General features: G+C 45.2%; 1 protein-coding gene and 1 non-coding gene across 2 annotated transcripts; both read right to left on the minus strand.

The window, feature by feature from the left end:
• Nucleotides 1-2367: 2367 nt before the first annotated feature.
• On the minus strand, nucleotides 2368-34999 carry LEMD1 (LEM domain containing 1). The gene is made up of 10 exons (XM_075264182.1): nucleotides 34771-34999; nucleotides 18068-18188; nucleotides 17246-17356; nucleotides 16039-16124; nucleotides 11921-12007; nucleotides 11227-11319; nucleotides 9155-9235; nucleotides 5340-5432; nucleotides 4852-4913; nucleotides 2368-3520 (listed from the first exon to the last, which is right to left on the minus strand). Exons 1-10 carry the CDS (start codon nucleotides 34969-34971, stop codon nucleotides 3253-3255), a joined length of 1203 nt encoding a protein of 400 aa, XP_075120283.1. The 5' UTR covers nucleotides 34972-34999; the 3' UTR covers nucleotides 2368-3252.
• A 36002-nt stretch (nucleotides 35000-71001) lies between these two features.
• TRNAW-CCA (transfer RNA tryptophan (anticodon CCA)) lies at nucleotides 71002-71073 on the minus strand. Its single transcript has one exon. It is a non-coding gene; the product is annotated as a tRNA-Trp (tRNA).
• Between the last annotated feature and the right edge of the window lie 1016 nt (nucleotides 71074-72089).

The following is a 72089-nucleotide window of genomic DNA, read 5'->3' on the forward strand; positions in this document are numbered from 1 at the left end:
AACCGATCAAGATAACAGACTATCACCCCTAAGAAAGTTAGAGAAAATCTTTAAAACTGCAGAATTTTTAACTACTTATATTTGCAAAAATGTTTAACTTTTAATTATCTACAAATATAGACATGATTATGTACATGGGAATACCCCTTTAAGGCCGGGGGCCCATGTGGCGTAAACGCTGCAGGAAAAAAATGCAACATTTTACAGTCACAGCAAAGTGGATGGGATTCTAGCGAATCCCACCTTCACTTTGCAGTAAAATATGTACAAAATCCATTGCAGTTTTGGAAATCGCAGCAGGTCAATTTAACTACGGAAACACCAGCAGTTTCCCTATAGGTATAATTGAAGCAGAAAGTCCGCAGGGGAAATCTACTATGCAGGCTACTAGCATTTTCCAGTACCCGGAGATCCTGGGGATAAATCATCAGTATGAAAAAACGATTTTGGGCCCAGGAAACCTCTAATGTTAGAGCACTTATAAAAAAAAAAAAAAAAAAAAAAAAAAAAAATATGCAGTCTCTTCATGCGGTTCCTCAGAGGGGCTGCTATTGATGATCTGTCCTAAAGATAGGTCATCAAAACCTTAGGCTACATTCACACATCCATTTTTCATAGCTATCTTACACCTGAGGGGAATCAGTTTTCATGAATCCCATACATTTCTGTATGTGGATGGGACTGAAAATAGCCAAAAATAGGACATGACCTACATTTTGACAGTCCGTGACAACAGTCATCTGTGTGGCCCCCATTCACACACACACTGAAATTAATGCTGCCATGTGACGGCCTTAAAAAGGGAACGTCATACAGCCAGAATTCACGGTCGAATGACTCTACCCTTACTTTCAAAAAAAACCTTTAAAATGTATCATACTCTCTATGTCTTCAAACCTTTGTGCCTGCTCTTCAGACTGAATTTGTATGTAACTGAATAGAATCAGTCCTTCCTGAATCAGCACTTATATAATGGGACTTGTTCCCTGTAGGACGTGTCTTGCTGTTCTGAACTATATTAGTTTGTACTTTATAGAAACACATTTCATCTACATATAACGCAAATATTAAAGCCTTATTAATAAGGCTTTAATATTTGCATTAACTGCACTTTTTCCAAATCTATAAATGGAAGAGAATCTAAGCAGTAAACTTTCAGTACTCTCTAAGAGTGAGGACAAATGCGACAGATGAGACACGACGACACTTATTTACTGTGTGTCTGGTGTACCACGCATATCCACAAAAATACATTAGCATTAAAAAGTAACAATTTATAGCTTACAGTGGGGAATGGCCATCTTTTCAATCATTCTTCATTTTCACTCGTCTTTCCTGGTTCCGACATCGGGAGCAGGGTTTTCTCAAATCTTCCTCATCAAATCTGCAAGACAATTACCACCTACATTTTCAACCCACAAGAGTTTGGACTTGAAATGTCTAAAGGTTCAGTCTTCTGCACACGCGTTCTGACATCACTCTGGCAACAATCTGCTTGCATTAGTCCCACTGCTGGGACCACCATCACTTGTTATTCCGAGTGGAACAAGCTAAATGTGAAATTTTGCCTCTAGTGACAACTCAGGCAGATATGATAAAAACACACAGCTTTCATAGACTAGAGATGGCAACTGACGCCAGCTAACCTCCAAGAGAGTTCTTTGCCCTCTTCTAACACTTCAGCTTCAGTTCCATTAAACTCCGACGCCATTCTCATACACATTTGTACAGAACAGCGGATCTCACTTAAAACATTACTTTAGTAAACAATTGGCAGGAATCATATAGTATATCCTTCCAAATATGATAAGTGTTATTCATTTTTACTGGATATTTCTGGTAAAGAAAGAACAAATATTTTATGAAACTAGTAGAAATAAACCATGAGGAATGTTACCAGACTGCACTGAGCTCTCATACACTGTCAGATCTAATATTATGTGCAACCATTTTCTTCATCCTCCACTGTAACATATCTGAGAAACACAGCACATCAATAAGAGTGCCTGTAGATGTAGAAATTGAGTGTTGTGTGTCCATCAGCATACGGTCTTTCACTATTTGTAGTGGTAAAGCATGCAATATTTAATGAGAAGTTGTGCCATGCAGTTCTTTGGGTATCTCGGATCAGAACCTGAGGCGGAGACCACCTCAGGTTATGATCCAAAAGACTGGCAGCCGCAACTGAAAGCTGGTGCACTGCACCGGCATCCAGTCGCGCGCTCCGGATTAGGCCTAGTGCAGAAGAGGGAGTGTCGTCAAGATGAATCGCGGGGCGAAACGGCTTGAAGAATAAGCACCTCGCTTCTTTTTCCGAGAGCCTGTCCGTGAATAAAAACAAAGGAGGCAAAATAAACATCGACTTTATTTAAACATGACATATAACATGGATAAGACAAGCCAAAACTGCTAGGGAGGAATTGCACAAACCCAATGGCTTAAAAATAGTGAACAATCTAAATTAGCAGCCAAAAAAACTCATCCCCAAAAAGAACTTGCTGAAAACACAATATGTACCAGTTTTACCTCTGTACGGAGTATTTTATTACATTATACCACCATGCAGAAACAGAAACTCTGAATGTGAAATCAGTCAAGGATCCTAGCAATGTTAGCTTTTCATTGAAACTCAATCTTGTTGACTCCTGCTATGATTTCTCACAAATGTCTTGCTTTTGAAGTGAAGAAAACATGAAGGACAGTATTCAACTAGCGGCTACAGATCTTATCCCTTTATAAAACACAGGAACTGAAAAAACTTGAGTTTTTTCATTTTAATCCAGTAACATTTATCATATGGGAGTTTTCTTTATTAGCAGTAGATAATTTTCATATTCTTGAGAACTATATTGATTTTATGAGAAACCCTTATACAGTAGAAAAGCTAAAAGAAACACTTAACACTATTTATATTTTGGAAGTCAAAAACATTGTCTAGATTGTATTAAGAATTCACAGGCTCTAAACAACCCCTGAACTGTCTTAAGGCGTTTTGGGACAAACCATTTAACATAGCAGCGTCTCTGAAACATCTGAAGTGCCCAACACTAAAATAATCCTATTCAGTGATCTGCGTATGAGAACATTCTCCATGAAGAGGTTTAGTACTGAGCAGATGATTCAACCACTGCTAAAAAAGGCACCAAATTTACATGAAAACATTATTGAACAAAACAAGTCTTGCACATTTGGGTACAGCTCCCTCTTCCTATTGGAAGAACACAAGTTAACCTATTACATCAACATTTTAAACTAGGGTTGTAGCACTTCAGACATGTCTTCTGTGACATGGTTGAAAGGGTTTTCTGGGCTGCTCTCCATTGTGATATACACAAGAGCAACAAAAGCTACTATGATAAAGATAGCAATCTGAAGACGCACAGATACCAGTCGTTGTGGTTTTCCCTTAGTTACTGTTTCTTTAGCCTGCTCCTGCATCCTGGCTCTAGTTACAATATCATCATATCGAAATTGAATAGGACGACCAGCAGCCCCCTTTATAGGCTTTCTTCGTGTAGCACTGTAGAGAGATTGAATGGTAGGAAAATATTAATCACAAACTCGCAAAAAAAACATTTACAAAATAAATGTCAGAAAAATATGAATTTTCAATACGGTTTCTAGCAAAAAAGTACACATATGAAAGAAAAGTACCAATCACTATGTAAATGTACAGATCATAAGAATATGACTTCCTCAATATAATGCCACCTCCATTACTGAGATATTGATCTATTTCAGAACATGCAAATGTATTGTCTGGAGCACTGAGGGCTGCTCTGTGATTCCAGACTGCTACACCCTACACTGCTCTAATACGCCCTTATTCTCCCCTCCCTTCTTTGAGTGTCAGGGCCAGGTGAGATTCCAGCTTAGTTGCATCGCCCCACCATTCATAGAAAGGCGGGACGGCATATCAGATGAATGCAGAGCATAGCAGTTTGGAGCACTCAGTGCTCCAGATTATACAGTTGCATGGTCCGAAATATATGTAATATATATCTTAAATATATCTTAAACTACTCATGGTTCTGCCTGCAGTAACCATTTGCCAACAAGGTTCATTATATAGGTACTATTCAAGTTGGTTCATATTTTGGGTCATGGACTCAAGCCTCACGCATATGGATTACAAGCTGTATTTGAACTCATCTTGGTGGCCTCTTTCTTGTACACCTACCATAGGTCTTCCTGTTTATTGTGTGTAGTTTCTATCCAAATATAGACAACATTTTGCCCTCCCCGCCATATTTGCATGTCTACTTAGTATGTATATGTTGGGGTCCCATGGTTTTAATTAGGATATACATTATAGAACTTTTAGCCAAAATCAGAATGTGGAGTGCAACAGAGGCTTAAGTGCATGAAAATGCACAGAAATATATGCATATATACAGTATAAAAGCTAAGCACTCAACAATACAAGGCAGACAAGATTGTGTGTGTGCCAGGCAAGCAAGACTAGACAAAAAGCTATGGACAGGTTAAATGCCCAAGGCAAACAAGGATACCAGTAAAATGTATCCTATTGGGTAATATGTAATAGCTGGGCTAAATCTATCCCACTTAAGAGACAAAACTGTCTTGAAAATCTCAGAAGCCAATTCATCTTGGCTGAGCAACATGGAGTAGAGAAAAAAAAAATCAATATAGAAGACAAAGCAAAGTACACAAACAACATTGTTTTATAGGATTATGGTTTTTAGCCCAGTGTTCTTTTTCTGTCCTCCATTACCCATTTGTGCAATGAGTATTTGTTAAGAGACAACCTGTCATTGCCTTCATTATACACTAGCTATTCGTCTCTATTAGGCAAAGAGCTGTAAAATGCCAAACTGTCTTGTGAATTACCTCATGCCTAGCGTGGACGGGGACAGTAGATCAGAAAAGTCATCAGCAGCGGTGTCATCCGGCTGTTAATACAGAAAGCATGAAATGATTAATGGCTGAATAGTATCATCCAATGTTAGATACCTACCACAAAGACAAGGCAGACAATATCAACACGCCAAGATTATGGTCAGAAAATAGGTTTGAAAATGGTAAATCTATATACATAATGTTTCAGATATTGAAACCTGCGCATTAACCAGCACAAATCACCCATGTGACAAGTCATAGTCACTGAGAATGAACAACCGATCTGAAATTGGATTGTATTTGTTGCACACATGCTGCAATAACGGCAATACATCAGAATACTAACCGTGAGAAGAAAAAAAAAACTGATAAAGAGATGAAATTTGTTCTCTTTTGAACAGACAAATACATTTTGCAATATATTCATTCTCAGTGAATAGCGCAGTGCCCACAGCCATTGCAATAAGGGAGATAGTTGCCTGGAATCTGCTCTGCTTCGTAAACACACAGGCCTTGGGCGTGTTAGCTGGAGATCTGTAGGTCATTGTGTTCTTGTCTGCAGTAACTTTTTCCTGACAAATACAAATCTCATTAGTAATTTTGCTTCCCCCCCCCCCCCTCTAGCATGCTAGAAGTGCCTCTGAATCTGTGAAGCCTTTGGTTATAGAGTTCTGACTTTGAAATAAGACAGAAATACTTTGCAATGTTGGAGGATTTAGGACACACAAGAAGTTGAAAAAACAAATGCAACACCAAGAAAAGTTTTAGAATTATTGAAATCACAGGATGGATAGGAATGTAAATTATATGAAAATTAAAAACCAAAAATTAAACAAAAATATTCAAAACATCTCTGTTTATTCGCTATCAAGGTTCAGAATTACACGCTCTTTGGCATGCCACCAATGAAATAGTTAATGGTTGTTTGAGGAATGTTATGCCACGCTGAATGCACTTAGGCATGCAAATCCTTAAGATCCCTTTGTAATCGCCAGCTCCCTGTGCAATTTCCGACCAAACACATCCCAGATGTACTCGATAGGAGACAAGTCTGTAAATGGCTTGTTACATTAGCACGAGCAACATGAAGCTTGGCAGAGTCCTGTCGAAAAACAGCTCTTGGCACATTTTGGAGAAATGTCTGTACCACTGGTTCTACACCCAAATAAATGAAACACAGTTGTTCATGTATGTGAAATAAAGACTTTAAAAGGAGTCCGCACACACCAGTGTGATGCTTCATTGTGAAGGACTCTTTAAGGCACTGCCCACGATGTCTCCAAACCAACTTCCAATTATCACTGCGTTCAAGACTCATCACTGAAGATTACAGACCTGAATATCACTCTCCACTGCCATCTTGCTAAGCACCACGATAGCATTTGAGACTACTGGCATGGTCCAACTCTAGCAGGACATCTGGCTTGTATCGCAATGTCCCTTTTGATAGTTTGTGTCAACACTGTTTGCCGACGTAGCTTAGGGACGTCAGATCCAATTTCATTTGCAATACAGAATGGAATCGCTATGAGCCATTCATCTAATCAGACACCTCATGCTGCGATTCCAGTTTGTTGCGGTTCTTCCAAATCAGTTGGACCAGTAACGCTGAATAGCGCCGAATATTTGGCCTAGGAGTGTAGTCATCTGTCGAAGTGATAAACCAATTAAAGGATTATGTCCCTCTAAGTTTGCAACATAAGGTGTTGTGGCATGTCGATGAACAGGATTTGATCTGATTTTTGAGACTTTTGTCTGGCTAATAGAGATGAGCGAGTGGTATTTGATTGAATACTACGGTATTCCAAATACTCATACTCGGTTGAATACCACGTGGTAAACACAGTAAAAATTTGATTCCCCTCCCATCTACCCTGGCACTTTTTATACACCAATAACTATGAATGGGAGGTGGGACAGGAAGAAGGACAACGTAGGCATTGGAAAACACCGTATACAGTCATTGGATAATATTGATACCGTATATACTCGAGTATAAGCCGACCTGAATATAAGCCGACCCCCTTAATTTTAGCACAAAAAACTGGGAAAACTTATTGACTTGAGTATAAGCCTAGGGGGGAAATGCAGCAGTTACTGGAAAATTTCAAAAATTAAAATGGTCGGAGTTTTTGGGTGCAGTAGTTGCTGGGTGCTGGGAAAGGGTGTTTTGGTTTGTCTGTCTGCCCCTTCCCTGAGCTTGAGGACTGGGGTTTTTCTCCCCCCACTTGGAATTCAGTCTGGCTGAATATAGGGTATCTGCAGTGCTTCTATTAACCCCTTCCCGATGGAACAGGAGCACTGCAGATCCTATATTCAGTAGACTGGGCACTTTCAGACACAGGGATACCTAATGTGTTTGTGTTTCATAGTAATTTTCTACTTTAGTGTCTATTCTAGGGAAAGGAGGGATTTAGAACTTTAAGCTTTTTTTTTTTTAAAGCTTTTTTTTTTTTTTTTTCTCCGCTATTTTATGTGAGGTTCTATACATTGATATTGCTGATGGTCATAGACCTCCCCCACTAAAAAAAAAAGAAAAAAAAAAGTTTTTTTTCTTTTGCTGACTCGAGTATAAGCCGAGGGGGGCTTTTTCAGCACAATAACTGTGCTGAAAAATTCGGCTTATACTCGAGTATATACGGTAATAATAATAGGACTTGGGCATGATAGATGCCCCCAGACATGCTTCCCCTGCCGTCCCAGTTACACTTCCCCTGCTGTCCCAGTTGCATTCCAGAGGTGTTTGCATAATTTCCTGGGGTGTCATAGTGGACTTGGGGACTACAATTCGTCGAGTTTTAGTTTCCCTGAAACGAGCATGTTTTTCCCATAGACTATAATAGGATTCCATATTCAAACGCACAGTCGAATATTAATCGAATTTTAGAATATTTCACTACTCGCTCATCTCTACTGGCTAAAACTTTGCTTTCAATATGGTTTTTATGCTACAGATTGGCGTTAGCTGCTTGAAAATTTGATCAATTACAGATCTGATACTTCCTAATTTTGCATAACCATTCAGCTTATCCTTATTGGTGTTGCAAATGTAATGTAGAAAAGTATGTAATACAAGCAAAGTTATTGCATAGATTGCAGGAAATGAAAAGCACTTTAAAGCTGATAGGTCATTAATATTAAATATCAAAAAAATCCATTTTTGGACTAAAATGGGAAATACCGTATATACTCGAGTATAAGCCAACTCGAATATAAGCCAAGACCCCTAATTTTACCACAAAAAAACTGGGAAAAATTATTGACTCGAGATTAAGCCTGGGGGTGGGGGAGGGGAATCCACCATTGCAGATAAAAAGTCAGGTCATGTGCATTGTAGCTTAGTAACTCCATGTGCCTCATAGTAATAGCAGTTAACCCCATCATGTCCCTCACATTAACCCCCTGTGTGCCTCACATACGAGTTACTGATATGTAGGACATATGGAGGTAATAATTAGGTATCTTCATAATTAAGGTCCTTCATTAGTGCCCTCATGCGTCTCACATATTAGTAACCCTTATATGGGGCACACAGGGGTTAATATAAGGGACATGATGGGGTTAACTGTTATTAATGTGAGGCACATGAAGTTACTGAAACTAAATTAATAACCCCAAATGCCTGACATTAATAGGCAGAGTAACTAAAGGCAGGTCCCTGTGTGTGTCACATTACTGTAGCTTCCTCTCCTCCATACAACAGACATCTTCTATAAGACACAATGAATCGTGGCCACTCATCTGCAGGGTAAATGCTAAATCCTAGTGTGCTAAAGGACCTCTGATGACGTCATGACCATGTGATCGGACTCTGGTGTGGGCGGAGCTACTAGGATTTAGACTCAACCTTATCTGCAGATGTTACATACCAGTGGCTACAGGACCTTTGATGACATCAGTCACGTGCTCATGACACCTCATGACAAACCAATCACAGAGCAGTAGCACTCATGGACCTCCCCCTTCCAGTTTTCTGTGCTCTGTGGATCCTGACTCGAGTATAAGCTTTTTCAGCATGAAAAATGTGCTGAAAAAGTCGGCTTATACTTGAGTATATACGGTAATTCACAGAAGGTGATGACCATTCAAAAGTTCAAGACTATCTCCCAGAAGGGAATGATCAAAGTAAAAAAAAAATATAAAATTATTTCCTTATGTGAAATAAAATGGAAAATAAAATTTTGATAAAATCCAAGTTAAAATCCACTCTCCCTCACATACAGGCAGACACTGTAGATAGATAAGATACAGCAGATACATAACCTGTCTGGCTGTACTGTAGACACATTTGTACCTGGCTTTTGGGTGTCAAATTCTTGCTTTCCTGTCCATTTCTGTGACCTGCTGTGTAGCTCAAACATGACCTCCTCTCCATCTGCTTAGATACAGATTTACATCTATCACTTGGTCGTACAGTTATAACATACTTATTAGTTGTCTACACATTGTACAACTCAGCTTCACTGTATAGTACGATATATTCACAACATTATACACCGATGTGTCAGCTGCCTCTGTATTGGCTTTACAGTTTTCAGAGATGACCTCTGCTGCAGGACATCATGGAACCTTTACTTGGGTACTATGCTTAATGGGATTCCCTATGACTTCATTAGGTTGGACGATAAATATGGATCAAAGTAGACCCAGAACCTTTAAATAAGTAAATATGTGTGGTTATTGTGCACAAAGTACAAGTATGTGTAGGGTTATTGTGTGCACACAGTACATGTATGTGTAGGGTTATTGTGTGCACACAGTACGCGTGTGTGCATGTGCGCGCACACACATTACAAGTGTGTGACAATCATCTTTCAGATTTGTTATGTGCACTGGAGTCCGAGATATCACTGCCAAAACTAAAGTCATTGCTGGGCTGTGAGGAACAGTGGGGCACATACCAGAAAAACTGGCATGGTTCTAGAAATGTTCTTACACACTGGACCAACTGTATACCATACAAGTATGTCAAAACTGACATAAATGCACCACTTTGTCCATTTTCTGACTACCACAACACTATTGAGAAAAGTGGGCAGAGAGGGGAAGGGATAAAGGCAGCTAGTGTTGTGATGCCACAGTCCATTATACTTACTAGAACTATTACAATTTTAAGTCTGGCACGTTGACCTCTCAAGATGTGCTAGAATTATGAATTAGCCGAATCCACTTAATTCTGGCGTATCTCATGCCAATAGAAGAAAGCCTTTAGAAATGACCCCCAACGAGCAGTGAATTGGTCATGGCAGAACCACTATGCTTTTTATGTCCCAGGGCCCCCTTGCCATTTTATTTCGGAAACATAAAATCCTAGCCAAATCTAATATTACTACATTATAAATTACTTGTGATATAAAGTTCAGTTCAGAGCACCAGCTCATAGAGTTGGAAAAGGTTCAACGTAGTGCTACAAAATTGATAACTTCGGCCCCTCCGTGCTCCTTAGGAGATATTACAGGAGTCAAATTTGTTTGGTCATAAGAACAGATGTTTAAGGGGAGATACGTAAAGTGCTGTGGAATATGATGGCGACAAGTTAGCAAAATAAAAAATATGATAAATCTGTATAAATCTGTGGAATAGCCCACTCCAGGAGCTCATCGTAGCAGCAACAGCTGAAGAAATGGATGCTTATGGAATAAAGAGAATTCTTATTTTCTTCAGTCCTGCCCTCAAGGAGATTTATGCTATATTTAATAATCCCTACAGTCTATTGTCAATAATATCAATATAACCAACAAAGTGATAAAATTCCTCTAGTTCATGTTTAGCTCCATAACATGATTTACTGCAGCCTCATCTTGCGTTAGTTTCACACTACCTTTCGTCAATCCGTCATTTGGGTCTGCATTTGGACCCGAAAGATGGAGAGCTTGTCTGCTAAAAAAGAGGTTACCCACAGATCATAATGGGGTCCGTCAGGTTTCTGGCCATTTATACTGATACCAGCCGAGAGAAAAGTCCTACGTGCAGGACTTTACTCTCTGACGATTTTAGGTGGAATCTGTGGCGGAGTTTCCTATGGAGACTCCAAGGCAGGTGTGAACCAAGCCCTACTGTTGTCTGGATTGACAACAATCACAAGAAAGTGTTACCTAATAAAGTGATCTTCTAAATGCAGTATATATAATGTCTGGCTAAATACTAACAAATATCCCATGGAAAAAACCACAGATTTAATGTGATCTCCCTGCAGACAGATTGGATATATCCGGGCAATTCTTTATCTGGACATCAATGAACATTATTTAAGTAAAGCATTGTGAGGCAGAGAAAGCTTTCAGAGAAGATACTGCTTCAGTATCTATTGTGTTACGGCAAACTAAAACCTATGAAAAGAAGTTCTGTCATCCACTTCTAAAGAACTATACTTTCCTGCTTTAACATTTTTGTAACGCTGAAATCATCTCCTAGCGTTGCAAGGTTCTGATTAAATTCAGCTGCCAGACATGCGGGGATCTGAAAGAGCAAAAGACAAAAGTTTTCATTCTATCTAATCACTGGAATAAAAGGGTATCCAGCAGCCATACCAGTCCAGACAACACCTTGCAAAAAAGAAAAATCTAAAGAAATTGAAACATTGGGGAAGAGATCTCAGAATGGGAAGTGCTGCCCACAGCAACCAATCAGAATCCAGTTCCCATTCATCCAAAGTGCTTTTGAAAACGGAAGAAGCTCATAGAGGTACTTATGTCACTGAAAAGATGCAGCAGTGTATTGAAACTTATTACTCAAGCAATGCTCCATGGGAAAAAATATGCAAATTGGCTCTCAGCAGCTGAACCAGAGATGACCATCTGTAGGCAGTTTTGGGGGCTATTTAACCCTGCTCTATACTGCTAAGGAGCAGACACTGCAAAACGGTGCTGTTCTTGAGTCTCCAATTTGGCTGCTATGACCTAATAGGAAAATGAAAAAGCAATCCTCATCAGCTGCTATGGGCAACTACTCCACTTGTCCATTGCACTAGATTTCACACCTGAGCCATTTGTTCCCAAGCCAGTACACAAGAAAACCATCACCCAGTGTCATGATGTGCTCATTGAGGGATTGAAATTACATGTGTATATGGGCCTGCAGGGAGACGTGTCGCAGGGCGGCTCGGTAAAGAAGATCGCTGAGGTGCTGGAACATTGTCTGTTACAACCTAAAAGGGGGTTTATACAAAGGATTGCCAGTTACCATACGTAAGCCATGACATTTTTCAGAATGAAAGCTCAATGATTTTATACATATAGGACACCAATACTGTTAAGAAGGGTTCTTTTTTTGCCCCTACAAGTCTACATATTTGGATAAAGCATTTTAGAATGTAAAATTTCGAGCAGAACGTAACAGAATAAAAGACATCATGACCGCAAATTGTACAGTTTATTTGCATTTATGATAAAGAGCCTTTGCTAAAAGTACAGTTTTTCTTGAGTGTACAACTGCCATCCTATAAGTTTAAGAGGACTTCTCTCCATAACGTATATATAAATGCTCTTGACACCACTCTCAGATCTGACAGTTTATGTCCCCAGTAGAAGTGGGGCCACCATTCAGAGCATCAGAGCCAAATAGATAGGTCCTCTTTAAAACTCACCATACCTTTCAGTCCAAAGCTATCCCAACCTCTCTTGACTCAGAGTGTGTAAGAGCTCCAAATGAGGAGAAGCAATTAAGACCTTATTCATTGTGGCAGCTAGTTTTTTTTTTTTTTTTTATAAAGACCATCACACGGACATTTTAAAACTAAGTGAATGAATATATTCATATGTCCATTTTTTTTTATTTTTTTTTTTTTTACAGACACAAAAAACCCCGTATGTTCTACATACTTGCCAGTTTTGACAAACACATGGACTGTACAGAAATCAATGGGTCCCTTTTTGAAGAAGACTTTTCACATCTTCTGGCCCCCGCGGTATTATATACTGCTAGAAAGCGGACAGTGAACTGAATTCAGCGCACTATCTGCATTCCAGATGTGCTCCCGGTATTATGGGGGTCATTCATTTCTGCACCAATAACTCTGCACTGTCAGAAGGGCAGGCTTTACTGCCTAGTGTCATCACTGGGCAGTAAGAAACTCTGACACGCCGCTTTCAAAAACAGACAGGTGCAAAACAGTTAGATTTGTCCATTTTCCACAGACAAAGAAATGGACAGTCGTGTGAATACAGGCTAAGCTTTTTCCAGACAACTTATCTCTCTCAAGAAACGAAAATTGGCCGATCATTTTTACCTTTCCGATATCAAACAAGTTAGTTGGTCAGCTGATCTTGCCGACATTCTAATTTGCACAGTCGGCCTTAGTTCATATACACATTTCAGATCAAGCTGATAAGCATAATCATGTATGGGGCTGCCAACAAGCATTTCAATGGATATTTTTTTTAAATAATTTCTGTAATATATAATATCCTCAAGCCGCTGGCCTCTCCAGGGTTAACTCAGCTATTCTTCCATCCATATATGCAATGCCAATAGAATTCCAAGAACAGAATCTTGCATTGAGTAAAGCATCTCGCCAAGTATGGCCAACTTGAGAAGGAATGCATCACCATTATTAAAACCAGGTAGTGAATATGGCTTTTGCAATCTGTTTTTATTTTCTGATTATAGACTTTTTTATTATCTTTTATCTATGTGATTAAGGTGGCTGCCATTTTGCCTGAGCTTTCTCCCCTGCTGTTAACAGCATTTTGATGTGCTTTACAGCATAGTCATGGCCATAGACTGAAAATACAGCAATAGACTGGAACTGACTCACAAGGTCTATGGGAGAGTTCATTAGGCATGATCTGAGCAGTGAAAGCTGTGACTATTGTCAGGAGTGGATGCAATGTTGGGTGTTACGTTGTACTCTAGTTATCTGGCATAAAAAAATGTTGCTTTTTTTGTTGCTCATATTGTAGTTTGACTAAAAATTTGTAATTTATACCTGTTCTTGCGGCAACTACACTACTTTCATGGATGGGGCAAGGCCTGGGCTGTGCACTACATTTATTATCATTTACGCCCCAGTTTACTACAGAATTGCCAAGTGTCAGTCTATTACTAGGCTTAGTGATCAGACTAAACTTACAGGATATAGTACTTTTTCCTTTTAGATACACTAGTTATATAGAAATATTAAAATAAATAAATAAATAAAAATCTTAAAAATATGTTTAACATAAAAACGTGGTTACAAAAATAGATCATTTTCTGGTGAAACTTACCCTTTAAAAGCAAGTACTTGTGAGTAACAATGGTATATTTTGTCAGCATCATTTAAATTTTAAATATGTAATATCTGGTCACTGAAGATGGCTATCGCAATGCCTAGGCAGTGTCCTACTATAATTGTTAGTGCAAGCTCCTCTAGGTCAGTACATCTAAATTCTTTCAATTTACAGAGAAAAAAAAAAGTTTGGCCACACTTTCTCATTCAAAGAGCCTTCTGTATTTTCATGATTATGAACATTGTAGATTCACACTGAAGGCATCAAAACTGTGAATTGACACATGTGGAATTATATACTTCACAAAAAAGTGTGAAACAACTGAAAATCTGTCTTATATTCTAGGTTCTTCAAAGTAGCCACCTTTTGCTTTGATTACTGCTTTGCACACTCTTGGCATTCTCTTGATGAGCTTCATGAGGTAGTCACCTGAAATGGTCTTCCAACAGTCTTGAAGGAGTTCCCAGAGATGCTTAGTATCTGTTGGCACTTTTGCCTTCACTCTGCGGTCCAGCTCATCCCAAACCATCTCGATTGGGTTCATGGCTGGTGCTTGTGGAGGCCAGGTCATCTGGCGTAGCACCCCATCACTCTCCTTCTTGGTCAAATAGCCCTTACACAGCCTGGAGGTGTGAGGTGGGTCATTGTCCTGTTGAAAATAAATGATGGTCCAACTAAACGCAAACCGGATGGAATAGCATGCCGCTGCAAGATGCTGTGGTAGCCATGCTGAATCAGTATGCCTTCAATTTTGAGTAAATTCCCAACAGTGTCACCAGCAAAGCACCCCCACACCATCACACCTCCTCCTCCATGCTTTATGGTGGGAACCAGGCATGGAGAGTCCATCTGTTCACCTTTTCTGCGTTGCACATAGACATGGTGGTTGGAACCAAAGATCTCAAATTTGGACTCATCAGACCAAAGCACAGATTTCCACTGGTCTAATGTCCATTCCTTGTGTTCTTCAGCCCAAACAAGTCTCTTCTGCTTGTTGTCTGTCCTTAGCAGTGGTTTTCTAGCAGCTATTTTACCATGAAGGCCTGCTGCAAAAAGTCTCCTCTTAACAGTTGTTGTAGAGATGTGTCTGCTGCTAGAATTCTGTGTGGCATTGACCTGGTCTCTAATCTGAGCTGCTGTTAACCTGCGATTTCTGAGGCTGGTGACTCAGATGAACTTATCCTCCTCAGCAGATGTGACTCTTGGTCTTCCTTTCCTGGGGCGGTCCTCATGTGAGCCAGTTTCTTTGCAGCGCTGGATGGTTGTTGCAACTGCACTTGGGGATACTTTCAAAGTTTTCCGAATTTTTCGGACTGACCTTCATTTCTTAAAGTAACGATGGCCACTCGTTTTTCTTTACTTAGCTGCTTTTTTCTTGTCATAATACAAATTCTAACAGTCTATTCAGTAGGACTATCAGCTGTGTATCCACCTGACTTCTGCACAACACAACTGATGGTCCCAACCCCATTTATAAGGCAAGAAATCCCACTTATTAAACCTGACAGGGCACACCTGTGAAGTGAAAACCATTTCCGGTGACTACTAGAGATGAGCGAACACTGTTCGGATCAGCCGATCCGAACAGCACGCTCCCATAGAAATGAATGGAAGCACCTGTGACGCTGACTTTGCCGTCAGCCGGCCGCATCACAGGTGCTTCCATTCATTTCTATGGGAGCGTGCTGTTCGGATCGGCTGATCCGAACAGTGTTCGCTCATCTCTAGTGACTACCTCTTGAAGCTCCACATGTGTTAATTCATAGTTTTGATGCCTTCAGTGTGAATCTACAATTTTCATAGTCATGAAAATACAAAAAAAACTCTGAATGAGAAGGTGTGTCCAAACTTTTGGTCTGTATTCTATCTATCTATATCTGTAAAAGGTAAAAAGCCTAAAGCAAAATTTGTTGTTTTTACTTCTTTTCAGCAAATCAGACAGAAGGGTTAATCTATACAGTTAACTTACATTTTTTTGGCTATAGCTGTCAAAACCGGCTGTTCTATCTCCGTTCAGCTCACATCTCAGGTCCAGAAGATTCTTCACCTGAACACCTTCAAAGAGAATAAGATCATATATATCCTTTAAAAATGTTTTCCCCCCTAAAAAAAAAAAAAAAATATCAATCCATCCTTCAGTTGTTCTCTTCTGTAAGGCTGTGCCAACCAATACAGTTACTCGATCACACATAACTCAGCTTTCTAAGAGGCCTGAATGATGAATGAGTGCAGTAAGTGATACAATATCACTACATAACTAGGCTGAAGGACAACCATGTAGAAGTTGTAACAGGAGGTCAGATTAGTTTTCACCCAGTTTAGAAGCTGATACAACTCATGAACAGCTGAATAAGATTTTAAAACCCTGACACTAGAAAAGTCAATGACATTTATTGGTGTCCCCTCACCCTCTCTTAGCTAGGTAGGAAGCCAACTTAAGGCTGAGGCTACACGTCGCAGATTTTCCTGCTTTTTTGAGCCAAAGCCAAAAGTGGTTTCAAAAGGAATGGGAAACACTTCTACTTCTCCTGTCTCCAGGTTCAAAAAAAATTCTGCAAAATCTGCAACATCAGCTTTTCCGCATTGTTTGGACTTTGGGTTTACACAGTGCTTTTTTTGCAGTAATGCCTAACACGTGTACTATACATTTTATCTGTATGCTAATGGTCATTCAATTGAAAATCTCTGGTTTACTGGTATAGTAAAATGTAGCACTGCTCATTACTACAACTGAAAATTGCATGAAGCAAAGCACAGTGTAAACCCAGCCTAAAGGGTTAAACCCATGGCAGGAAATAATGGCATATCACTGGTATGTGTCATAGCTTTTTGATCTTTGGGGTCCAAATGCAGCCCTTCAACCTCAGAATCTACAGGGGTCCTCACAGTGGAACCCTTAAAAATACTAGCTAGGCCATGATATAACCTTTTAATGGCTTACTCAAGCTTGCGAATTGTACTGAAGATTTAAGTTTCATTTATACAAGATGGAAAATAGAAGCTACAAATAATGCATTATGTCCACATTAAGGTTCAATGCAGAGATTAACAATTTCTCTGCCTAAACACCTTTCTGGTTTTGGTGAATGCGATCCCACACAGTTATTGGTACTTAATATGCAGCTCATGTTCCAAGCTGTAATTTGGCCTTGAGCCTGAACAACGTATGCACCAACCTTCATCTTCACTATCGGAATACTGGTCCTCATGGCCACCTCCATTTTCATTCACCTGATTCTCTTCTAGTAGTTGCTGTAACTTTTTCTCATAAACAGTCCTGGTGGTGGCTAGACAAAGTTAGAAAAAAAAATGAAAAACAACAAAAGTACACCAAACCTGTAATAAACAAAACCGTTAATAATGTTTTAGTCTTTCATATCACACATAATCCTCGGAGCCATATTGGCGGTTTTGAGAGAAGATCAGTCAAGCTTTGCTAAGCATCGCCTGCCTGGATATTGTGTTTTAGCACAATCTCCGAAAACATCGAAAGCCAAAAATAAGCATTGCTTCTAGCAGATAAGAACTCCAGAAGGAAACCTACGGCATTATGCAGTCAATGAAATGAATTCAGAACTTTTGTTCTCTGCAATGCACTAGAGTACCTCGCCTCACACGAGCATTCACAGTAAGTGCTCTTATCTTTACTTATGAACTTGCACTGCATTTCCATCCTCATATAATACCACATCAAGGCATGCAGCTTCTTTCTTCCTGAGAGCGGTTTATTTTAGCATTTGCAGATCTATCTATAGTAATGTATCTTTTATTTAGGAGACGTGTGCATCTATTCTACAAAATGATTAGTACATCTCTGACCAATGCTATTACAATGTAAGGCTAGAAAGCCTCCATTAATATAATGGATCCATGCTTGGCTATTGTCTTTGATGTAAAGGGAAGGATTTTTCCCCATGCTGAGTAATCGCTGCCTATTGACCGACTTCCTGTACACTGCTCTGACACTCCCACAGTTCTGTAAAATATGATGTGCATACGTAAGATGGGTCCTGGGTTGACCCCGTGTTTCTTCAGCTGTTCCTTTAGCTCACTGTCACTCAAGCTTTTCAAGTCCATCTTGTCACTTCTCTTTTCCTCGTGGTCCTCAACGGACTGAAGCTGAGAAAGGAAATAGGAACAGTGTAAGCAGGAAACCAGTCGGAGCCTGCAATACATGCTAAGTAGCACAATAAAGATTAATGCTCTAGTACACCCTTCATTCAATGAAAGGTGTGGCTGAACTGTAACCCTTTTATTGCTACAGTCTCTCTCCAAACACAGGAATAATTACATATAACAATTTATATGGAAAAAAAATACATGTACAATCTAAATTTGCTTAAAACAACTTGCACGACACATAGCATAGATAAATAGATGTGCTTGTACTCATCAAATAGTATAGTAGCTTTAAGTAACATAAATTGTTAGCACCGGGGACTAATACATTACTATAAGCGCAGGAGTTATACATTGCGATCGGAAAAGATCGGATTCCGATCGCCGATCGAGTAAATTTCACGACTGCGATCGGAATTCCGACCCGATCTTTTCCAGCGGGATCAAGGTCGGAGATTATTTCAAGATCGACTCAACCCTCAAGTGACTTTTCCCATAGAGAAGCATTGACTAGGGTTGAGGATCGGGATCGGAAAAGATCGGATCCCGATCGAGCAAATTTCGCGATCGGCTGGAAAATGATCGGAAATCGGATTTTGAAACCGATCCTGAAATCTCAAGATCGGCTCAACCCTACTAGAATCCCATCCACTTTGCACTTACTGTAAAATGGCGTGATTTTTCTCGTGGTGTTTTTCTGCTGTGGGCAAATTGTGGCGTTTCCGTCCCGTGGATACGGGGAAGGAGGGGGGTTGAGGTGCTATGGAGCATACTTTAAGAAGGCACAATAATGGGGCATTATATTGTGTGGGGGCACTAATGTCCCATTAGTGCACTCTGTGGGTGACAGAGCATGTATGTCCACCAGTACACAGCCCATTATTGGGAACATTACTATGCATTCTGAACACCTGGTGGCGCCATACAAGATACACACCATCACTTCACAGGAAAGTGAGGAATCATTGAATGAGATCACGTGCATTAGGATTAGAGATGAGCGAACAGTGTTCTATCGAACTCATGTTCCATCGGATATTAGGCTGTTCGGCATTTTCGAATCGAATCGAACACCGCGTGGTACAGTGCGCCATTACTCGATTCCCCTCCCACCTTCCCTGGCGCCTTTTTTGCTCCAATAACAGCGCAGGGTAGGTGGGACAGGAACTACGACACCGGTGACGTTGAAAAAAGTAGGCAAAACCCATTGGCTGCCGAAAACATGTGACCTCTAATTTAAAAGAACAGCGCCGCCCAGCTTCGCGTCATTCTGAGCTTGCAATTCACCGAGGACGGAGGTTTCCGTCCAGCTAGCTAGGGCTTAGATTCTGGGTAGGCAGGGACAGGCTAGGATAGGAAGGAGAAGACAACCAACAGCTCTTATAAGAGCTAAATTCCAGGGAGAAGCTTGTCAGTGTAACGTGGCACTGATGGGCTCAATCGCCGCAACCCAGCTTTCCCAGGATCCTGAATGGAATACACTGTCAGTGTATTCCCGTATACCCGATATATACCCCCGATACCCGTTCCAACGGTGTGCCCCCCCACCTTCACCCCAGAAATACCCTGCAAGTCCCCTAGCAATAGAATTGGGGCTATATACACCCACTATTTTTGCTACTGCCATATAGTGCCATTGTCTCACTGGGAATTCAAAGAATATATTGGGCTTACATATAACTTCAATTCCAGGGAGAAGCTTGTCAGTGTAACGTGGCACTGACGGGCTCAATCGCCGCAACCCAGCTTTCCCAGGATCCTGAATGGAACACACTGACAGTGTATTCCCGTATACCCCATATATACACCCCAAATCCCCGTTCCAACGGTGTGCCCCCCCACCTTCACCTCAGAAATACCCTGCAAGTCCCCTAGCAATAGAATTGGGGCTATATACACCCACAATTTTTGCTACTGGTATACAGTGCCATTGTCTCACTGGGAATTCAAAGAATATATGGGGGTTATGTGCACCCACAATTTTTAATACTGGTATACAGTGCCATTGTCTGACTGGGAATTCAAAGAATATATGGGGGTTACGTGCACCCACAATTTTTAATACTGCTATACAGTTCCTTTGTCTCACTGGGAATTCAAAGAATATATGGGGGTTATGTGCACCCACAATTTTTAATACTGGTATACAGTGCCATTGTCTGACTGGGAATTCAAAGAATATATGGGGGTTATGTGCACCCACAATTTTTAATACTGGTATACAGTGCCATTGTCTGACTGGGAATTCAAAGAATATATGGGGGTTATGTGCACCCACAATTTTTACTACTGGTATACAGTGCCATTGTCTGACTGGGAATTAAAAGAATATATGGGGGTTACGTGCACCCACAATTTTTAATACTGGTATACAGTGCCATTGTCTGACTGGGAATTCAAAGAATATATGGGGGTTATGTGCACCCACAATTTTTAATACTGGTATATAGTGCCATTGTCTGACTGGGAATTCAAAGAATATATGGGGGTTACGTGCACCCACAATTTTTAATACTGCTATACAGTGCCATTGTCTGACTGGGAATTCAAAGAATATATGGGGGTTATGTGCACCCACAATTTTTAATACTGGTATACAGTGCCATTGTCTGACTGGGAATTCAAAGAATATATGGGGGTTATGTGCACCCACAATTTTTACTACTGGTATACAGTGCCATTGTCTGACTGGGAATTCAAAGAATATATGGGGGTTACGTGCACCCACAATTTTTAATACTGGTATACAGTGCCATTGTCTGACTGGGAATTCAAAGAATATATGGGGGTTATGTGCACCCACAATTTTTAATACTGGTATACAGTGCCATTGTCTGACTGGGAATTCAAAGAATATATGGGGGTTATGTGCACCCACAATTTTTAATACTGGTATACAGTGCCATTGTCTCACTGGGAATTCCACAAATAATTTGGGGATTCATTCACCCTACATCTCAGGCTCTTGCCATATTCACCCAGGTTGTCAGTGCTGCACCAGCTCGTTCCCAGACAGCTCGGCCCGAAAAACGCGTTACCTATATAGAGGATTTGGACAATGAAGACAACATGTTCTAAATCTAATGTCTGCACCTTCTCCAGAATTAAAATAAAGGCAGCGTTTAACTTTCAAATAGCACTGCACAAAGGAAGAGCTTATCAGCTTGTCTCATGACATGCTACTGAAAAGTTTCATTTGTGTATCTTAATGTAAATATAGTTGTATAAGCTTTTTGGGTTTTAGGCACTGCCAAGTTATTTATTACCACCCACTCCCTTATAATGATGATGACGCCAAAGTCACTGTGGGTGTTCAGAGCTCACAGCTTTGGGTGACATTTGTCTTGCTCTCTGTCGGTACCAGCTGTCTTTTTGGATACCGTAAAGTTATGTTGACTTTATTAACAGCTATAGAAGCTTTAGCCAGGTTGTGACGGTGTGTAACCCTAACAACACTAAGTGGGATACACATTAATAGTCAGTCTATGTACGCTAAACGTATCACTGAAGTAATTTTTTTTCCCTCTCCCCTAATATAAGAAAGGAACAGACATTAGACCTAGACCGGGGTTCGAGGCTTGAAAAAATCCAGTATTATTTGTTCTTCATGATGTGAAATATGTGTTGAAAAGCAACCCAAGATGAAGTCAGCCATGTGTGCCAGTGTGTTACTTGGCATGCCTTTGCTGGCCCCAACTGTAAGGGTCACTCTCCATTTCCTCCATTTTCCACTCCCCTTCACACCATTTGTGGTGAAGCAATGGGATGCACTGAAGTGCACCCTCTAGCCTCGTGTGGGATAGGGACATCAGATGCCACTCCAACCCCCTCGTCTTCCTCCGCCAGCCAACGGTGCGAAGATGAGAGGAGTGTGCTCTGAATGTTTTCTGCCTAGCAGAGGCTAGTTCTCACTTACGAAAATGGCCCCACTTTGACCTGTATATCAGGCACAATGGTGTAGGTTTCAAAGAAACATGGCACCAACAAGTTGGAAAACGTGGGCCATGCGTGGACCGTGTTTGAGTCTGGCAAGCTCCAGATCTGCTACCAGGTTCCAGCCATTATCACAGGCGCAAAAATGCCAGGCCCCAGGTGTAGCAGGGAAAAAAAAATGCCATCTCAGCCAGGATGGCATCCCTGACCTCGGAGGCACTGTGCTGTCTGTCCCCCAAGCTGATCAGTTTCAGCACGGCCTACTGACATCTCCCCATGCCAGTGTTACAGTGTTTTCCGCTAGTAGCTGGGGTGGAGGTTGCAGCTTCGTAGGGTTTCAGTCTACTCCTGCCATGGCCTGGGAGAGGAGATAGGCCACCCCAGTTTGCACCCGGGGAACAGACTCCACCACATTCACCCTGCCTGTCATTAAAGATAAGCACTGCAGCATCCCTGACCACAGGCGCTTGTCCATGTGTCGGTGGTCAAGTGGACCTTGCAGCAAAGCGCAGAGCTCTGGGCCCGACTGATGTTATGGGACACATGCAGGCGCAAGGCAGAGACAGCACACCAAGAGAAGTAGTAACGGCTAGGCCCAGCATAGGGAGGTGCCCCAGCTGCCATCTGCTGACGGAAGGCCTGGGTCTCCAGAAGCATAAACAAACACCAACATCTCCAGGGCCAGCAGTTTATCGATGAGGCTGTTACAGGCTTGGGCATGGGGGTGGGTTGTATTGTACTTCTGCCTGCAATGAAAAGCTTGGGAAATGTGGAGTGGTTGGGAAGAGGCGCATGATGGTGCAGGCCAAAAGGGCGCATGAGGGTGAACTCCCCAATGTGTCAGAGATAGGTGTGTAGGTGTCCTTGCATCATATACTTGCACCATATTTGGCTTTGGAAGTTAATTTTGTGCCAAAAAGTGGTTAAGACAGCGATCCCTCAGCTACTCCCGTTACACTGTCTATTGAAGTTACCATCTGTGGAAGTGGACCACCATTTCTAAGATCCCAAAGGAAGCAGGCAAGAGATGTGCAGTTCAGAAAAAAAGATGAGAAAATAAGTTTAGGCTGTAGAGCACAGAGGGATCGGAGAGGACAGAGCTGGTGTCGGCCAGGTATTCCCACAACATGCGCCTATACTTGTCCCTCCTGGTGACACTAGGCCCCTGAGTGGCAGTAATTTGTCCAGGGGGGCCATTAACGTGTTCCAGACCTAGGAATAAGTCTTCCAACAGGGTAGAGTTTTGCATGCCTTTGCTTCTACCCACTGTTTTTGCTGCTTAGCTTCCCTCCACATCTACTCTGCTTTCACCCCTAAACATCACCCCAGTTTATGCCTTTGCTTCTACCCAGGTTTTTTGTTGATTTAGCTTCCCTCTACATCTACACTGCTTTAGCCCCTAGACATCACCCCTGTCCATGTGGGGTCGGTGGCCTCGTCATCCACCAACTCCTCTTCCAATTGCGCACTGCCCCCTTACTGCAAACCGCACATGACCACAGCTTGCCTTGATGGCAACTGTGTCTCATGATCCCCACTTAGGTCCAGACAAGTCGGTGGCGGGTCCAAAACCCCAAAATTGGAAGGAAATGGCAGATGCTGCAGTATTTCTAACACCTGTTCCTGGTGCTCGGGCCTGGTCTGTGTTGTACCCTGCACCCTGCTTAACGCATCTGCCATATCCGAAGTTGTGCTGAGCGCATGCTAATGTTTCGTGTCCAGTGCAATGGATGGGATGGGATTTCACATAAGTCTGCCACCCATGGCCACTCATGGTTGAGCAACTGAGGGAGTTGACTTTGACGAACCCGAGGGTTTTGGAGTTGGAACTACATCAAAGGTCTGTGCTGCTCACACACTCTGCTCAACACATGATATGTTTAGTGCCAGCAGTGTGGAGACGTCGCACAACAGCCGTTGTTCCAGCAGGTACAGGCGTTGTAGGAGTGCATAGAGGCTAGCAGCGGCAACTATACACTTTAAAAACTATCCGCACAAGCGCCACACTTTCACCAGTAGCTCAGGAACATTGGGGTACCTTTTTCAAAAGATTAGCAGCAACGAGTTAAAAACGTGGCCCAGGCATGGAATATGTTGCAGGCTGCCAAGCTACAGAGCCAATCCCAGGTTACGGCCATTATCACACATGACAACATGCCTGGGCCCAGGTGCAGTGGCAAAAACCACATTGCCGTCTCATCGAGGATGGCATGACTCACTTTGTAGGCAGTGTGCTGTCTGGCCCCCAAGCTGATGAGCTTCAGCACGGCCCACTGACGTCTCCCCACACCAGTGTTGCAGCGTTTCCAGCTCGTAGCTGGGGTCAATTTAACAGCGGAGGAGGGTGGTGTTTCAGCCCTCCTCCCAGGAATGTTGTGTGGGGAGACAAGTCAGGCCACCACATTTTGCGACCCGGTCCACGCCTCAACTACATTCAACCACTGTGCCCAAATTGAAAGGTAGCGTCCCTGTCCGCATGCACTTGTCCATTCGTAACTGGTCACATGGAACTTTAGGGCTAAGCGCTGAATTTAGGGACCGCCTCATGTTTGGGGGAAAGTGCTGGTGTGGACGGCACAGTGCGGTGGCGCAGTAGACACTCTGCCCAAAAAGGGCAGAGTGTCCCCCAGCCGGGATTCCAACATCTCCTGGGCCAGATTTCTTGAGATGAGGCCGTTGTAGCCTTGGGCATGTGGGTGGGTTGCGCTGTACTTTAGCATGAAATGAAAGGCTTGGGAGATGGGGAGTTGCTGGGAAGAGGCGCATGATGGCGCGGGCAAAAGGAGAAATGGCAGGAAAAGGTGAGGATAAGGGTGAACTCCCCAAAGTGTCAGAGGCAGATGTGGAGGTGTCCTGGCTCCTGGTCTGGACTGCAGCGCCAGCCCTGTCAACAGTGGAAGAGGCAGTGGCCGCCAGGCCAAACGACGATTATCCTGCGCTTGCTCTCACCCCAGCCCAGGGCTTGCCTTCCAAATGATGGCACCCGCAAGAGGTGGTGAGATTCCTCTCCGCAGATCTCCAAACCATCTTGGACTTGCAAATTGCACTAAATTTGTCATGTAACTGACATGTATATGATGAGTCTATCCATTGTCTGTTCATTTTGGTGAAAGTCAGCCTGTCAGCTGACAGACAGCTGTGCTTGTCAGTGATGATGTCACCGGCTGCTTGTACCCCCAGTTTTTGCTGCTTAGCTTGCCTCCACATCCACACTGCTTTTGCCCCTACACATCACCCCTATCCATGCCTGTGCCTCTAGCCATAAGTCTGCCACCCATGGAAACTCATGGTGCAGAAAGTGAGGGAGCTGACTCTGAGGAACCCTTGGGTTTTGTAGCTGGTACTCCATCAAAGGTCTCTGCTGCTCACACACCCTGCTGAACATACGGTATCTAGGGTTAGAGCGTGTGGTGACCTCGCACAACAGTAGGTGCTTCAGGCAGATGTAGGCCTTGCTGGAGTGTATTGCGGCTAGCTCCAGGTACTGTAGACTTGGGAAAGTGGGTGTCCAAGTGCCGCACTTTCACCCTTAGCTCAGCTAATTTGGGGTATGTTTTTAAAAATCATTGCACCACTACATTGAACATGTGGGCCAGGCATGGAACGTGTTGGAGGCTGGCAAGCTCCAGAGCCCTCCAACAAGCTAAAAAACCTGGCCCCAGGGGCAGCGGGGATAAACAAATTGCCATCTCATCCAGGATGGCATCCCTGACCTCAGAGGCAGTGTGCTGTCCGTCTCCCAAGCTGATGAGCTTCAGCCCAGCCTGCTGACGTCTCCCCACACCAGTGTTGCAGCGTTTTCAGCTCGTAGCTGGGGTAAATCTAACAGCGGAGGAGGAGGAGGGTGGTGTTTCAGCCCTCCTCCCAGGAATGTTTTGTGGGGAAACAAGTCAGGAAAATTCTTGAAACGGGAGAGTTTTGCATCTTTGCCCTTGCTGCCTATGGACATCCCTTTGCCTCTAGCCACCATTTTCCCTGCTTTGCTTGCCTCCACATCCACACTGCTTTTGCCCCTAGACATCACCCCAGTCCATGCCTTAGCTTGTACCCCCAGTTTTTCCTGCTTAGCTTGCCTCCACATCCACACTGCTTTTGCCCCTAGACATCACCCCAGTCCATGCCTTAGCTTGTACCCCCAGTTTTTCCTGCTTAGCTTGCCTCCACATCCACACTGCTTTTGCCCCTAGACATCACCCCAGTCCATGCCTTAGCTTGTACCCCCAGTTTTTCCTGCTTAGCTTGCCTCCACATCCACACTGCTTTTGCCCCTAGACATCACCCCAGTCCATGCCTTAGCTTGTATCCCCAGTTTTTCCTGCTTAGCTTGCCTCCACATCCACACTGCTTTTGCCCCTAGACATCACCCCAGTCCATGCCTTAGCTTGTACCCCCAGTTTTTCCTGCTTAGCTTGCCTCCACATCCACACTGCTTTTGCCCCTAGACATCATCCCTATCCATGCCTCTTCCCCTAGCCATAACTCTGCCACCCCTGGAAACTCATGGTGCAGAAACTTTGGTTGCTGACTTTGAGGAACCCTTGGGTTTTGTAGATGGAACTCCATCAAAGGTCTGTGCAGCTCACACACCCTGCTCAAGATATGGTATTGTAGGGTTTCAGCGTGTGTGAATGACGGACAACAGCCTGTGTTTGGACAGATGTAGGCCTTGCTAGAGTGTTTTTAGGCTAGCAGCGACTCCTGTGCACTTGCAAAAGTGGGCGCACAAGCGCCGCATTTTCAACAGTAGCTTCGGTACATTTGGGTATGTTTTTAAAAAACTTTGCACCACTAGGTTAGACGTGGGCCAAACATGGAACGTGTTGGAGGCTGGCAAGCTCCAGAGCCGCTACCAGGTTCCAGCCATTATCACAGGCGTAAAAATGCCAGGCCCCAGGTGTAGCAGGGAAAAAAAAATGCCATCTCAGCCAGGATGGCATCCCTGACCTCGGAGGCACTGTGCTGTCTGTCCCCCAAGCTGATGAGCTTCAGCACCGCCTGCTGACGTCTCCCCACACCAGTGTTTTAGCGTTTGCCGCTAGTAGCTGTGGTGGAGGTTGCAGCGTCGTAGGGTTTCAGTCTACTCCTGCCATGAATTTTGGCCTGGGAGAGGAGATAGGCCACCCCAGTTTGCACCCGAGGAACAGACTCCACCACATTCACCCTGCCTGTCATTAAAGATAAGCACTGCAGCATCCCTGACCACAGGCGCTTGTCCAAGTGTCGGTGGTCAAGTGGACCTTGCAGCAAAGCGCGGAACTAAGGGCCCACCTGATGTTGAGTGACACGTGCTGGTGCAAGGCGGGGACGCCACACCGGGAGAAGTTGAGACGGCTAGGGACGGCATAGTGAGGTGCCACAGTTGCCATCAGGTCCGGGAAGGCGGGAGTTTCAACAAGCCGGAACGCCAACCTCTCCTGGGCCAGCAGTTTAGCGATGTTGGCGTTCTAGGCTTGCGTGGGTGGGTGGTTAGCGGTGTATTTCTGCCGGCGCTCCAATGTCTGAGAGATGGTGGGTTGTTGTAAAGAAGCGCCTGATGGTGCCTTTGATGGTGCAGGAGAAGGAGATAAGACAGAAACAGGGGAGGATGAGGGAGAAGTCAACAAAGTGGCGGAGGCAGATGAAGTGATGTCCTGGCTCGTCCTCTGGAGTGCATCGCCAGCACTGTGAGCAGAGGCAGTGGCATGAACGGCGGGCGACGTTTGTCCTGCCGTTGCTGCCTGCCACTGATTCCATTGCTTGGATTCCAAATGACGGTGCATTGAAGTGGTGGACAGGTTGCTCTTCTCAGGGCCCCTACTCGATTTCGAGAGGCAAATTGTGTAGACGACACTATATCTGTCCTCGGCGCATTCCTTGAAAAAACTCTACACCTTCAAGAAACGTGCCCTCGATGGGGGAGTTTTTCTGGGCTGGGTACAAAAGGGAACATCTTCGGACATTCCGGGTCTGGCCTGGCTTCGGCAAAGCAGCTGACCTCTGCCTCTGGACATGTCTCTGCCTCTAGCTACCCTTTTTGGTGCTGCACCTGCCTCAACATCCACACTACTTTCCCAGCTTGACATCTGCCTTGTCCAGGTGGGGTCGGTGTCCTCGTCGTCCACCACCTCCTCTTCCAACTCCTGTCTCGCCTCCTCCCCCTGCACAATGCGCATGTCAACTGGCTGCCCTGACAGCAACTGCGTCTCATCGTCGTCGATGAGGGTGGGTTGCTGGTCATCCGCCACCAAATCGACCGGAGATGGAATGGAGGAGACTCTAGTGTTTGAGCATCTGGACACAGATACTCGTCTGTTAGGTCCGTGGAATCGCGAAATGGAGGGGCAGGTTGCGGTACAGTCAAAGGAAGGGAGAACAGCTCTGGGGAGCAGGGACAGTTGGGGTTATTGTTCTGAGAAGATTGGGAATTTTGGGTGGAAGGAGGACAAGACTGTTGGGTAAGAGGAGGTAGAGGCTGACTGGCTGGTGGACAATGTGCTTTAAGCGTTATCCGACAGCCATTGCAAGACCTGTTCCTGGTTCTCGGGCCTACTAATCTTTGTACCATTCAGCCTAGTTAATGTGGAACTTTTGTGCAAAGCGCAGAACTTAGGGCCCGCCTGATGTTAAGGGACACACGCTGGTACAAGGCTCAACTCACCCTAAGTGCCAAAAACACTGCTGGTGCAAGGCTCTACTCATGCCAAGGGCCTCAATCTCTGCTGGTAGCTCAGCTTAAGGTCATGTAACTTTGTTTGGAAGGGCTCATGTTAAGGGCTAGAAAAGTGAATTTTGGAAGGTCTTACCACATCACACACACACACACACACACACACACACACACACACACTCAAAATGACAGTTAAGGGTGAGGGCTTTTGGAATTCCCATTGCCTATTCCATTTGTGGTTGTCATGGGGAACGTGATTTAAAGGGGTGGTTGTTACTGTTTGTTGAGCTTAAATTGGGGTTTGTGTCCATCCATTTGGGGAGTAAAGAAGGTTTCCAGGTATTTTCCCACTTTGATAGAGGTTTTTTTGAATGTGGAAAGTGTGTAGTTGTTAGACTGTGATGTTGGGGTAATAGAGGGTCTTTGGTGTGTTAGATGCCCCCAGGCATGCTTCCCCTGCTGTCCCAGTGTCATTCCAGAGGTGTTGGCATCATTTCCTGGGGTGTCATAGTGGACTTGGTGACCCTCCAGACACGGATTTGGGTTTCCCCCTTAACGAGTATCTGTTCCCCATAGACTATAATGGGGTTCGAAACCCGTTCGAACACACGAACATTGAGCGGCTGTTCGAATCGAATTTCGAACCTCGAACATTTTAGTGTTCGCTCATCTCTAATTAGGATGCCTGGCATCTTTACAGAAAGTCAAAAGATACCAACAGATACCAGTCTACAAGGAGATATATAACACAATGAGAAAGAGCTATTGTAAAATATTCCAGATACCACAGGACCTGTCCATTTATCTAGTCTCACATAAAATCCTATCTGGCTAGTGTTTTAGATGGCGGTGTGTGCGTTGCAATAGGTTCGCTGGCTAAATGGTAAACAGGTCATTTGTACAGACCATTCAGTGGATCTCGACACCCGTCTTCTTGTAGTTTGGAAAATCTGTCAACATTTTCCCACAAAGGGTTTGGTTGCCTAGCAACAGCCCTACGCGCTGCGACCTTCTGCCCTGCCTGTCAGCCCCAGGAATCACTCCCAAGTCTAACGCCAAATTTAATGAGTCAGTCAAAAGCCTGTTTTCCCCTCGCAGGAATTCTGACATTTGTATTAATATTTGTCAGAAAGAAGGAAGATAGAAGTTATATTTTACTCAGGGGAAAAAAAAAAAAGAAAGCCGTGGATTCGAAGTTATATCATAGCGCAAAGCAGAAGAAAATCCCTACAGCTAGAGCCGGCAATAATCGGATTATCAGATTCTGCCCATAAACCAACAACCGAGCAGATACCCCGACCCCTCAGATAGATTGGTCACCCCATTCTCCCCTTGTGTATCCACACCACCTGTTGTTGAGATATCACCGTTTTTTCACTGTGAATACGTTTTGGAGCTAGGAGGGCGTTATTTCTTACCTCTTCGGAGCAATGGCAACGCCCTCCTTGCTCCAAAGAACTCCATTGCATTTTAACAACAGGGATATCTCCATAAGGGAAAACACTGTATATATCTGTGTGGATGGAATGATATGCTGGGCTCTGCTAACAGACTCCTTTTAAGGCTTAGGCCCCATGGGACAATAAAGCGCTGTGGGAAAAACCACAGCAGCCACGCGGCGCAGTTCTTTCTGCAGCGCTTTAATACAGAAAGTTTGCAGAGCTTTTCTCCACAGACTTGCTGTGACAATTATACCTATGAGGAAATTGCCGGCATTTCCGTAGTTATAATTGACATGCTGCCATTTCAAAAATCGCACCGGCTCAGGAAATTGTGGCATGTCAGCACGGCGGTTTTTACCGCAAAGTGGGGATGGGCTTTGCTAGAATCCCATCCACTTTGCCCGTACTGTAAAATGCTGCAATTTTTCCCGCGGAGTTTCCATCCCGTGGGGCCACGGCCTAATGAGGATGTTTGAGAACTACACCATTACCGTATATACTCGAGTATAAGCCGAATTTTTCAGTACAGTTTTTGTGCTGAAAGTCCCGCTCGGCTTATACTCGAATCAGCAAGAAAAAAAAAAAAAAAAAAATTTCTTTTTTCTTTTTTTTGGAGGGGGAAGGGGGGGGGGTTCTATGACCAGCCACAATATCAATATATAGAATCTCCCATAAGATAGTGGGGGAAAAAAAAGAAGCTTTAAAAGAAAAATAAATAAAAGTTCTAAATCCCTCCTTTCCCTAGAATACATATAAAAGTAGAAAATGACTGTGAGACACAGACACATTAGGTATCCCTGTGTCTGAAAGTGCCCGGTCTACTGAATATAGGGTATCTGCAGTGCTCCTGTTCCATGGGGAAGGGGTTAATAGGAGCACTGCAGATACCCTATATTCAGCTAGGCTGAATTCCACGTGGGGGGAAAAACCCAGTCCTCAAGCTCAGGGAAGGGGCAGACAGACAGACAACCAAAACACCCCCTCCCCTTCCCCAGCATCTACTGCACCCAAAAACTCTGACCATTTTAATTTTTGAAATTTTCCAGTAGCTGCTACATTCCCCTTCCCCCTTGGCTTATACTCGAGTCAATAAATTTTCCCAGTTTTTTGTGGTAAAATTAGGGGCCTCGGCTTATATTCAGGTCCGCTTATACTCGAATATATACGGTACTGTAAGTAGACAAACTTTTAAGAGAAAACAGTGTTCACCCTTTAAAATCGCCCTCTTTTCCTGTGCCACAGCTTCTGTTCATGAAGGACCAACAGTGATGACATCCCATTTTTTTTGTCACGCAATTGCAGTAGCCAGTCAGTAATGTAACTCCTAAGAACAGTGACATTGAATGGGGAGACATTATCACTTCCAGTCTGGTGGGGATAGGAGACAATGCACTGGTAGGACAGACAACATATGCTGGACCAATAAAGGAAATATTAACATGACACTCAGATGGATGCTGTAACCTAATTCTGTCACTGGAAGAATTCTCAAAATGGCAGACTGCATTTAATTTGTGAGGAGAGTAGCTGTCCTTCTAGGCTGGTCAGTGTGCCAGTGCTGACTCAGGGGTCCTGACAGTCTTACAAAGCCATTGCAGAGGTGACTCCACTAACTATGCTGGGTCAGCAGCACACAGTTTTCATGCTGCAGAATGTCTCTTATCCAGCATAGTGGTTTACGTCATCAATGCACACTTGGATAGCAGTCACAAAGACCTGGGGTCGGTGCACTAACCATGTGGATTTCCTCAATATTAACAGTGTAAGGTTAGCCATTACTCTGCTGATTTCCCACTCTAAATCCAAGTTTTCTAGCTGGGATCCCATTTACTTCTTAAATGAATGTCTGTAATGCAATAAATGAGCATTCAGTTCATGCTAAGGAGCGTTCATTCACTTTGTAAGACAGCGGCTATTATATATACATCACAGAGTGAAAATGGCATAATAAGTGTTCGATTACTGCCAACTATATCTGGTTTGGCCCGAAACTGCTTTTACACAAATATATTTTTTATATCTTTATATACACATACATAAAATATTATTTTATTCATAATTTAGTCAAATTACAACCACCTATTGACTACATACATTGTTTGCTTGCCCTCTAAAACTGTCTATTATGACTTTATAGGTGGAATAATATATTAATAAAAAAATAAATAAAAATGAATGCCTTTACCATTGGCACAACACAGGCAACAACTGTTTGGTAGAATTTTGTGCTATTGAGGAAAAAAAAAAAAAAAAAAAAGCCACAAGTAAAAAAACAGTCACATGTACTCTTTTTGCAAAGTGCTATGTATATTAGAACACTCAAAATGCCATGTATCCAGTCATGAACAAGGGAAAATGGCTCAGTAATGAAGTGGTTCATACTACCACACAGTCTACTTGCACTACTTTATTGGGCTACCACTACTTTCTCCTCCCTGACTGGCACTGCTCGGGAAACCCAGCTCCGGAAAAAGACGTGCAGTGAGGCCGTTCCTGAAGAAGATAGAGGCATCGCTGGAGATTTCTCTTGCAGCATTGGGGACGCCCCCAGTGCTGTTTGAGCGCTGGGGCCTGCCCCCAGTGCTGCGAGAGAACTCATTTGCATACCGAAGAAAACCGTGATTTCAACCAAACAGCGGTGCGGAGAAGGCATCTAAAAGGTGGGAGAACAATAGCCTTTCTTAAGGCTATTCCTATGTGTAATGGTCAAAAAAAGCATTTTAATGGTACAATCCCTTAAAAGAGTTCCTGAGTTTTCATGAAAAATCTGTTCTATAACTGTACAATCCTTCATACATGATGTCCTTTCAATTGTCCTGCTGCTAATATTATTGCTGAAACACATTTTGCATTTCTGTCTCATGCTGTGGATGTGTACAACAAGGAGCTGCCTTCTCCATTCATTGCTGATAATGTTCTGCCCTTCTACCAGGAGCAACTATAAAACTGCAAGTAAATACCTGACAAATGCTCAGGTGACCATACCATCCAGGAAACCAAAAAGTGGCCAAAAGTCCAGAACACTGGGACTGAAAATGCAGGACAAATACAGGCAACTAAGGCCCAGGTTCACATCTACACATGGGTTTCCATTCGGGATGCCCTGAATGGAAACCTAATACGCATAAAATAACAGTTACCTTAGAAAGCTTGTGGACCCTATAGACAATAATGGGGCCCGTGTGGTTTCTGCACAAAAAATGCGGAGAGAAAATTGCTGCATTTTTCATGCGGAAAGGGGAGCAGAATCTACGAATGCAGATGTGAACCGGGCTTTAGCAGATAAAATACAAGGGGGGGGGGGAGGAGGAAATCAATGAGAACAATGAGTACTGCTGCTTCTGTTTGTGAATAATATCCCAACTGTAATCACACAATCAGCCATACAAGTACAAGGAAGACGTTTCTCAAATTGTAAGTTGTGAGATTTGCAGAATCCTCAGTCTTTTCACAAAACTACAGTTTGCAGACTTGTCTTGCAGGCTAACAGCAGAATCAGCCCTCCCGCAAGACAGAATAGAATGTATCTATAGACATACTATCTTATTAAGTTGTCTGCAAAGTTTGTGAGCATTTTAAAATGATTTATTGAGTGCTAAATATCTATATGGGTGACTGGTGTCCCTTATAAAATTTTCCTGCAATTACAAAATTTTGGGTATCTTGCACAGCACCCATAGGCTAAAGGCCACACATAGTGAAGCACAGCGAAGGAAAAATGCAATGCATTTTAAGCAGCTTAGGGCTCGTTCACATCTGCGTTCTGCAGGTTTCCTTTTCCTGCATAAAACAGAGTAGGAGACGGAAACCTGCAGGAGTCTCTCACCCATTCATTTGAATGGGTGAGAAAGATGTCCGGCCGTGAGCGGCGGTGAGCGTTTTAGGCTCTCCGCCGCGAAACCGGGTTTTTTAATCCGGACACAGAGTCGGACATGCAGTATTCTGTGTCCGGATTAAAAAATCCAGTTTCGCGGCGGAGAGCATAAAACGCTCACCGCCGCTCACGGCTGGACCCGGTCTGTGCTTTCCGTCTTCTGGCATGCACAAGACAGAAAGCACAGAACGGAGAGTAGAACGCAGGTGTGAACCTAGCGTCATACAGAAAGAAGAAATTTACAAAGCTATGAACTTTTTTGGGGGCATATAACAACCAAAACATAGATACTATATCCATTATAGCCTTTAGAATGGCTGTGGTATGACTCCATATCTACTGCAGTATTCACCCCAAGACACAAGTGCAAATGCCAAAGGGACACTTTTTGAGCACTGCTGCCTCATAGTATCCTGAATACAGTATATATATTATAATAAATTACTCTAAAGACTTGTACTGTAACCAGTATAGATAGGGGGAATATAACCCAAAAATCTAGCACCCTGTTTAGTAGCACACAAATCTGATCTTTTACAGGTGGTAAAATTGTAGTATTGCAAAGCACTGAATTAACAGTTGTGCAAAAAGTAGTGCAAAACACCCAACGGTCCCGAAATCCTTCATAATGTGCCGACATGCTGAGAAGTCCCACACACATCAACCTCAAACCTGGACAAGACTTACATCATTCTCTGACAACATGTCCTCATCATCGCTTGAAAAGTCAGCAGCTTCTTTATCTTTAGGGAGAATATGCTTGAGGTAGAGCTGCAAATAGACTGCTTTTCTCTGATCACCCTGAGGCAGAGGTACATTATGTGAAATTAACAGATTTTTCAATTGGTCTTTGGAGTACTGAGATGGATTGCCTGTACGGGTTGGCATGGCTGCCAATGGCCAGAATGAACGTACACTGAAATGTCAGACAGCTGCTAGATGTGTAATGTACACTGCCTGCTGGCAACCCTGCTTTATTTAAGGAAACATTAGTGCTTGCTGAGGGAAGCGGTGGGGGCCTCAACTGCATCTGCATCAACTGCAAGATAGCTACAGACACTGACATATTACTTAACCCCTTAATATTGTGCATTATGGGCCTTAAATAATAGGAAGTTGGGGTTTTTTTTTAGCACTTCCAGAGTTATAAGAATTTTTCCATAGTGGTTCCTGAATCAATCAATTTCTATTATTTGTGGGAGAATTTTCATTTTCAGGATCGAATATAATTTTTTAAATAACTTACTTTTAATGGTAATGAAAACTTTTTTTTTATTGGTTTTATTTTATTGTGCCATAAAAATAGCTAAAGAGGTTGTCAAGGCATTTTTTAATGCCTGGACAATCAGGGGAGGTGGGGAAAAAAATAAATAAATTTCATTCTCACCTGCCCCCGATGCTCCAGTGTTTTCCGACGTATTCCAGTCCTCCTGCTCCAGTGTCTTCTCAAAGTGAAAATGTTCACTTGCTGTGACATCACGGATCCCTTCACTGAAGCTGCTGATTGGCCTAAGCGGTCACGTCACCACTAAGGCCAATCAGTGGCCTCAGCAAGAAGATTGTGATGTCATAAGTAGGCCCTTCAGCGGCCTCAAACTGCGCAGGGAGACACCGGAGCACCATGGAAAGAAGAGTATGAATTTTTCCTCCCCACTGTCCACTGCCTATTTGATACTTACATTTTTGCCTGGACAACCCCTTTAAGGCCAGGGCCCCACCGTGGTTTATTGTGGGGAGGGGAGGGGGATAGTCAATTTGTGTCACAGCTTGCTCCATTTATAACACAGAAAATACACAAATGCCTTCTGTATGCATATAAATATGTGTCATACTGACAGAAACTATAATACTCTTCTTGTCACAGGATCACTGGGATGGTGAATTGTTTTTTGGATATGTACCAGGGTCTGACAGACTGCAGAGTAATTCATGTTAAGTTTAAACATAAGGTAAAATGCTTGGTGGTTACATATTCCTTACAATGAAGCAACTGGTATATGGTTATAGTTCTCACAAAGAGGCACAACTTGACAGAAACACTTGGTAAAGCATGGACAACCTATGACTATTGTCAGTTCCCCTGCAAAACCTTTGGTAGTAGTGAGTAACAGTGCTGACTTCTGTTTACAGCACCTGTCAGCAGCATTCTAACCTCCTGCCAAACACTCATTAGCCATTAATTCTGTAAGGATGTAACTATACCCTGTGGCTCAGTTATATTGAAAATCAGCAAGAAAAAAATACTGTTAAAATGCCCTCCATAGATTGCACAATGTATTGATTTTTTTTTATTTTATTTTTTTTTTTAAGTGCTACTACCACATCCACATCATAGGTTCAAGGATTTTAAAGGGGCTCTATCAGCAAAATCATGCTGTATGAGCCCCATATATGCGTGAATAGCCTTTAAAAAGGCTATTCAGGCACCGCTAAAGTTATATTAAACTATCCCCCAGTTTTAAAATAATACCCTAAAAAAGAAAGTGATCAACTTACCCATCGTGCACGCTGGGCGGGCATTCAGGGTCCGCCGTCTTCTTCATCCACGCCTCCTCTTCCTGCGATGTCCTCGAGTCCAGTCTTCCTCCGGCGCTCGCGAACTGACATTGCTAAAAAAAAAAAAAAATGGCCTGGGCACATGCGCAGTAGAAGCAGCATGCTACTGTGCATGCGCCCAGGCCATTTTTTTAAGCAATGTCAGTTTGCGAGCGCCGGAGGAAGAAGGGACCCGAGGACATCACAGGAAGAGGAGGCGTTGATGAAGAAGATGGCAGACCCTGAATGCCCGCCCACCGTGCACGATGGGTAAGTAGATCACATTCTTTTTTATAGTTTTAGTTATTTTAAAACTGGGGGATAGTTTAATATAACTTTAGCGGTGCCTAAATAGCCTTTTTAAAGGCTATTCACGCATATGTGGGGCTCATACAGCATGATTTTGCTGATAGAGCCCCTTTAAAGTTTATTATCAGTAGGAACCAGTTTATGAACCAAAAAATTGTTGAGTAAAACCCTCTGCTCTGCTGGAAGAACAGTGCTAGAACCAGAACTTCTTTTCAGAGGTCTATTTGTTTTTCTAAAGCTGCTTGATCTGTGAGTTTTTTTTATACATACTGTATTTTTCCGGCGTATAAGACGACTTTTTAACCCCCAAAACATTTCTGAAAAGTTGGGGGTCATCTTATACGGCGGGTATACTGTGGGGCAGGGGGCGGAGGAGTGGGATCGCAACGCTCCTGCCGCCACTGGCTTCCTGCAGCGGCAGGAGTGGAGTCATGCTGCGGCCGCAGCCTACACAGCATCCGCTGTGCTGTTACAGCAGATGCCGGGTATGTAAAGCTAATGGAGACAACTCTGCTGCAGAGCGGTCACCATAGCAACCGGGTCTCCGCTATACACAGAGGCCCGAAGCTAATGCCCGCAATCAGAATGCATTCTAATTGCGGGCATTAAAACTTAACTGCGAGTTCGCAGGAGCCGACCTGTTCTGCTGACAGCCAGGAGCCTAGTACTGGTCATAGACCAGCTGCAACAGTAATGTACAGAATCTCCCATAGACAGCAATACACTTGTATTTCCATCTATGGGACTTGCAATCAAAGGATTGCAGGTTCAAGTCCCCTAGTGGGGTTAAAAAAAAAAAAAAATAAATTTTAAAAGTTCTAAATCACCTCCTTTCCCTAGAATACATCTAAAAGAAGAAAAATACTGTGATGCACATACACATTAGGTATCCCTGTGTTAGAAAATTCCCAGTCTACTTATAAAATATTTTTCCTGTACGGTGAACGTCAAAACCAAAAGTGCCAAACCGCCGTTTTTTTCACCGTTTCGCGTCCGATTTAAACAAAAGTAGATCTAAAAAATAGACATTCCCCAAAATGGTATAACTATGGTAAATCTGGCCCTGCCAGATTGTCCGGACAAAAAAACTGTTTCCAGGCGGAGAGGCCACATACGAACACCAGCGGTTCAAATGAATGGGTTGTAAAGCAGACTGCCGGCAAGCCGTCGCCTGTCCAGTTTCTTTGGGGTTTATGGGCGCGTGCAGCAGGACACGCACCTGCACGCGCCCATAAAACCCAAAGAAACTGGACAGGCGAGTTCTGTGGGCGAGTCTGTGCAGTGCTGTAAATTCACGGCCTTTGCGGACTTGTTGTATTCAGTGCAGCCCTCCAGTCACAGCCCGGCACACCACGGACTATGGTGTAAGAGACCGCACTGAATACAATGTGTCCGCAATTGAAAACCCACAATTGTAGAACATTTGCGGACTTAAATTACGGTCGTGTAAGACCAACCTAAGGATCTAAACTAAGGCTGCGGTCACACTAGAGTTGTGGGACCATTTGGGGACTGTGTATCCTATTCCACTTACAATATGCAAGCAGTATTTTTCTCTCCAACTGCAAGCAGAAACCCGGCAGACCCCATTATAGTCTATAACAGCTTTTCAAGTAGATAGGGTTTCTGTTTTTCAGGACCGAAGAACAGAAGCCTGAACTCAATTGAGAGCCTAGTGTAACACATGTGAACAACATTAAAGTAAACTCCACAGTAAAAATAGTGTAAAAATATACAGATATGCCAAAAAAGGGGAAAACTATAAATAACCACTATTGACTGTAATGGAGACCATGTGGCCGTCAAATCTGACAACACAAGCAACGTCAGTTTTATTAAAATGACCTTTGTTCAGTCCATCAAGAAAAAAAGTGAATACACTTATGCCATGGCTGATCGATGTTACCTACTATTCACAAATTTGTGTTGCCATTTTACAATAAGAAGAACACTTCACAGAAAAAGCCTACTTACTAACACAAGGGCAGGATGACCAGCTCACATCAGGCTGCAGACAAGTCACAGGGTTATAGGATAGAGCTTGCACAGGTGCAGATTACAAATGAACGGCTACTCACACACCTATCACTCAGGAGGTGCGGGCACACAAAGCTATCACACAAGGGGTTGCAATGCAACTCCATTCACTAACATGAATGAAGGATTTGCCGAGCGACCCAGCGATCCTTGTACATGCAACGGGAGTGGAAGCAAAAATTGCTGTGAAGCCTAATTCACCCATATAGTAATGATGTTTTAGCTTGATTTTGGGCTCTAAAGTACATCACAGCAAAATGGATGAATAAATCACTATTTCACTGGATCTCGAGAAGGGTCATCAAGTTGTTGGATCTATATACTATATGGTTAGGGCTACATGCTGAGTTTGGCTAGAACTCTCTCTGAGCAACCAACAATTGCAATTCCTGTATGTGAAATAGGAGGGCAACATGGCGATTTTTGGCTTTGGCAAAAGTCACTGCACAGCTGCAGCCTATAGGCCAATGATGGCGAACCTTTTAGAGACCAAGTGCCTAAATTGCAACCCAAAGACCACTAATTTATCACAAAGTGCCAACATGGCAATTTAACCTTATAATGTGTGAATCCACAATTGCAGACAATTACGGACCTGCAAAATACGGTCATGTGAATGGGGCTTTATAGAGCTTTCTGCCCCACTGTGACCCCCAAACAGTCCAATCTGCTTCACAGTGGCCCCACACAGTATAATTTGCTGCACAGTTGTTCCCAACACAGTACAATTTGCTCCATGGTGGCCCCCACACAATATAATCGGTTCCACAGATGTGTGCCTAAAGAGAGGGCTCTGAGTGCCACCTTTGGCACCCGTGCCATTGGTTCACCATCACGGCTATAGGCTATACACCAGCCACACATATTGCAACATAATGAACATGAGCAGCTCACACTTTGTACCCATGACACGTCACTTTCACATAAAACACACAAAGTACATATGCCAGTTGTATATAGCACACATACCGTACATGTGACACATATATGACTAATGCAACACAATACATGCATGCATGCACAAACTACTGATAGGGCTACACTGCAACTTTGGTTGCAGTTCCTGTTGCATAACCAAAGATTACCATGTTGCCCTGCAACTTCTTTACCAATGTTAGTGAATGGAGTTGCAACCTCTAGCATGAAGTAACCGCAATTTCTAGCTGCAAAAATGTCTAGCATTGGACATGCGGGATACTAAGGGTTTCAGTTCAATTCGATTCACTTATATTAGTGAAGAAGTCATAGCGCGTCCTGGCGATCTTTGGTTGTGTAACAGGAGTCATGGCCAAAGTTGTCTCACAGAGGCACAACAAACATCTTTCATGTAAAATGATAACCATTTGTCACTTTTTAAGGCTGTTCTTTCCTGGATACTCAGACCTTTGCTAACAGATAAGTGCACTGCCAGGGCTAGACAGTGTGATATCTATGGATGTGTTCCAAGTAAAGCTTAGGATACAGTCACCCTGCCATCATTCAAGTCTGTTGTTCTGATTCATCACAGGATCACAACAAGTGACTGAAAAGCCGACAGAATGACTGATGGAGACAAAGCCCCCTCCATCTGCATTTGTCATCATTCAGTGTTATTTCTGTTTGTTCATTGCTTTACACAGAAGAAAATGTCCTGCTTGCTTGGGTCACTGTGTATGCCTACAGAGGTGTGACTTCAAGCTCCTGGACCCCAGTGCAAAATCTGTAAAGGGACCCCATTTACCATGTGCTATCTATAATACTGGTGTCTTTTTTATGTTGTGAAGGTACCTTTGGGCCCCTTTTGGCTTCTGGGACCATAAATGCTTGCTAAAAGGATCACGTTTAAGGTGCAGTCACACTACCGCCGCTGTCCGCCCCGGGGTTTCCACCCTAAACCCTGGGGAAACTGTTTGGAGACTACTTGTCGGTAGTCAGCTTTAAAACCCATTCATTTGAATGGGTTTTTTTTTTTTAAAGGTAACCACCGATGTCCGTATACAGCCTCTACACCTGGTAGCCATTTTTTTGGCACGGACACAAAGTCCTGCATACAAGACTTTGTGTCCGTGCAACAAAAAACGGTTACCAGACGTAGAGGTTGTATACGGACAACGGCGGTTACCTTTAAAAACCCATTCAAATGAATAGGTTTTAAAGGGATTCTACCACTAAAACACATTTTTTTCTAGTTAACACGTCGGAATAGCCTTTAGAAAGGCTATTCGTCTCCTACCTTTAGAAGTGCTCTCCGCCGCGCCGTTCGTTCAAAATACCGGTTTGTACTGGTATGCTAATGAGTTCTCTCGCAGCGATGGGGGTGTCCCCCATCGCAGGAGCAGCGATGGGGGCGTCCCCATTGCAGCTCGAAAACCGACCGCAGCGCCGCCTCTATGGTCTTGCGTATCCTCCCCTTGCTTCTTCAGCGTCCTGTCGGACGCCTGCGCAGTACGCTCTGTTCGGCGAAGATTGCCGAACGTACTGCGCATATGCGCGAAATTGCGGTCCCAGCCATAGTGCGGGCACTGCAATTTCGCGCAATGCGCAGTACGTTCGGCAATCTTCGCCGAACAGAGTGTACTGCGCAGGCGTCCGACAGGACGCTGAAGAAGGAAGGGGAGGATACCAAAGACCATAGAGGCGGCGCTGCGGTCGGTTTTCGAGCTGCAATGGGGATGCCCCCATCGCTGCTCCTGCGATGGGGGACGCCCCCATCGCTGCAAGAGAACTCATTAGCATACCGGTACAAACCGGTATTTTAAACGAACGGCGCGGCGGAGAGCACTTCTAAAGGTAGGAGCCGAATAGCCTTTCTAAAGGCTATTCCGACGTGTTAACTAGAAAAAAATGTGTTTTAGTGGTAGAATCCCTTTAAAGTTAACTGCTGGCAAGCCGTCCCTTGTCCAGTTTCCTCAGGATTAGGACGGCAACCCCGGAGCAGACAGTGGTGGTAGTGTGAACCCAGTCTTATTACGGAAAACGGAGCTGCTGCAACAATGGCAATTTAACTAGTGATGCTAGGTTCACACTATCGTTCAGGTTTCCGTCCCGAAAAACAGAAACCCTACCCACTTAAAAAGCAGTTACCCACGGACACCTGTGAACCCCACAAACTAGAATGGAGTCCTTCGGGTTTCCACACAAAATCAATCAGGAATTTTTTCTTCACGTTTTTCAAGGGGACTGGGGAACGGAGTTCCCAAATAGTCACGCAACACTACATTAGTAATTACTAGAGATGAGCGAGTACTATTCGAAACGGCCGTTTCGAATAGCACGCACCCATAGAAATTAATGGAAGTGGCCGGCACGCCGACTTTGACGGCTGCTTAACCCCCTGCGTCCTGGCTGCGTCCATTCATTCCTATGGGTGCGTGCTATTCGAAACGGGAGTTTCGAATAGTACTTGCTCATCTCTAGTAATTACCAATATTTAGAACTACGGATGAAGTCGTGTTCACACTGCCAGGAAGGAAAAAATTTTTTTTTTTTGATGGAAAGTCTTCATTTTGTTTCCACTAAAACGAAAATATATTTTTTCGTTGTTTTGATCTACATCAGTGGTCACTTGATGGCACATAAACAGAGGACCAGCTGAGACATAGGTCATATTCACATGACAAAGCCCAGCACTTGGCCATAGAAAAAAAAATTCAGATTTTGGCTGAGGCCCCACGTTGCGGAAAGGCACCTTTTTTTATTGCAGATTTTCAGAGCCAAAGCCAGGAGTGGATTGAGCTGAAGGTAGAAGTATAAGAACTTCCTATAAGTTTTTCATTCCTTGTGCAGCCATTCTTGGCTTTGGCTCAAAAAAACCGCAGCAAAATCTACAACAAAATAAGCTGCGTTTCTGCAACGAGGAGTTTCAGCCTCAGGGATCCCTAATAAATAAGAGTCTATATAGGGATCTGAGATCTCGGAAATGATAGGTCCTATTTTTACTCGGATCGGACAAAAAAACAACAGTCATGTGAATAGATCCATTAAAGTCTATGGGCAGTGTGCTGGCCATACATTCAATAGCTAGTATATGGCCGATGAACGCTGTCATGTCAATGAGCCCTCCCTGCTTAAGCAAAGGGAAACTTAGCTGTATGGTATATTTTGCAGTTTTTTTTAACCTTGTACCATCCTTTTATACCATGTGCCTGCCATAAGCTAGTGTACACAGTCCCTGCCCAGGACAGCCATGTTGTGTCCTATCTTCTCCTTCACACAGACACTGCTGGAGCTAACCTTAAAAGTCTCCTCAGGGCTGCACAGGAGACTCTCTTGCAACTTCTCCTGGTTGAAAGATGGATGAAAGTGGAGCAGACACTTTCCTGTCCTTTTCCTTCCTCCTCCTTGGCCTCTGCAGCCTGACTCCACCTCCCTAGTGATGTAAACCAGCAGGACACAGCATCACTATGTAACTCTGCCACCTACTGGCCAGGAGACAGAATTATTACAGCTTTTACTGCCAAGCCCAGGGGTGGGCTTCAAATTTTTAACAGGAATTTAGGGGTGGGCAATCGTTGTACAAAGTGCTGTGTGAAGATTTTCTTGGTGGCCACATTGCCATGAATATTCTCTAGCTATAAAGCTATAGGAATTGTACTCACCTACCTCCTGTCTCTAAATGCACATGGTCGTAGCCTCTTATATCAGGGCCGGCTCCAGGTTTTTATGGGCCCTTGGGCGACAAAGCCTCAGTGGGCCCCCTTGTAAAGGAGGCGGGGGAGTCAAGACACTGTGCGTCGCAGATGAAGCGAGTGACATCACCAACGCCATACCTCCCAATTTTTAAGAGTAGAAAGAGGAGTAAAATGTGTGGCGCGCCGCGGCAAATTTAGCTCCACCCACTTTTATGTTGACTCTGCCCATTCTCATTCATTTATCATGTGCTCCCATACAGTATAATCCTCCTACAGTCACCCGTAAATTATATGCCCCCCTCCATCATGTCCCCCCGTCTCTGCCCCAGTGTCATGCTGTTCCACCCCCCATCTGCCCCAGTGTCATGCCGTTCCCCCCCTCCCCTTCATTTGCCCCCCAGTTTCATTGGGCCCCCTCCATCTCTGTCCCCAGTGTCATGCCGTTTTCTCCGCACCGCCTTCATCTTCCCCAGTGTCAAGCCGTCCCCCCCCTCCCCTTCATTTGCCCCCCAGTTTCATGGGCCCCCTTCATTATGTTCCACCTTAATATTTAATACAAAACTAACACTTACGCTCACCTTCCATCGCTCCCCTGACGCTCCTCTCTCTGCTCTCTCACTCCATTCACATAGTTGTAGGCGCGATGACATCACATCGCGCCTACACACGCAAGTCGGGCCGCAGCGTTAAAGCAGGAGCTGAGCTCACAGCTCCTGCTTTAATCACCTATGTATTCAGCTGAAATCGGGACAGGCAAGTGCTGGGGTGGACAAGTACCGGGGGGCCCCCAGAGGCTCTGTGGGCCTCGGCACTTGCCCGACTATGCCATGCGCTGACGCCGGTCCTGCTCTTATTCCACATCAGAAGCTTTAGGCTGTGGCCTAATGTTGTGGAAACGCAATTTTTTTTTTGGTCATGAATTACTTTCCTCTCCACATGACTCATGCAAACACTGTGCAGAAAGCACATGGACCCCATTATAGTCTATGGGGTCCATGTGCTTTTATTGCTCACTGCTTGTCAATGCGTTCGGTATTCCGTTCAGGGGTTCCCCAAGCGGATTACCAGAACGCAGATGTGAACCAGTCCTTATTAGTATTCATTGCAGTGACCTCACCTCAGTGCAGTGAATATAATTGAGGAGGTTGCCGGAAAATCCTATATTAATTTATTTTGATTCATTTTGTTCATTAGATATCTGAACCCACAAAACAGTGTACACAACAAGCTCTATTGATGGCAATAGGAGGTTTTTTTATTTATTTATACCAAGCTGCAATAATATTGTACATAATGACAACAGAATACTATTGAAATGTATCCGCTGTTTTCATAGGCAGTTAAAAGCTGACACCAAACTGCAGACACTTGGCCATCCAAAGAGGAAATATGAAATGGAACAGAAATTGTCAGTTTTTAACGGATGTTCAATCCATCAAAAACGGCATTGGGATCGGTAAGCAGGGCCGCCACCAGGAATTTTGGGGCCCCATACACCCTAAGTGACTGCCCCCCCCCCCCCCCCCCCGCCATTTTAACACTACTTTATTTTGTGACATACCAATTATGTATTACCTCCCAACTTTTGAAGAGTAGAAAGAGGGAGAAAATGTGCGGCGCAACAAATTTAGCTCCGCCCACTTTTCTGTTGACTCCACCCATTCTCATTCATTTTCATGTGCTCCCACACAGTATAATCCTCCTACAGTCACCTGTAAATTATATGCCTCCCCTCCATCTCTTCCCCAGTTTCATATACACCCTTCATCTGCCCCTAGTTTCATGTCCCCCTCTCCATCTCTGTCCCCAGTTTCATGCTGTTCTCCCCCTTTCAACTGCCCACAGTTTCATGTCCCCCCCCATCTCTGCCCCAGTGTCATGCCGTTCCCCCCCTCATCTGCCCCAGTGTCATGTCATTCCCCTCTTCATCTGCCCCAGTGTCATGTCATTCCCCCCTTCATCTGCCCCAGTGTCATGCCATTCCCCCCCTTCATCTGCCCCAGTGTCCATGCCATTCTCTCCCCACCCCCTTCATCTGCCCCAGTGTCATGCCATTCTCCCACTTCATCTGCCCCAGTGTAATGCCATTCTCCCCCCCTTCATCTGCCCCAGTGTCATGCCATTCTCCCACTTCATCTGCCCCAGTGTAATGCCATTCTCCCCCCCTCATCTGCCCCAGTGTAATGCCATTCTCCCCCCTTCATCTGCCCCAGTGTAATGCCATTCTTCCCCCCTCATCTGCCCCAGTGTAATGTCATTCTCCCCCCCTTCATCTGCCCCAGTGTGATGCCATTCTCTCCCCACGCCCTTCATCTTCCACAGTGTCATGCCGTTCCCCCCCTCCCCTTCATTTGCCCCCCAGTTTCATGGGCCCCCTTCATTATGTTATGTTACACAAAACAAACACTTATTTACACTCACCCTTGCTTCCATCGCTCCCTCGCCGCTCCTCTCTCTGACGCTCCTCTCACTCCACTGACAGGTGTAAGCGCGATGTGACGTCATCACATCGCGCCTACACACGCCGAAGCCGGGCGCAGCATTAAAGCAGGAGCTGAGCTGAGCTCCTGCTTTAATCGCCTGTGTCCTGAAATCGGGACAGGCAAGTTCCGGGGGGCCCCAAGAGGCTCTGTGGGCCCCGGCACTTGCCCGACTATACTACAGTGACGCCGGGCCCCCCCCCCATTTTTCAATTTGGCCGGGCCCCTGACGCCAGTAGCGGTAATACTGGCCTATCGGAGGCCCTGTCGGTAAGTAACACAAACACTGCTATCATTATACTCGGGGGTCTTTCCAGATGGCTAACATCACCAGGGAGTGCGCCGGCTCCAGGGAAAGGTAAGTAACAGTGTTTTTTTTATGTTTGTATCCTCCCCTGGGTCTCCAATTATTATACTTTGGGGTCTGAAATCTAATAAGTGTTCAAGGGTGTCCATAATGGGGCATAATAGTATGTGCAGGGGCCGCTATGAGGCATAATACTTTGTGCAGGAGCCACTATGGGGAATAATACAGTGTGCAGGGGCCACTATGGGGAATAATACAGTGTGCAGGGGCCACTATGGGGAATAATACAGTGTGCAGGGGCCACTATGGGGTATAATACGGTGTGTAGGGGCCACTATGGGGCATAATACTGTGTACAGGGCAGGGTTGCACCTCTAATGAGGCGAGGTGAAGCGGCGACTGATGTGATACCTGGTTCGGTGTAATATACTGATGTGATACCTGGTTCAGTGTAATAAACTGATGTGATACCTGGTTCAGTGTAATATACTGATGTGAAAGATACCATGTTCAGTGTAATATACTGATGTGATACCTGGTTAAGTGTAAAATACTGATGTGATACCATGTTCACTGTAATATACTGATGTGATACCTGGTTCGGTGTAATATACTGATGTGATACCTGGTTCGGTGTAATATACTGATGTGATACCTGGTTGAGTGTAATATACTGATGTGATACCTGGTTCGGTGTAATATACTGATGTGATACCTGGTTCGGTGTAATATACTGATGTGATACCAGGTTCAGTGTAATATACTGATGTGATACCTGGTTCTGTGTAATATACTGATGTGATACCTGGTTCGGTGTAATATACTGATGTGATACCTGGTTCAGTGTAATATACTGATGTGATACCTGGTTCGGTGTAATATACTGATGTGATACCAGGTTCAGTGTAATATACTGATGTGATACCTGGTTAAGTGTTATATACTGATGTCATACCAGGTTCAGTGTAATATACTGATGTGATACCTAGTTCAGTGTAATATACGGATGCATTCCTCCCAACCGTCCCGATTTCTGTGGGACAGTCACGATTTGGGTGACATGTCCCGCGGTCCCGGTTGGAGGGAGGTATGTCCCGATTTCAACTCAGATCTGCGTCCAGAGGACACAGATCTGAGTTGAACACATATGCGGCTGAAGCAAGGAGCTGACACAGGTCAGCTCCTCGCTTTGCCGCTGCGCACCTCTCTCGCTGACACATGCGGCTGAAGGAAGGAGCTGACACAGGTCAGCTGACAGCTCCTTCCTTCAGCCGCATATGTCAGCGAGAGAGACACGCAGCGGTGAAGCGAGGAGCTGACCTGTGTCAGCTCCTTCCTTCAGTCGCATGTGTCAGCGAGAGAGGCGCGCAGAGAGCGGCGAGGGAGCCGAGGAGAAGGTAAGTTTAATGTGGAGGTGGAACGTGAATCTGGGGGCAGATGAAGGAGAGGACAGCATGACACTGGGGGCAGATGAAGGAGGGGACGACATGACACTGGGGGCAGAGATGGAGAGGATGGCATGACACTGGGGGCAGAGATGGAGAGGACGGCATGACACTGGGGGCAGAGATGGAGAGGACGGCATGACACTGGGGGCAGAGATGTGGGGACATGAATCTGGGGGCAGAGATGGAGGGGGGACATGAATCTGGGGGCAAAGATGGAGGGGACATGAATCTGGGGGCAGAGATGGGGGGACATGAATCTGGGGGCAGAGATGGAGGGGACATGAATCTGGGGGCAGAGATGGGGGGACATGAATCTGGGGGCAGAGATGGAGGGGGGACATGAATCTGGGGTGACATGAATCTGGGGGCAGAGATGGAGGGACATGAATCTGGGGGCAGAGATGGAGGGGACATGAAACTGGGGCAGAGATGTGGGGACATGAATCTGGGGGCAGAGATGGAAGGGGGACATGAAACTGGGGGCAGATGAAGGGTGTATATGAAACTGGGGGAGAGATAGAGGGGGGACATATAATTTACGGGTGACGGTAGGAGGATTATACTGTGTGCAGGCACATGAAAAATTAACGAGTGGGTGGAGTCAACACACAAGTGGGTCTGGCTAAATTTGCCGCGGCGCGCTACGCGTGCCGCACATTTTGTCCCTCTTTCGGTTCTTCAAAAGTTGGGAGGTATGTACCCATGTTACAATTTTCAAGTTGCCTGGACACTATTTCTCTGGGGCCAATTTGCAGCAATTGCAAGCAGGACCAGCTCCAGGTTTGTGTGGGCCCATGGGTGACAGAGCCCCAGTGGGTCCCTTTTGAAGTAACTCATGCACACTGCTGCAAAAAAACAATCAAAATTGGGGGCGTTTTGCTGATGGAGACCTACTGTACTGGACTGTACAATACAGTCCATTCCATACATGAAGATACAAACTTTTCAGAAAGTAAAGAGGAATTTGAGGCGGACATCTACCTCGGATTCTTCTTCATTTTCTCATAGTGCAGAACATCAGCATTCTGTTGCGGTTTTCCACCACTGATTAGGCCCAAATGAGTGAGTCTAACCAGTGGGGAGTCTCAAGCTGCGGCCTCCGAATCAGATGCAGAATCTGCGGCAAGATCCAGCAATCCTCCAATTAGTTTCAATAGGAGGCAGAATGAGGGGGAATATGCTGCTGATTTAGGTGCGAAATCCGTACCAGATTCCACTGTGTTAACAAGGCCTGATACTCTTAATAGCGCCACTCCACAGTGGCTCCAACACAGCATTATATGCTCCTCATTGGCCCCTACACAGCTTTATATACTCCACAGTGTCTCCCTCCCAGCATTATATGCTCTGCAGTGGCCCCCACACAGTATTATAGGCTCTGTAGTGGCCCCCATACAGTATTATAGGCTCTGCAGTGGCCCCCACAAAGTATTATAGGCTCCGCAGTGGCCCCCGCAAAGTATTATAAGCTCTGCAGTTGCCCACACACAGTATTTTATGCTCCCAAGAGCCCCCCCCCCCCCCTCAAGAGCTGGTGCTATTATTATACTCTGAGGTCTCCTCAGAACCCAGAGTATAATAATCAGAGGCTCAGGGGAAGTGACTAAAAATAACAAAAATTTATACCAGTGGTTCTTAACCTTGTTTGAGGTACCGAACCCACTAGTTTCATATGCACATTCATCGAACCCTTCTTTAGTGATAAATCAAATATGATTTTTTTCCAAATTCAAGACATAGGTATATGTTTTTTACTGGTACACAAAATGAACCGTGCATATGGCCTAGGGTTCGTTCGAACCCTGGTTAAGAACCACTGATTTATACTCACCTTACCTCCCCTCTCAGGGGCATCCTCTTCTTCCTTGCAACTGAGGTCTTGCTCCCCAGACGTCGCTGCTGGTACCTGTGATTGACGTCATTACGCTGACACGCCCCATGAAATCTTGGGGCTCAATCACAGGCCCCAGCAGGGGCCTGGGGAGCAGGACCTCAGTCACTGGCCCAGCAAGCTCTAGAGTGGATACTGAGCGCAGGACAGGTGAATATAAGTATTTTTATAAATTCTTATAAATTTTTAATCACCTCCCCTGGGCTGGCATCTATTTGGAAAGGGGCCCGGTGATCACTACACTCCTTTCCATTAGCAGTATGTATCACGCTAGGGGAACCAGGCTTCACTGACCACTATCATGGTGGTCCGGGTCCCTGGGCATTTCCAACTGGCCGTGGCCCCCGTATCCTACACCACTGCCGAGTGGGCATCCTTGGGAGCTTGGGGCCATGGCACTTGCCTGGGTAAGCCGGGTGCTGTTGGAAGCGAAGAAGAATACTGAAATCCATGTACTTATGCCAAGGGCCTCAATAAGATCCATTTCTTATACTCAGAGTTTTCGTATCTCCTAGGCAAGTACAGATCCCGCCATGGAAGGTCCCTTCAAAGGAAAAGTTGATGGGCCTTGCTTTCTTGGGAATGGAAAATGGACATATATGGATGTTAACTGTTCATATTATTTCTGTTTAGAAAGACTGTCCATCTTGCTCTATTATGCCATTTGATAAAAAGATGAGGAAGGTATAAGATGGGGTGTTTGCCAGTGGTAAGAAAAAATATTTATATAATTTTTGTGCCTTAATGTTTTAAATCTATATTTGGCTACTTCCCTTCTACGTTTTGCCTGTGAATAGCTCTGCTGAGCGCTAGATGGCACCATGATGCAACAAACATCAGAAGGCATGGTTTAAGGGAATGCAGTTTAGTTATGTTGGCCCACATGAGAAGCAATGGATAAACATGTCATTGGCATGTCATAGAATGGTGAATGGCTACACTGAGTATATATGGTAGACTGGTTCCCCAGCCCTTGGGTTAGAGGGTACCTTGGTGGTCTGGCTATATGGGGAGACAAAGTAGCACTCAGGACGTTGGAAGCACCAATTGAATTGACTGAAAGCGATAGTTGGAACATTATTAGGTTTTATCGCTGGAAAGTAGGGTGGCCAGCATCCTCTATTCTTTGCACATCAGTCTGCTAAACACCTGCCAAGGGAATTCATCAGTACTTTGAGAAAAATTGCCCTTACCAGAGACTGAGTTTGCTTTAAAGGAGTTTTTCAGTCCCAAATCGAATTTTCATGCCGATACCCTGTCCACAGGAAACACATAGTCTCAAAACACGTAAAAGATGTTATCCACAAACCTTCCATTTTTGTTTTTGTAACACTCTTTTTTAGAAAATAATGAACTAAAAGTTAATGTTTATATTTATTTGTCATTGTCGGATTTTATAACCTGTGCTTACAGGATAGGTCATCAATATGTGATCTGTTGGGATGTGACTTCATGGAAAATTACTCCACTTACCTGAAACCTCAGGGATTCTTGAATGTACAACCTTGCTCAAACTACGTATAAAACAAAAACATATGACATTGTCTAAATAAAGAAAAAACACAGACATTCATTGCTGGTGGAAAGAAGGCCAGAGCTTTATTAAACTTTATGTATTAAGCCCCAGTATGCTCCGTCTGTAACAGGCATGTCTTAAAGGGGTTGTCCCATCACAAGGATCCTATCTATACTGCTTGTTAATGTGAATGTAAGACTTTTCCTAAATACACTGCTTCAGCAAAACTGCTTTGTTTGTCCACTATATCACTTTATTCATTTTTTTGTGGCCACAGCCCTGACCTAGCTGCTCATGAGTCAAGTGATGTATCAGCCTGCTCTCAGGGGGGAGGGAGGAGGGGCTAAGTGCATGGGATCGAGCCTGGAGGGGGGGGGGGGTAGTTTACCCTTTGGGGGGAAGGGGCCGCCAATACAGGGTTAGACGCCGGCACAGGTGAAGCCAGAAACATCGCTATGCTTCTGACCTGCATGAAGCCAGCAGCGGCAGAAGCAATGCTGCTATTCCGGGGGGGTAGGGGGGGGGGGGGCATCCGCTGTAATAGAGAGTCGGATGCTGGGGACTGTTAGACGCCGGCACAGGTGAAGCCAGCAACATCGCTATGCTTCTGCCCTGCATGAAGTCAGCAGCGGCAGAAGCGTTGCTGTTATTCCGCTCCGCGGTCACATATGCAAAGCCAAGCGGCGAGAAGCCGCCGGCCCTGCGTGCATGCTCATGGACCAGTCTAGCCCTCACAATGCGAATACAGACCCGACACCCTGTTGGGTCTGTATTCGCATTGTGAAGGCCAGACTGGTCTATGAGAGCGCACCCAGGGCCAGCGGCATCTCGCCGCTTGGCTTTGCATATGTGACCCCGCCCACCAATTACGCAACAAAGCCGGAAGACAGAAGATTTCACAGAAACGAAGACGGGTGAGTACCCCTTTAAGCTCTGACCACAGGCTACACTGCCAGATATGTGCTCACAATGCCGTCACAACGGGGAAGTGTACCCCTATGCAGAAGCGCGACCCCCAGCCAACAGTAAGAGAGCCTCTTTGACAAGCCGGACAATAAATATGTCCTGACCTAATAGAATTAAGCTGAAGCCCATCCACCTACAAAACTTCCTTATTATCTCCTTCCAGAGCGCCAAATGGATGATCTCTGACTTAGACATTCAAAAGGCCTCAGCTTTTGTGACTGCACCGATTCTAAAGCAATAGACTCCATAGTACAATGGATCCAGACCTAAAAACAACAAACACCTATTAAACATGTACCTGAACTGAACTGACCTGCAACCAAGTGCCGCAGCCCAAGATGTCTGTCTTGGACCCTAATACAAAGGCTCTCAGGAACTAAAATCATATTGTCTCAAAGCAATCCACTCACTACGCTTTTTCTCAGAGCTACCAACTCACTAACCCTTAATGCCCCATAAAATGTCAAAGCGAAAGCAGCCCTAAGTAAGCATGCTTCAAGCTTAGACTCACAAACTGCCTTGGCAGCCACCATCAAATTTTCAAGCAATGAAAAGGAAACTGGCCAGCAAGTATCCAACCCCTGTGCCTCTTTTGCTAGCCCTTCAAACCCTGACCCACTACAAACTACTTAGTAACGTTCCTGAAACCATGCAATTTGAAGTGAAAAGCAACCCCAGACAACTGAATCCGATGCCCCTGCTGACCACAGGTGCTACATATAGTCCAAAACCACATGGGGATACACACCATCCGAAGAAGGGAAACTTGATCCTATGACTTCCAACCACTCTTCCCAGGCCTTTACTGTGTCTGCGCCAAGATGCAGGTGCAACTGGTCGTTCAATTAACTGGAGAAATGTGCTTCCACTAAATCCCACAAACCACTCAGGCATGTCTCTCCTCCCTGCTGATCTATCGGATGCAGCTCCAAGAACCAATGAAACTGAGAGCGAGACAATGCATCAGCAATAGCATTATCCACTCAAACCAAATGTTGCACCCTGAATCACATTTTCTCCTGCAAGCACCTCAAGATAAGAAGCTGCACCAGCACCAGCATAGGCAATGAACTGGAATCGCGCATTCCAAAGGTCAGGCCACTTCCCAAAACACCATCGTGTGCTGAATACCAACCCCAAAACAACTAAACTCGACGCTTGGATAAAAGCTGTAGGTGGAAATTATGCAGTTCCTCTGCCTGCCACAGGGTCCTGCTGTTGTTTTCTCGCTAAAACATACACCATACCAAGTACTCCCTGAGCTGCCTAGTGAGTCATATAAAATGCCCAGGCGCAGTCATACCCCTCGTTGTGAATGGCAAAAGCTGTCAAAAAAACCATCCCATAGCCGTGATGAAACACGCAAAGTTAAATAGTCCCAGTAAGGACTGAAGCTGACACTAGGTACAGTCTTAGCATTCTCAAACTGTAAGCATCAGACTGCTGAACATGTCCTCCGGCAATCTAAAGACTATCTCCACTGGATCTATCTCCACCTGATCTATCTCGATCTCCAGAAAGAACAACTGTGTCACTGGACCTTCTGTCTATTCAGTTGATAGCAGAACCCCCAACTTGCCCATCAGGAGATGGAAACAAAACAACAAAGAGCGGCAAATAAGAAGTTGTCCAGGTAATACAACCAAGAATCAAAATAAGGGCCCCTTCACACGGAGTAAACACGCCGCGCATTGTGGCGCGTTTACGCCGCGTGTACGCTGCGTTTTTTTACGGTGCGCAATTACGCCGCGTTAACGCGGCGTGATCGCGCACCGTAAAAAAACGCGGCGTACACGCGCCGTAAACGCGCCACAATGCGCGGCGCGTTTACTCCGTGTGAAGGGGCCCTTAGACTCAAAACGAACAACCCACTCCATTGCTAAAATAATTACAAGAAATAGCACACTCTACCCGGAGACACATATCATCGTAAAACACCCTTCAAAACATAACCTCAACAGATGAAAACACTGTGTGTGAACCGGAAGTAAACGAAAAGCTGACTTGATTTTGGTCTTAGCCATTAAAGCACCTCTTCTCGTTTTTGGGGGTTGACTACTGTCCCAGTTGGCTGCTGGTGGACAGGCTGGAGAAGGTGTCTCTCACCAGTGGCCTCTGCTCCCACAATGACTGGCAGCCACTGAACGACAAGCACATGTAGCTGAAGTAGCCAAACTTCTGTGAGAGGCGCCTGCAAGGAGGGACTGCCACCATGTGCACAGTTATTGTTGTTTTCGCTGCAGTTTTTTGTTCAACAAATGTTTTTGAACAAAAAACTGCAGTAAAAACAATGACAACTTTACACATGGTGGCAGTCCCTCCTCATAGGCGGGGACAAGAACCCACATCATAAGTAACCGATGAGGCATGACAGCCCCACCATCTCTCTCTAGAGCGGTGTCTAGCCACTGAACCCAGTGTATTCCCTCCCAGAGAATGTGGCTGGTGCCATGTCAGCAACGTTCCCCGTGGTGATGCTGTAGGACATGCTGCAACCCAGATGAATGGAACTGGAGGATGGGAGTAGTAGTGGCGGATAATGTACCACCTACAAGGCCAAGCACACTCAACCACGCAAACCAGCTGTGCTCCTGGGCCGAAAACCACTTAGGAAAGGGGGGAGTCCTGCAGCACTACCTGATGGTGGTTGTAGTAGTTCGGAAAGTGATGGTGCTGAGCTGCTGGAGAAGCTGACATGCTAGCTGTGGACTGAGTCTAGACACCCTTGAAGCTCAGAAGGTAAAGGAGACCACATGAGAGAAAGGCCTCAAGGACTTGTACGTATGGCTTGGCCGCGTCTACGTGTTCCACATGCTGATATATAAGGAACTCTTACGCTAACACCTTATCATCAGAGAAATTGGCCTGTCTGGAGCAAAGGTTATAATTGAACTTTTAAGTGAAGACAGCATTTTCCTGTGGATTACAAATAGTATTGCGCAATACTTAGGGTGCACCCCATCAAGGGACCGGTCCAGGAAACTATGTTCTTAAAGGACTTGTATCTGTGACCTGTTAAGTAACTATGGAAACTAGGGGTTTAGCGTTAGTTTGTTGTAATACTCTGTTCTATATTATCTTGATTTCTTCTTTTATACATTGTTGCATATTTTCCCAGACCTCTCTTCAGTGATTTATTCAGTAAACTTTGTCCTGGGAATTAAAACGCTGTGTGTGTCTGTGTGGCATCATGTACCTGCTGAACCTGTGGGACCAGCCCTTGGTCCTCTTTCATTTGGCGCTGCGAGCAGGGTACATTGATCATCATGCAGAACCCATCAGGGTCTGGAGAATCTCTGCCTGCGGCCCCAGTCACCCCTCCTGCCGTGGCAGCAGCTCCGATTGTGTGTCTGCCCGCAGGGGCGATCTTGGGTCAATCAGTATGATTTGATGGTCAGAATAGGCCGCTAGAAGACTGGGTTGCACATCTTAAGAGCACCCTCCAGTTATATAATTTGGCTCCTGATCTGCAATCAGATGTGGTGCTGAACGCCTTGGAGGGAGACTCCCGACGCACTGTAATGAGGAGGAAAGGAAGACACTTAGATCTATAATCTCGATCCTCTAGTCCATTTATAGAGAAACATCTCGTACTGGTAGCCTGAGAACCCGCTTCTTCACTCACTTCCAGCATGAAAATAAGACTATTCTGCAATTTGCCAATGCCCTCCAGGAGATTTGGTCACATGTACGAAATAGAGAGGACAGGGGTGCTAATGACCTTGGAAATGAAGATGAAATCCTCCAGGATCAGTTCATCCTCGGTTTGCGAAGCCCTCCTCTTCACCAGGCCCTCAAGGACCATATCCTGGTGGATTCTATTTTACAGTTCCAGAAGATAGAAGCAGAAGCGGAGGCTTAACATAAAGAAGAAGAGTATGGAGCATAAACCGTAAGAATGCAGTGTGCAGCAAATCGGAGAACTTCTTCCAATGAAGAAGGCTCGCGAGAGGTGGTGAAGGTACTTAGCACATCCGTGTGAGAAATTCAGAGACAGTTGGCACGGTTACAGGCCCCAGTTCCACCTGAGAACTGGGAAAGGGGTGCTGCTCTGATGGCTTCTGCACCATGTCAAGCTCATCTGGAGGCGGGAGCAAGAAACTTCAACATGCATCGTCCCATTCCGTCTCCACCTACAGCTGGACAGACTTGGGGTTCTGCTAGTTATCCGAAGGCAAGGGGCCCCCAGTGTTGGATTTGCCACGAAAGAGGACATATCGCCCGGCAATGCCCAAGGAAGAACACAAATTCAGAACATCTTCTGTTAAACAGGAACCTCCTGCGGCAGTGGGGCATGCCACTTGCGAATTAAGTTGCCAGGATGCCCCTGATGACCCTAAGGACGTTGTGGCCAAAAGCCCTTACTTAGAAGTGTTGATTGAAGGACAATTGTTGAGATGTCTTATAGACACAGGATCGGAAGTAACCACGATGACCTAGAAACCAGTCCGACAGTTGGTAGCTGCACCCAAAAGCGTAGCAAGAGGTGGAGAGACCAATCTGCTATCCATGGTGTCCCGGCGGAAAACTATTACCAGTTTACGGAGGGGGGATGGGGTGGGGGGGAACAGCGCCGCACCTCCCATGAGGCGACCTGAAGCGACCGCTTCAGGCGGCGCTATGCCAGGGCCCCAGGGAGGGCGGAATTTTTGCTTACCTAAGCCAGTCCAGGACAAGCTGTCCTGGACTGGCTTAGCACCGAGCGGTGGATTAGGGAGGCCGCTGAAGCAGCGCTGCTCCAGCAGCCTCCCCTCACGCTCAGGCAGAGAGCAGGTCCTCTCCGTGCCTGCTCTCTGCCTGCGAACACAGATAAGCCCCACCCCTCCGCTTAGCTCCGCCCCTCCGCTCTGCCCCCTCCTCCGGGGGGGGCCGCTTTCTGTTGTTTGCCTCGGGTGGCGAAAGGGGCAGGTTCACCCCTGGGGGGAATAAGATACTTAAATGTACTAAGGATGTGCATAACCGTTGTATAACAAGAAGGTGCTTGTAGGAACTCCCTCAGGGGCCAATGACAAACTGAATCAAGATTAACATACAAATAAATGCTACTAAGTGGTGAAGCTATAAAAGGAGTTGCATTAACTCCCGACTTGAAAACTAAGTACCATATAACATGAGACATAAACCTCACTGAACCTAGGAACCGAAGAACATGCAACCTGAAACTTTGGGGCAGGTCTTCCGAACACAGTTCTTAATGTAGAAGCGAGTCCACAAGTAGTGTAAGGACAGTCACTCAAACTTGTGTTGGAGGACGACAAAGGGAAGGGACCTGCAAATGAAAAGCAGAAAACAAGAGAAAACAAACACGGAAACATGATAACAGTTCCAAAGTATCAGCAATGGAGGTTCAGGTGGGAAGCGAGAGAGACGTCCTGGGTGTCGTTTTGAGTAATTTCTTCTTCAATCTCTGTTGCTTAGGCGTCACCTGTTCCCAAGGTTGGATGGTGGGTAGAGGAGGCAAGTCGTCAATGTTAGTAACAATGTCCCAGTTCTCGACATCGAATTGTGGTAGGTTGAGCTGCTCACTCTCCGACTTCAGATCAGGTAGAGTGGAAATATTGATCCACCGGCCGGAATAGAAGAAAGGGATTCCGCAAGGGAATGTCCATCTATGGGGTATCTTGCGCTGGCACAGCCAATCTGTTAATGGTTTTAGTTTCCTCCGTTTCTAAAGTGTCATTGGTGACAAATCTTGGAATAAAGAAATTTGCGAATTCTCAAATGTGACAGGATCAGAGTCTCTAGACTGGAGGAGTAAGATTTCTGTGACCTGGAAGTTTAGAAAGTGACAGATAACGTCTCTCGGTGGTTCGGACGGCTGTAGCTTTGGTCTGAGTGCTCAATGAGCTCTTTCAATAATGGCAGCTGTAGCTTTCTCTTCACCTAAGAGAGTGGAGTAAATCTGACGTACGGCAGAAGGGATCGCTTCATTAGGTACAGTTTCGGGGATACCCCTGATCCGTATGTTGTTGCCTCTCCCCCGATTTTCTTGATCCTCCAGGGCTCTATATAGGGAATTGATGTGGTCTTGGCAGCTGGAGAGGCTTTGGGTGGCCACAGAGCCATATTCGATCAGTGAGGACTGGTTTGACTCCAAGTGCTCAACTCTTTGTCTGATTTTGCGTATTTCTTGTCTCATAACTGCCAGTTCTTGCATAATCGGGGAGAGAGTGCTAGACAGGGCTTGTTGGAAGAAGCCTCGTGTGAGGGGCAGATCTCTTGTGGAGATTAGCATCTCGTCCTCACTACCACCATCCGTCACGTGGCTTTGGCCATCATCTTAGCCTAGCTTAGGTTGGGCTGTAGCCTTAGGGCCCCTTCACACGGCGGATACGCTCACTGCTTTGGAGCGTGTAAACGTTCCGTAGCAGCGGCGTCTAAAGCAGTTCCCATTGTTTTCTATGGGAGCCGGCATACGTGCGCTCCCCATAGAAATGAATGGAAAAAGCAGCCCATTCATTTCTATGGACATGGAAAAAGACGTGGAGTCCAGCGAAATCCTCATGGATAAAAACTATTTACTTTATTTAATCCATAGTAAAAAATACATGCATCTCCATATAAAGTGCGCGTCTCAAAGTGTATGGATGACTGAGACCACAGCAGATGTCAACGACAGACTTAGACTGACCAGCTGGTCAGTCTAAGTCTGTCGTTGACATCTGCTGTGGTCTCAGTCATCCATACACTTTGAGACGCGCACTTTATATGGAGATGCATGTATTTTTTACTATGGATTAAATAAAGTAAATAGTTTTTATCCATGAGGATTTCGCTGGACTCCACGTCTTTTTCCATGTCCTTTGTATCTGTGTTCCAAGCCGGAGGAACCAAGGAGCCTCGCTGCGATTTCCCAACACGCTTCTGATGAGTGAGTGATCTACAATTTTTGGACATTGTATTTAAATCTAATATCAGTATGTTTTCGGATATTTAAGATCACATTTATCAGCAGGCCAACTCGGGCTGTGATATTTCTTTGATATTGCATTCATTTCTATGGCGAGCGTGCGTCTGCCGGCTCCCATAGAAAACTATGCGATCTGCTTTTAGACGCCGCTGCTACGGAACGTTTACACGCTCCAAAGCAGTGAGCGTATCCGCCGTGTGAAGGGGCTCTTAGCCTGAGAGGAACCTTGCTTCTTCATGAGGAATTTATCCAATTTGCCTTGGGTGTGAGTAGGTTTCAGCTGTGTTTGAGAATCACAAGGGCGGCTACTGCCCACTTTCACCATGGACTATAACAGTCAGGATGAAATGCAAAAACTGTTAAGGGCCCCCGCAAGGAAAAGGGGGTTAGGGAAGCATGTTGGAGGTGGCTTGGAAGAGTGTGTACCAAAAAGCTACTGTCTAAGTGCGTGGGGGAGAGGGGTAGATATCCCCCTTATTGGTGTCTCCGCGTTAAGAACCGATAGTCCTTTCCCAGGGGGTCAAAGCAAAACGGGTATATATTCAGTGACTGAGTTAACTGACGTACGGCTGTTGTAGCTTTCTCTTCACCTAAGAGAGTGAAGTAAATCTGACATACGGCAGAAGGGATCGCTTCATTAGGTACAGTTTCGGGGATACCCCTGATCCGTATGTTGTTGCCTCTCCCCCGATTTTCTTGATCCTCCAGGGCTCTATATAGGGAATTGATGTGGTCTTGGCAGCTGGAGAGGCTTTGGGTGGCCACAGAGCCATATTCGATCAGTGAGGACTGGTTTGACTCCAGGGGCTCAACTCTTTGTCTGATTTGGCGTATTTCTTGTCTCATAACTGCCAGTTCTTGCATAATCGGGGAGAGAGTGCTAGACAGGGCTTGTTGGAAGAAGCCTCGTGCGAGTGGCAGATCTCTTGTGGAGGTTAGCATCTCGTCCTCGCTACCACCATCCGTCACGTGGCTTTGGCCATCATCTTGGCACTGAATATATACCCGTTTTGCTTTGACCCCCTGGGAAAGGACTATCGGTTCTTAATGCGAAGACACCAATAAGGGGGTTATCTACCCCCCACCCCCCCCCCCGCACTTAGACAGTAGCTTTTTGGTACACACTCTGCTAATAATATGAGAGTCTCTGAAGGAGAAGAGGAAAGGATCCAGAGAACAGTAATGTCTAGAGATGAGCGAACAGTGTTCTATCGAACACATGTTCGATCGGATATCAGGGTGTTCGCCATGTTCGAATCGAATCGAACACCGCGTGGTAAAGTGCGCCAAAATTCGATTCCCCTCCCACCTTCCCTGGCGCCTTTTTTGCACCAATAACAGCGCAGGGGAGGTGGGACAGGAACTACGACACCGGGGGCATTGAAAAAAATTGGAAAAAGTCATTGGCTGCCGAAATCAGGTGACCTCCATTTTAGACGAATAGTGGATTTCAAATCCGGGTCATATGAGAATGTGAACTTTGTGACTATGAGACAGGGATAGCTGTACAGGCAGGGATAGCTAGGGAGAACCTTTATTTAGGGGGGAATGTTATTAAAAATAACTTTTTGGGGCTCTATCGGGTGTGTAATTGTGATTTTTGTGAGATAAACTTTTTCCCATAGGGATGCATTGGCCAGCGCTGATTGGCCGAATTCCGTACTCTGGCCAATGCATTCTATTAGCTTGATGAAGCAGAGTGTGCACAAGGGTTCAAGTGCACCCTCGGCTCTGATGTAGCAGAGCCGAGGCTGCACAAGGGTTCAAGCGCACCCTCGGCTCTGATGTAGGAGAGCCGAGGGTGCACTTGAACCCTCACTCTGCTTTATCAAGCTAATAGAATGCATTGGCCAGCGCTGATTGGCCAATGTATTCTATTAGCCTGATGAAGTAGAGCTGAATGTGTGTGCTAAGCACACACATTCAGCTCTACTTCATCGGGCTAATAGAATGCATTGGCCAGCGCTGATTGGCCAGAGTACGGAACTCGACCAATCAGCGCTGGCTCTGCTGGAGGAGGCGGAGTCTAAGATCGCTCCACACCAGTCTCCATTCAGGTCCGACCTTAGACTCCGCCTCCTCCGGCAGAGCCAGCGCTGATTGGCCGAAGGCTGGCCAATGCATTCCTATGCGAATGCAGAGACTTAGCAGTGCTGAGTCAGTTTTGCTCAACTACACATCTGATGCACACTCGGCACTGCTACATCAGATGTAGCAATCTGATGTAGCAGAGCCGAGGGTGCACTAGAACCCCTGTGCAAACTCAGTTCACGCTAATAGAATGCATTGGCCAGCGCTGATTGGCCAATGCATTCTATTAGCCCGATGAAGTAGAGCTGAATGTGTGTGCTAAGCACACACATTCAGCACTGCTTCATCACGCCAATACAATGCATTAGCCAGTGCTGATTGGCCAGAGTACGGAATTCGGCCAATCAGCGCTGGCTCTGCTGGAGGAGGCGGAGTCTAAGGTCGGACCTGAATGGAGACTGGTGTGGAGCGATCTTAGACTCCGCCTCCTCCAGCAGAGCCAGCGCTGATTGGTCGAGTTCCGTACTCTGGCCAATCAGCACTGGCTAATGCATTGTATTGGCGTGATGAAGCAGTGCTGAATGTGTGTGTGCTTAGCACACACATTCAGCTCTACTTCATCGGGCTAATAGAATGCATTGGCCAGCGCTGATTGGCCGAATTCCGTACTCTGGCCAATCAGCACTGGCTAATGCATTGTATTGGCGTGATGAAGCAGTGCTGAATGTGTGTGCTTAGCACACACATTCAGCTCTACTTCATCGGGCTAATAGAATGCATTGGCCAGCGCTGATTGGCCAGAGTACGGAATTCGGCCAATCAGCGCTGGCTCTGCTGGAGGAGGCGGAGTCTAAGGTCGGACCTGAATGGAGACTGGTGTGGAGCGATCTTAGACTCCGCCTCCTCCAGCAGAGCCAGCGCTGATTGGTCGAGTTCCGTACTCTGGCCAATCAGCACTGGCTAATGCATTGTATTGGCGTGATGAAGCAGTGCTGAATGTGTGTGCTTAGCACACACATTCAGCTCTACTTCATCGGGCTAATAGAATGCATTGGCCAGCGCTGATTGGCCAGAGTACGGAATTCGGCCAATCAGCGCTGGCTCTGCTGGAGGAGGCGGAGTCTAAGGTCGGACCTGAATGGAGACTGGTGTGGAGCGATCTTAGACTCCGCCTCCTCCAGCAGAGCCAGCGCTGATTGGTCGAGTTCCGTACTCTGGCCAATCAGCACTGGCTAATGCATTGTATTGGCGTGATGAAGCAGTGCTGAATGAGTGTGCTTAGCACACACATTCAGCTCTACTTCATCGGGCTAATAGAATGCATTGGCCAATCAGCGCTGGCCAATGCATTCTATTAGCGTGAACTGAGTTTGCACAGGGGTTCTAGTGCACCCTCGGCTCTGCTACATCAGATTGCTACATCTGATGTAGCAGTGCCGAGTGTGCATCAGATGTGTAGTTGAGCAAAACTGACTCAGCACTGCTAAGTCTCTGCATTCGCATAGGAATGCATTGGCCAGCCTTCGGCCAATCAGCGCTGGCTCTGCCGGAGGAGGCGGAGTCTAAGGTCGGACCTGAATGGAGACTGGTGTGGAGCGATCTTAGACTCCGCCTCCTCCAGCAGAGCCAGCGCTGATTGGTCGAGTTCCGTACTCTGGCCAATCAGCACTGGCCAATGCATTTCTATGGGGAAAAGTTAGCTTGCGAAAATCGCAAACTGACAGGGATTTCCATGAAATAAAGTGACTTTTATGCCCCCAGACATGCTTCCCCTGCTGTCCCAGTGTCATTCCAGGGTGTTGGTATCATTTCCTGGGGTGTCATAGTGGACTTGGTGACCCTCCAGACACGAATTTGGGTTTCCCCCTTAACGAGTTTATGTTCCCCATAGACTATAATGGGGTTCGAAACCCATTCGAACACTCGAACAGTGAGCGGCTGTTCGAATCGAATTTCGAACCTCGAACATTTTAGTGTTCGCTCATCTCTAGTAATGTCCCAAAGGAAGCAGAAGAATTGTAGCTCACCTTGGATGGTTGTCCTGCAGTATGTGTGAAGGGACAGGTGATAGGCAGGAGTACACTTCCAGCAGCAGAAGGCAGTTAATCCTGTAGCTCAGGCGTTGCGGTAGTAGTAGGTGTAAGGCCTCTGGTAGCAGATGGGAGTGAAGGTGTTAGGCCTCAGGGTCCTTATGTTCACAAGTGTCACAGCTGCTTGTAGCTTATAATGGCAGGACCTGTGGAAAGGGTTTACAATGTCTCAATTGTATGTATGGCCAGATGGATGCCCTAGCTGGGATAGGCCGCAGTTTTAAAATGGCGGCTGCTGTGGCTGGTGGGGAAGTAGCATTGCCAGATGGCCGAAGACGCAGCTGGAAACGGCTAGGAGGGGGGAACCGGGTGGTTTCAGGCGTCTGATGTATGTCGTAGGCAGGGGTCGGATGCTCAAGGGGCTTGGGTGACAGGCCGAATCTGGAGAAGGAGCCGGGAGCTGTAGGGCCCGAATCCAAGAAGGTGGCCCGGCGCCCGGTGACAGGGAGGCTGGCGTGGGCCCAGATGCTGTAGCTGCTGAGTGAGGAGCCCAGAAAGTATCTTCCGCTGTGCATCCTCCTTTCTGGTCACAGGATAGAGCAGGTACTCCTGGTTGACAGGTCAGGAGATGCCGGAGCTTCACTAGGCCTCAACCTAAAATGGCGTCCACGTCCAGAGGTGAGGTAGGCCTCGAATTTCCAATGGCCCCTCACAGCTGGAAATGCAAAAAGGGCCTCAGAACAAGACTTACTGGGGCTGGGGGAAGACCCCTGAGGACCCTGTAGCTGGCTACGGCTTCAGATGTTAGTAAGGGAGCCCTGGATACAGGTTATCTGGTCGGAGCTGCTGCTATGCACGTCTTGTTCCCTTGCCGGCAAGCCACGCCCCCTCGTCATTAAACTTTGGAACAATCGTAACAAAAAAACGCAAACCGGGGAACCGGCTGGACCCACAAAAAGGAAATCATCTAAATAATGTAAAATAGATTGATGTCCTGTCTCGAAGAGCACAACCCATTCCAAAAAGGAAGAAAACATTTCAAAATGTGAACAGGAAATTGAGCACCCCATTGGCAAGCACATATCCATGAAGAACTTTTCACATAATGAACAGCCAAGGAGTTGAAAACAATCGAGATGAATAGGAAGCAATCTAAAAGCGGATTCTATATCGGTCTTAGCAAAGAAGACTCCCCTTTCAGCCTGATAAAATAAATCAATTGCTCTGTCAAAAGATGTGTAAAAGATCGCCGCCACCACCTTTGAGATACCATCATTGACCGAATCCCCCTTGGGACAAGAAAGGTAATGGATGAGCCGGAATATACCGGTTTCCCTCTTGGGCACTAAGCCCAGAGGAGAAACCCTCAAATTAACAAATGGGGGCTCGTCAAACGGGACCGCCATTCTGCACAAAGTAACCTCCTTCAACACCTTATCCCACGCTAAAGGTTCATCGGCCAAAACTGAACTAGAACAGGAGGAGACTGACGATTCCTCAAATGACGACAAAGCCAAAACTAAACCCCTCTTCAAGCAGTTTTGCCTCCCGTCACAGCAGGTACAGATTTAACCACTGCTAAAGAACTGGGCCTCTCACCGGAGTTCTCTCCTGAGCCGAGAGGACCCACCTTGGATAACTGGATAATTTACTTCATTGTAAATCCAACAGGACACTGTAGGCTTGTGGGGAATCGAACTTTGACCGGAGGGTGAACCCCCCAATCCGGCTTGAAATGACCTCTGAGGCTTCTGAACCAGGATGAGTTGAATCCAAACATCAGTCGACCAACCAACTTAGCGCCAACCGACTTCTGAATTCCTTATCGTAAAGCCACCAAGTCGCACATCTGTGCAGCTTGTTGGCGCTGTAGATGGTGTGTAAATAAATAAAGAGTTCAGGGCCTTAAGCAGGGCAATGCTGACCCAGAATGTGCGCAAGTACTGCAAAGGCCTGAAGCCAGTTCCCGAAGGTCTTTGCGACCTTCGGCTTCCTTTCAGAATCCCACTCAAAGGTCCTTTCCTTGTCCACTGTCACAAGGTTAATGGACAACAAGGACCATATATCAACGTACTCGCCATTGATAATTTTCTCTCAACTCTCTGCTGGCACATGCGTGCCAAGTGGAGAGACCCCGCAGAAAATGGAATCCCTAAAAGCTAATCCCAGAAGAAGGCTAACCGGCGTGGGCACAGGCCCACCGACACCTTCCCCAGAAACTCTACTAGGAAGAGAACTATCAAGAGAGAATAACATATGACGCAAAACAGAGGAAATGTCTTCGCCCAGGGCCGGGTTGGCGAGGGCCTACCAAGCTGGGAGGCAGTTCACCTCACCGTGGGATTTGGTCCCCGTAACAAGCCCAGGAAGCGGCTGTCCAGATGAAGGCTCTTGGGAGGCGGGCGTTGCAGCCGGGCGGTGGGACACCCCTGTGACGGGTTGCTTGCTGGACGCAGGTGGATGAGGCGAGGACTGCTGTGGCTGCGGACTGTAATGAGAAGAGCGGCATTGACCCCGATGAGATGAGCAGTCTGAAGAGGTGCTAGAACACTCCCTCCCATGTCCATAGGAGAAGCAGCTGCGGGATCTGGAAGATGTCGCCCTGCTTCTGTGTTGACGTGACGGGAATGACTGCCACACCTATGGACACTGGCATACCTCCGGTGACGGCCATGATGGTGAAAACTGCTGATCCCTGAGGAAAGAGAAGAACTGGAAGAGGCATGTGAGCATAATTGACGACCAGACCTCGCTGACCTATGCCCTCCCAAACCACTTCTCTGGGAATGGCGGCTTCTTCTACCATGATGCGACCCAGCCCGGGTGTGAGCGCAATTCGCTCTAAGTATCACCATATTGAAGTCCAAATTAATGAAGTTGTCTTTTCCTTTTAATAAGCCAGGCTCAGAGAAACTTACTCCACATACAGCTTGTGTGTGTTCTTTCTTTAATGGTAACAAAGAGGTAGTATGTAACACATTGTAAAGACAAAACAGGTTTGGATTTGCATAATTAGTATAACATGATTGGTGGAGAAGTTGTAACAATAGTCCTGATGCATGTCTATTGGATAAGAAACTGGAGAGAGCTCACCCTCCCCCCCCCCCCCCCCCGAGGGCTGAGGGGGGTTGTGAGATGTAAGAGACCACATGGCCAGCACAGGTCTGAAATCTAAAATGGTGGTTGTCACTACATGTCTCAACAAAAAGGAGGTTACACAAGCTGACATCCTCCACACCGGGTGACCCCTGACCCAGGAGACTGGCGGTACTGGGGAGCCAGAGATGTAAGTTCCAATGTAGGTGGGTGGTTAAGCCCCTCAGAGGGACGGGCTTGTACACGCCCTGTGGCATGAGCCATAGTGGATGGGACACCTGCAGGGATGACAACGGACTGAGGAGGGACAGGCTACAGAAGAGCCAGGGAGCTAGTGTGTGGCATGGGTGGCAGAAGGGACACAGGCAAAACAGGAGTGGGAGGGGTGAGAGTCGGGGGAACAATAGCTGAGCTCCCAGAATGAAAGACCTGCAGAGAGTCTGCCCTGGAACATGACCACTTTGATGAGTCATATCTACAACATCTATGGGCCCCAGATATCCGTGTAGTGGGTAAACACAACTTCAACACACTCCTGCGCAGTCCATATGAGACCTGGCACCAGTGTAGACATGCACTTTCCTGCATTACTCTCTAAGCAGAAGACTGTTGACCAAGCTTCTGGTCAAGGCTGGACAAACTCAAGTTATAAGATCTGGCAGTAAATGGAACCCCACTAACTCACCAGTTTCTCCAACAGCTCATCCCGTCTTCACGTTGACTTTCTTCATTATGCTCAATTCTACAGATTGATAGCAGACTTACTCAAACAAAGCTCCCCGTCCAGGCAACTAACACCCTTCGAGACTAATCTTATCTCTAAGAACTTACTTTTCAGGAAACTTTCCTTCGTCAAGTTGGTCAAACCAATGAATCAGGAAAGCCGGCATTCATCCTCTCACAGGAAAAAGGACTACACACCACCTTTACCACTGAAGACACGGCCTTCATTTTGAGATATTCTCATGGCTTCTCCAGATGTGTGAGATTACAAGAAACACATTATAAGGTTCTAATGAGATGGTAAAAGACCCCTGAATGGCTTCACGCCCACAAATTAACGGACTCCAATCTCTGTTGGCGATGGCAAAAACAAATAGGAAATATGACCCATGTCTGGTGGTCTTGTAAGATCATAAAACCGTTCTGGTCAGAGATAGAAGCCCAGATTGCAAAGATTAAAGGTCAACCAATCCAATTCTCGCCAGAAACAGTTCTTCTCTCCAAGCCGCTGCTGAATCTCTCTCCATCCAAGACAGATATCCTCATACACCTTCTTGAAGCTGTCAAGACCTTAATACAACTATGCTGGCTGCATACAAACCCCCCTACCATTCAGCTCTGGCGGCAAAAAGTACATCAAATAGCCAGATATGAAGAATTAATCAGCTGGAAACTACAAAACAATGATAGATACCTGAGTGTCTCGTCCCCCTGGTAGCAGTAATGTTTGAAACCTATCATCATATAACATGTCCCGTACCCCTTGCTTGCCATTTATTCTCCCCCCCCCCCCCCCGACCCACTATACTACAGCTTGTACCTATTTGTATGTGTCCCTTTTTGTATTGATATTAATAAACTTTGGTATTTTATTATTTTATCTATTTTTGGATATGTTGAGCACTTCTTCCTAGTTTTTATTGTTTTCTGAACAGGACACAGAACACTTATGCAAATCAGACGAGTTACCTGTGTGGTTAAATAGAGAGATTACAGACTAGCTTTATCAGCAAAGCGCAAACAGCTGAAATCTACTGCAGTTTAACATAGTATATGAACATAAATTCATAACATTCATGAAGCAATGTCATTTACCAGGATAAAAAATAGCCTATGTGGTAATCCAGGTTACAAACTATCTATGTGCCAAATTTCATCCAAATCCGTTCAGCCGTTTTTGCATGATCGAGCAACAAACATCTAAACACACAAACTTACAAACTTTCATATGCCATAAGGAAGGAACACAGTTCCGAAACGCATAGCGGTCGGTAGTACGCCTTGCCTTGCCATCTCTCCCTGTGGATATGAGGACTATTTTATATGAACTGAAGAATAAAGATTGAAAGTTTTTATTGAATCATCACCTGGTGTATGCTGGATTCCCGTCTTTACAATATTATTCTACCGGTTGAGTCCACCAGTTCCGTGCATCCTGGGCTATGTCATGGATGAAAAGAAAAGGGTGAGCTGAATAGCATTTTGGTTTTTAGAAAATATCCCACCCAAAACCTACACTACATGTGGGCAGATTTATGAAGATTGGCATGCTTATCTCCAAAACGCCTAGCCAGTGGATGATGTGCTTCATTTACGGTATGGAACACTCCCTTATAAATGTGCACACCCTCCACTGGGCCATGCACCTACAGGGGAAATCTCCAACACATAATAACCAGCAAAGATTTCTTGGGTCATTTATATCAGATTTCAAACATATATGATGATGAATCTGATAGCCCCCTGTGCAACCTGCTCCATTGTCTCCAACCTGTGTCTTTCCGGCTGTTTGGGAACTGCAACTCCCAACTTGCCTTGACAAGTACAGACCATAATAGCATGTTTTTTTCACCATGACAACCACAGGGAGTCTGTAGTGTTAGGCAATCTATGTGAGAAGTTTTCAGATTACATGATGTCTTATTAACCATCTTGTTTCTTTCCTTCCAGTCCTTGTATACACGATTGTGCCGCTAGTTGGCATTTTGATATTGCTGAGTGTTGGCGGCATTATCGATTTTTGGTAAGTTTTTGGCATATTCTCATGAAATATCCACACTACAGCAGATACTGTATGTAGTATTATGATAATGTAGTGCAAGGTGGAGGGTTATATCTATAGATGAGCGAGTAGTATTTGAAACGGTAGATTCAAATAGCACGCTCCCATAGAAATGAATGGATGCAGCCAGCACGCAGCCGGGGCTGGCGTCCTGCCGCTTAACCCCCTGCGTGCCGGCCGCTCCCATTCATTCCTATGGGCACCTTGCAGGTGGTGGCAATAACTAAATCACACTTGCGGCCAGTTGAAATGGATTAAAGTTGACTCAACCTCTGTCCTGTGTCCTTGTGTGTACCACATTGAGCATGGAGAAAAGAAAGAAGACCAAAGAACTGTCTGAGGACTTGAGAAGCAAAATTGTGAGAAAGCATGAGCAATCTCAAGGCACCCCAAGTGGACTCCTCGAACAGAATCCCGAACGCAGATGAGAACCAGGCCTAAGGCTGAGGCCCCACGTTGCAGAAACACAGCATTTTGGTTGCAGTTTTTTGAGCCAAAGCCAGCAGTGGATTGAGCAGAAGGTAGAAGTATGGGAACTTCTTTTATATTTCCCATTCCTTTAGCAGCCATTCTTGGCTTTGGTTGAAAAAAAAATGCAGCAAAATCTACAACAAAAAAAAGCTACATTTCCGAAACATGGGGCCTTAGCCTTAGGGTCCATTCACATGGAGGAAAATGGTGAGGAATCTGGTGTGGAATTTTCCACGCTGAAAACAAAGCCTCCCATTAATTTCAATGGGTTCAATTAGCTTTTTTTTCCACTAGCAGAATTTTCCGCTAGTGGAATAAAAAAAAAGCTAGCAACACCCATTGAAGTCAATGGGAGACTTTTTTTTTTTCAGTGTGGAAAATTTCACACCAAATTCCTCACCATTTTCCTACGTAGGAATGGACCCTTAGGTCGGGGCCCCACGGGGCGTAAACGCCGCAATTTGCCCCCAGCAGAGACGCTGTGGGAAAAATCGTGGCGTTGTACAGTGCAGGCAAAGTGGATGGGATTCATGCGAATCCCATCCCCACTTTGTGGAAAAGATCGCAGCACAGACACGCTCTCATCCCACCTCAGCATCCTTTAGCGTTGTGACCTAAGTGTAGCACTTCCTAGAGGCAGCAGTGGAGGGCAGCCTGGACAGGAGCATGGAGTACAAATTATGGGACGCTACCTTTGCACAATAAGTAGCAGCTTAATATTGATGGGAGATGAGCTGCAGCAACAGCATCAGGCCATAGAGATACATCTGCGTCTGGTTCTGTGACTGTTTAATACTGGGATTGGAAATATTCCCTGCTGGATGTCAGCCCCCACACCATTGAAATAGTTATGGCCATAAAGAAAAATCCTAAACACCCCTTTAATGATGTATAGTTAAATAGATTTCTATTCATTTTCTAGAATAACTTATATAACAACTTAGTTATCAAAAGCAGTTTTTAGTGTAGATATATGTAGCTACATCCAACCAAACTATGGAATATATGATTCTCCTACTGCTGATCCTCCAAAATTTATGTGTGTCAAAGAGGCTGGAGAAGAAATGTAAAAAATAGCCGCGTCCATTTAAAAAAAAAAAAAAAAAAGCATTCGAAAATCAAGACACCCCTATGTGATATGACTATAGAACTTTCTCCGAGGGTCAGCCGCCATTACACCAGATCATCTATGGCAGATGGCTCATAGGACTAGGCTTCTAGGCAGTGAATTAGTCCTGAAAGGCTTTGCTCATTTAGAAACACAGAAGCAGCATGGGAGATTTTCACTGCATGAATAGACGCTTACAACGTGTTAGAAACAAGGGAACTGCGTAGTGGGAGAGAAAAAGCTCACATGGAGAACGTGAGGATAATCGGAGACGGCACACCATTTCAGTCACAGCCTTGTATGCAAAGCCATCTGATAGATGGCAGAAATATGTACAAGCATTATTGCTTACACGTTACTGTGATGTAAAAACAATGAAATAAAACACTGACCCCGACGTGATTCGAACACGCAGCCTTCTGATCTGGAGTCAGACGCGCTACCGTTGCGCCACGAGGTCTGCAGAAGGTTGTGTTTTCTACTATGCTATTAGGCAGTGTATTAGCTCTCAATGATTTCTCTAAGTATCTTGAATGTTTTTATTTAGAAACAGATATTTCTTGACATAGGATGTAAGATTTTCAGTTCAGGATTAAAGACGAGAGGACAGCACAACACTTGTCAGGCAACGGAAAACAGCAGGTTGGGAGAATCAGGATAAACCACGCAAACACACTGCAATGATACCATCATAGGAGAGCCCCCTGATAGATAAAGTAAATATGTATTAGGCTGGGTTCACACAGTGCTATTTTAATCAATATCTGCATGTTATTCTAATTACAATAATAAGTAACATAGTGGGAACACAAATACGAGAGAGCACCTGTGCAGGAACAGTATACGAGCCCCTTGTTATACAATATCCAAGCACCTCTCTTAACCCTTAGATACTATCATCAGGATTTCTCACATAAGTATTATCAAGGTGTCTGTGGGATTCCTCTATTGTCCTCCTTTTTAGAACTTAAAGAAAAAATTGCTATTTTGCTCTAAGACTTCCTACATTCATATAGAAAACTTACAATATAATTTGCTTTGGCTTTGCATTATAAAAAGCAAAAATTTTATAAAAAGTCATTCTTGGCTTGTTTAGGCCAAGAAGGACCAGGCTGTTTATACATTATGGTGCAGAGTTCAACAGTTTCTAATCTATAAGTGGAAACACAATAATTAATGAATTAAATTAGATATTTAATTATGCAGCATGTCCATAATCATTAAAAAAAAGTTACATACTTACTATCGTGTGTCTCTGAGGCTTCGGCAGGTCTTCACGTCATCATAACTAACAAAGCACTGAACAAATCTCCACCAAGTCAACACCACACTTTCTGTTTCTATTGGTTGAAAGGTATGTGGGTGGAGCTTCTGATCAGATTCTGGAATATGGAATTATGGGGGAACAAAGATTGGAAGGTGATACACCATGATAGTACTTAAGGGTTAAAAGGGTGTACTAGTCAAATCAAATCA

The sequence above is a fragment of the Leptodactylus fuscus genome, chromosome 2 (genome assembly GCF_031893055.1).
Source record: "Leptodactylus fuscus isolate aLepFus1 chromosome 2, aLepFus1.hap2, whole genome shotgun sequence".
NCBI classification, from domain to species: Eukaryota; Metazoa; Chordata; class Amphibia; order Anura; family Leptodactylidae; genus Leptodactylus; species Leptodactylus fuscus.

What these genes read in the sequence shown, in the direction of transcription:
- LEMD1 (XM_075264182.1), bottom strand. Translation starts at nt 34,971, where the DNA reads ATGCCAACCCGTACAGGCAATCCATCTCAGTACTCCAAAGACCAATTG. An exon ending in ACATGTTGTCAGAGAATGAT is followed by an intron (nt 18,189 to 34,770) that starts GTAAGTCTTGTC and finishes TTCCTTTCTCAG; the next exon opens with CTTCAGTCCGTTGAGGACCA. An exon ending in CCGTCCACGCTAGGCATGAG is followed by an intron (nt 3,521 to 4,851) that starts GTAATTCACAAG and finishes ATCTCTCTACAG; the next exon opens with TGCTACACGAAGAAAGCCTA.